The sequence below is a fragment of the Maniola hyperantus genome, chromosome 17, assembly GCF_902806685.2.
Source record: "Maniola hyperantus chromosome 17, iAphHyp1.2, whole genome shotgun sequence".
NCBI lineage: Eukaryota > Metazoa > Arthropoda > Insecta > Lepidoptera > Nymphalidae > Maniola > Maniola hyperantus.
Genome location: NC_048552.1, coordinates 13,153,075 through 13,225,163, shown reverse-complemented (window position 1 = coordinate 13,225,163; position 72,089 = coordinate 13,153,075). Strand labels below are relative to the sequence as shown.

The 72,089-nt window shown below is 39.3% G+C and overlaps 3 protein-coding genes across 3 annotated transcripts in view; all 3 read right to left on the bottom strand.

The window, feature by feature from the left end:
- The window catches only part of LOC117990286 (cytochrome P450 6k1-like), an 11,433-nt gene extending 5,892 nt beyond the window's left edge, over positions 1 to 5,541 (bottom strand). The window contains exons 1-6 of the mRNA XM_034977749.2: positions 5,396 to 5,541; positions 3,004 to 3,166; positions 2,326 to 2,523; positions 1,282 to 1,428; positions 603 to 787; positions 1 to 50 (exon numbers count right to left, since the gene is read on the bottom strand). The exon at positions 1 to 50 is cut by the window's left edge and continues 102 nt beyond it. Coding sequence (XP_034833640.1) covers positions 1 to 50; positions 603 to 787; positions 1,282 to 1,428; positions 2,326 to 2,523; positions 3,004 to 3,165 — 742 coding nt within the window. The 5' untranslated portion in view covers position 3,166; positions 5,396 to 5,541. The remainder of the gene's footprint in view (positions 51 to 602; positions 788 to 1,281; positions 1,429 to 2,325; positions 2,524 to 3,003; positions 3,167 to 5,395) is intronic.
- Positions 5,542 to 37,019: 31,478 nt separating this feature from the next.
- On the bottom strand, positions 37,020 to 45,886 carry LOC117990285 (cytochrome P450 6k1-like). The gene is made up of 9 exons (XM_034977748.2): positions 45,650 to 45,886; positions 44,640 to 44,840; positions 43,826 to 43,972; positions 42,783 to 42,967; positions 42,313 to 42,470; positions 41,293 to 41,411; positions 39,930 to 40,035; positions 38,716 to 38,964; positions 37,020 to 38,163 (listed from the first exon to the last, which is right to left on the bottom strand). The coding sequence occupies exons 1-9, from the start codon at positions 45,806 to 45,808 to the stop codon at positions 37,991 to 37,993; spliced, it is 1,497 nt and encodes a 498-aa protein (XP_034833639.1). The 5' UTR covers positions 45,809 to 45,886; the 3' UTR covers positions 37,020 to 37,990.
- Positions 45,887 to 53,662: 7,776 nt separating this feature from the next.
- Positions 53,663 to 60,314, bottom strand: LOC117990086 (cytochrome P450 6k1-like). The gene is made up of 9 exons (XM_034977533.2): positions 59,968 to 60,314; positions 59,134 to 59,334; positions 58,440 to 58,586; positions 58,063 to 58,247; positions 57,080 to 57,234; positions 56,180 to 56,298; positions 55,749 to 55,854; positions 54,593 to 54,841; positions 53,663 to 53,890 (listed from the first exon to the last, which is right to left on the bottom strand). Exons 1-9 carry the CDS (start codon positions 60,124 to 60,126, stop codon positions 53,718 to 53,720), a joined length of 1,494 nt encoding a protein of 497 aa, XP_034833424.1. The 5' UTR covers positions 60,127 to 60,314; the 3' UTR covers positions 53,663 to 53,717.
- Between the last annotated feature and the right edge of the window lie 11,775 nt (positions 60,315 to 72,089).

The following is a 72,089-nucleotide window of genomic DNA, read 5'->3' as shown; positions in this document are numbered from 1 at the left end:
GGAACATTTTTTGCAAAAAGGCTTGTGATTTTCTTGGGAAGAACTTTAACCTATGAAAATTCAAACATTTTTTTAAATAATTTACTGTACCTACTTAGTTGTTTAATTGAATAAGTTGTGGCTTTTAATTATTTTACGACTAGGGCCAATAATAAATCGTCTAAATGGATAGTACTTATTAGTGATGTAACGAATATTGGCATTCGTATTCGCATTCGCGGATATTCATATATTTTTGCATATTCGCATTCGCAAAATTACTGCGAATGTTTTGTGAATATAAAATAAATTGATGTAATAGTTGGTTAATAAATTTAAACAAAAACTGAATATTCGCATTCGCATTCGCGAATGTTGGCAGCAGATATTACCATTCGCATTCGCACCCGCTAATGTCCAAAATATGACATTCGTTACATCACCAGTACTTATTGCTTAAGTCTTTTCAATGAGCCACGGCTCTAAAACGACTAAAATTTCACCGTGGATAATGCCACCATAAGATTATGGACATTTCGACACCTTTGAGCGTGCTTCAAAAAAGGGGGCCCGTACCAGGGTTGTTACTAACATGTCAGGAAAAAACTCGATCTGAAACGTACCTTAAATAGTCAACGAAATCAGGGAAGAAGAATATACTGCACCAAGTCAGGCCCCGCATGAGTCCAAACTTGCCAAAGTCGTAGGTGATTGACCTCATCGGGCCCTTGCCTGTGAGCGTGGCGTCGCTTGGCACTCCGAATGCTGATGTGCCAATGACATCGGTCGTAAAATCCACATACATTACCTAAAATATACAGGGTGTTATTAGAGCGCTATCAGAAACGAAGACAGGTACATAAGATACCACAAATAAAAACACGAAAAAAAACTGGTTTTTTTTTTAGAAGTTCGCAATATATTGCAAACAAAACATCTGCCTGATGCTAGAGATCAGCGAACGTTGCGTAGATAGGCACCGCGAGGTCAATGGTGCGTCGTAGGTGGGGCATTGACCCCGAGTTTTGCACACTATAAATTGCGGGTTTGAAAAATACTAAACAAGTATTTATAAGGCAGATGGTCGACATCTAATTCACTCACTTACGTTTCATCCAACGTTTCAGATAAGAACCATTAGGCAAGAGTGAATAGGCATCTTTTAGGTGGAAGAAGCGTGCTCGGAACTAGATGTCATTATTGTTTTTTATGAAGCATAAGTAGATGATTGTCATCAAGCGCAATCTTAGAAAAAAAATTATTGCGTACATACAATATGTAACGTGATTAAGTAGTACTTACTTTGAGGTCAATAGGATTATGTCTATCATTACGTATCCTCTGCGCGAGTTCCTTGACTTTCAGTTTGATGAAGTCTTGCAGGACCCTTAGCTTGGCTGCTGTGAATACGGAGCTCAAACGTTGTCTCAAGGATGACCAAATAGGATCCTAAGACATAAAAGTTTTTTTTTAGGTTCACGTGTATTATTGTCATTTTTTTAGCATCTGCCACATGAAACATTGAATTAGTGAGGGAGCTCTTGGTTTGATCCTGAATCAACTAAATCTATACCAATATTATAAAGAGGTAAAGTTTGTAAGTTTGTATGTAGGGGGTAATCTCTGGAACTAATGAACCGATTTGGGAAATTATTTCACCAGTAGAAAGCTAAATTATTCTTTTTTTTTAAATAGATATAGCGAGCAAACGAGCAGGCGGGTCACCTGATGTTAAGTGATTACCGCCGCCCATGAACATTTGCAGCACCAGAGGAACCGCCGATGCGTTGCCGGCCTTTTAGGAATTTGTTGGTCCGCCCCTTGAATAACCCCATGTTGTAATCTATTGGAAACACCGCCGATGGGAGTTGGTTTCACAGTTTGCATGTGCGTGGAAAGAAGGATCTGGCGCAGCGGAAGGTCGAAGTGCACCAGACACCCAGGTGGTGAGGGTGAAATTCCTTACGGTGGCGCGCGGTGCGGTTGTAGAAAAAAGAGGGTGGAATGAGGTCAAAAAGCTTTTCAGAGCACTCCCCATTATAAAGGCCTAATTATTCCTGAGTTACATAGGCCATATTTTATTTTCAAGGATAGAGATCCCTACGAAAATTGTAATAAGCTAGCTATACCCTTGCGAAGCCGGGGCGGGTCCCTAAGTGTCAAATATTAGGCAAAATTCGTAGGGTATAGGTAGCTGTTATACATTACAGATTCTAACGGTTGCCGTCGACTGAGTCGCCGGGTAACTAGTCGACCGTGCGTATTGGGCCTAAAGCACGTTAAACCAATCAAGAAATACGGCCCGTGTGTCCAACCAAGTTTTAGCAAAAATTTCTGGAATCTTACATTAACGGTAAATAAATTCAGTCCTCCAATAGGATCAGAGTCTCCTGAGCTCAAGTATCTGTTCCTGAAGTTGGCGAAGTCTTTGACCAGTATCCTTCGAGCTATGTCCGGTGAGTTGACAACTAGACCTGGTCTCCAGAGGAACCAGATCCCCACGTAGGGACTGTTGAGCTTGTACAGCTGCCGAAGCCATAGACCCTGAAAATCAAAATCAAAATTTAGTTCATTTAGGACAATTACTAGCGTGTCTTATGTTACGCCTGTGACTCTACGACCGGTTCGGAATGAAGGTTCTACTGTAAAAAGCCAGCAAGAAACTCGGCAGCTGCTTATTTCAAATCGTAAAAAGCTCAACCAGTCGCTTCCACGCATCTTTGTCACTAAAGTTTTTTTTTAACCCGTAGGATACTTATTATCATCATCACAACCTATCACCATTCATCATTATCAACAACCCATGGCCGGCTCATTACTGAGTACGGGTATCCTCTCAGAATCATCGTGCATGCCTGACAGTTCCCCATAATGTTCTCAAAGTTGTGTGAAGTCTGCCAATCCACAGCATAGCATACTTAGGCCTAAATACCATTCATTCTGATAAGAAACCCGTGCTGCCCGTGCTCAGTAGTGGGTCGGAGATGGGTTGATCATGATGCTGAAATAAATAAATAAACTTACAGGATTATATCGCTGCAAAAAGTTGAGGCTGCCAAGAACGGGGTTGGGTGGTAGGTACGGAACCCCACGAACTGCCCAATAACTTTTCACTGACAGCCATTTCAGGTAGAGCCACGTGAAGAGGCAAGTGACTGCGGTGATAACTACCAAGTAGATATACATTCTGTAACAAACAAAATATATTATAGTACATCTACATATAGTACGCGGCAGAAAGTAATGTACATCGGCCTTTAGAATAACATTTCGGCTGTGTAGAGCGTTGTCTCTCTCAATCATCTATGTGACGTTTTGTCGGTCTCAACGACAGAGACAACGCTCTACAAATCTGTTATCTCCTTCTAAAGGTGTCTAAGGTCGCTACATTACTTTCTGCCGCGTGGTATTGTAAATGAAACGTAATTTAATATTTGTTTAAAAATATTGCTCGTTCTGAAGATAATTCCTTTGCTTTGATAATATCTTTTATAAATATGTGGAATAGTTTATCATTTTTGGGGATCCGTACCTCCAAAGGAAAAATGGACCATTATAGAATCACTTTGTTGTCTATCATTCTACGAGTATCAAGCCCCTTTTTGTCAGAAATGCGTTGAGGTAAAGTTTATATGGCCCAATCGTTTAACCAATTTTAATGAAATTTAGTTTAGGGATAGCTTGTACCCCGGGCAAATAACCATGTGGACTAAGTCACGGGCATTAACTAGCACCTACCTATTAAATATTTAAGCCTGCTGTCCCTTGGAGTTACAAAAATCAAGGACGTAATCGAAAACTACAGCTATAGAAACCTATAGGATTCGAATAAATTTATATATTTTGGAATAGGTATACTGATACATCTATATCAAACTCTAGCTATAGAATCATGAAAGGAAAGCAAGGTCTCACAATAAATCAACAAAATAGTAACACGTGCTTATATCTATCCTTATACGGAACCTTCGGTCCGCGAGTCCGATTCACACATGGCCGGTTTTTGTGGACAGTTCACACATTATCAGTTGCCGTAACCTCGGCACCTAATTCGCGGCAAAAATTATACATAATATCTACTTTTTATCAGACACTGAATTATCGAATGAGCATATAGTAGGGGACCCCAAGAGGCTAAATAGGGATTTACTCGAGCGTCGTGGGGACCTATTGGATTGTTAAAATTAGGTGCTTAAAAGAAAAAAAGATTATATGATGTGACCCCTTTCCCTGGTGGGAAAAACGGTTTTCAAATTATTTTATCGCAAAAATATTTATCTGCTGGTTTGCATGGTGGGGGTGGTCATACAAAGGTGTAGAAGGGGGCGCTCCATCTGCTGCATTATCACTTCCCACCAGGTCTATAGCCCATAGGCGAGTCCATAAATTAAAAAAAAAGAAAAAAGACCCAAAAATATTTATCAAACGCGTCAGATATTGAGAAAGGGATGTTAAGTGAATCCTCAAGTAGCTCCTATTCAAAAATCTGACGATATGGACACAACCACAAGTCATGACCGATTTTTGAAATTTTGTGACTCTCCCCTTACGTCACGCTCAAATTGTCAGATCAATAAAATGCACACTTTACTGCATCTAATTTACTTACTTTGTCTTAATCTGACGCGCTCGAGTAAATCCCAAAATCCCCTCGTGGGCTCCCCTACCAATAGTATTATTATGTTTTAATTAGTACCTGCAGTAAACTTGGCCATGACTGCTCAGAATGCAAAAGGTCAGGTTAGTATAAAAACCTAAGAGACCAAGGTGCCTTTGTTTACCTATTATTAGGGCTCTGTACCTCAAAAGGAAAAACGAAATCACGAAGGAAATCACTTTGTTGTCTGTCTGTCTATCTGTCCATCTGTCTGTCATGTCTATCAGGAAAACATATAGGGTCTTAGTATAGGGTACTTTCCGTTGACATAGAATCATGAAATTTGGCAGATAGGTAGGTCTTATAGCACAAGTAAAGAAACCCTCGGTGCGCGAGTCTGACTCGCACTTGGCACGTTTTTGTATGAACGTCATCATACTCAGGTTCGACGGCGTTCTTGGATGCGGCCTCGCACCGCAAGCATTGCAAGCAAGCTCATTTTTTATCCCGAAAAATCAAAGAGTTCCCTTAGAATGTTTTAAAAACTCAAATCAACGCGGATGAAGTCGCGGGCATCAGCTAGTCTCTACATATTATAAAAATGAATCGCTAAATGTGTTGCTGATCGCAAATCTCGAGAACAGCTGAACCGATTTCGCTAATTCTTTTTTTATAATATTCCTTGAAGTACGAGGATGGTTCTTACGGAGAGAAAAATTTTAAAAAAAATCCTGAAAAAGAATCGACTGTTAGGCGGTACGAAGTTCGCCGGGGCAGCTAGTAGTTTATAAATATAATCAATAAAACTTAAACATTTACCTTAATATCAAATTAGTTTTTCATAAACACTCATTTATATGACATAAAATATTATGCCATAGACACTATCACATTAATTAATTAAATTACCCCAGTCACTATGTAACTTTAAATAGGTATTTTGTAAAACAATATAATGACCTCTTCCAGCGAGCAATACAAACGTACTACACTATATCTACAAGCTTCAAGTTCTTATATACTTACACGATATCTGATTGTTTCTTTTTTTTCACTAAAACCAAAGATATCGATGGTCCCAAACTACAAACTGTTATCTACAAAAACGTGATTTTGCAATATTTTTTTTAAATAACAAAGCTTTTGTATTCAAAACAATAAAACTGCTGTTCCCTATCCTGAACGAACCCAGTAGGGTCTTAGACTACAGTCCAAGACCCTACTATATTTTATTATTACCTACAGGTAATAATAAATTGGCGTGATTTTTCGTATAGCGGTAGTTCATTTTATATAGTTTACTAGCTTTTATTTTATATAGTTTACTAGCTTCTGCCCGCGGCTTCGCCCGCGTAGCCTACAGGAAACAATTGGCATATTTTTTTCAGAAACAAACATTATAACATCAGGATGCACACCCTGCACCAGCCAAACCTTCCAACCCCCATTTCATCCCTTTCGGGGGGAGGGGGGGGGTTCTCATAGTCGTTTTTAACTGACACCTAACCTCAAGAAAAAACCTACTTTCCAAATTTCAAGTTAATAATATCAATAAATCAAACTTTCCCATACAAACTTTCATCCCCTATTTTACCACCCTTATGGGCGAATTTTTCAAAAATCCCGAAACACGTATTTCTTCATTTTTGACAGAAAACTCAAATACCAATTTTCATGCAAATAACATGAAAAATGACGGACTTTCATACAAACTTCCATCCCCCATTTAACCCACTTAGGGGTGGAATTTCGAAAAATCCTTTCTTAATGGATACCTACTTTTTACAAAGGATAGACCCTCCAAATTTCATGTATTTAGGACCAGCGGTTTAGGCTGTGCGTTGATATATATGTCAGTCAGTCAGTCAGTCAGGACTTTGAATTTTATATATATAGATTTTTATTCATTAATAAAATAATCAATTTATTAACGTCACGCTGTACGGAAAGCGATTAATGACGTCACAGGTGTGCAGGTTTCCTCATGATGTTTTCCGTCACCGAGAAAGCAAGTATTTTAATTACTTAAAACGCACATAACTCCCAAAAGTTAGAGGTGCATGCCCGGGATCAAATCCCCGACCTCCGAATAAGAGGTGGACGTCTTAACGGACGGCTATGACAGCTTAGGTGGGCACGTCAACTAGTAATTACCTAACTAACTAACAGCCAACTAAAATCACCATGAAAATATCATTTAATTCGCAAAAAGTTAAAATAGAATATTTCAAGATAGTATTTATCGCGATTAGTATAGGTAGGTATATTGTATAAGATAAGGATTTATTTAACTAATGTCAAATTGTATTTTGATAGCCACATTGAATTAATATAAATAGTACTTCCTACTTCCATGAGTACTTACCTACGTCTTATTCGTTGGATAGCCATATCTACGCACAGATATACACTATAAAAAATAAAAAATAAAAAAATAAAAATATCTTTATTTAACAAAAACACGTTATTTTGGCGTCGGTTACTAGTGGTCTCCACACTAGGTTAAACCTGTGACGTAGAGACCATATATGATTTCCTAGTGGGTTTTACTGAGGACTAGGAAAGTTTAGCGGATTAGAATATTTTATAATATAATATTACTAATTACACTCACGGCGATTACGTCATCCGAGTTCTATCCGTCATCCGTGAGAATACCAGCGATTATCTACGACCACCCGTAGTACTAGATTTTACGTCTCACCAAACCAAACCAAATTCGAGAGTCGAAATACTTCCGCGTTACAGTAAACTGGATCTTAAATGCCTTGTTTTAAAGCTCAAGTTTGTCAACACTTCTGCAGCCAGCGCTCCAAGCGGAAACATTGCGAAATTAAAATCAGTGGCATTGAATATTTGACTTCAATTCAAGGCTGTTTAGGTCTATTTTACTGTAACGCGGAAGTATTTCGACTCTCGAATTTGGTTTCGTTTGGTAAGACGTAAAATCTTGTACTACGGGTACTACATTTTGACACAAAATAGGTTTCTGACAAGACGTGTGAATCTGTGAATAGTTTCATATAAAATGTTCTGCCACTGGAACATCCGATTTAAATCCGGGCCCGACAAACGACAAGTGGGTACGGGGGGTTACAGGGATGAGGGAGCCTATATCCAGCCTAACATCTTAATATGTATTACTAAACTGCCTCTTGCTGCTGAAAAGAAAAACGGACATGGACAAAAAAGAAATACATATCGCCTAGTGCCTCGAGGAAGAATGTGTCACAATTTGTAGAGAACGTGACGTGGCTTACCGGCTGCGTCACGGTAACTAGCTGGCTGCACTAAACAGATGTATTAATACAAAGGAATAGAATACAGTGCCTCGTGCCTCGAGGCCGGGTATGTCAGCGTCACTCGAATGAACATGTGGCGGTTGCCACAATAGAAACTAGATGGCGCTGTTCAATCGATGACATATTCCCGAACAAATGTACCGCCGACAGTACTCGCACTAACAGAGTGTTCTGCAATCTGGACTATATATAGAAGTTTCAAGATACAACCGTCGGCCCAGCTGGCGCTACCGAGCACAACCAACCGCTCGGTGAGAGATCTCCCTTTGGTACGGTCGAGCCTGCACACCGCTCCCGTATAAACATATGAGGTGAGAGGACGACCATACCATCTAGTCATCATCTAGTCAGTATCATCTGTGAACTGCACATTCTCGTAATGCTCCCTGGTAGATAGGTAATGGGTAGGACTCCGGCATTCAACCATGGCGTTGGTTACTCGTAGCTATAATGTCCGCGACTTCAATCCCAGCCATGCCAATCTCCAACCCTACCAACCCTGGGATGCTGGAGACCTAACTGTTGTTTTCTCATTCAATATGCACAAAAATCGAAATCTGGATGATTCCCAACATGGATTCCGATCAGCAAGGTCAACTACTACTAATAACATTAACTTTGTAGATAGTGTTATATCAGGAATAGATATCTGTAAACAAGTAGATGCTACATACTTTGATTTTAAAAAGGCCTTTGACTTAGTAGATAATGATATTCACCTTCAAAAGTTAGCCACTTTTGGTTTCGGACCAAAACTTTTGAGTTTCTTTGCAAGCTATCTAAGTGATCGTTTACAATATGTTCGTCTAGGATAAAATGAGTCACCTACATATTACACTAGATCGGGCGTAAGTCAGGGTAGTACATTGGGTCCTACACAATTTCTTTTGATGATTAATGATCTGCTTAAAGTTATAAATACATCAAAATGTCTTCTATTTGCGGATGACTTAAAGTTATACAATAAGGTTGAACATATTAAGGACTGTGAGGAGTTACAAAAAGATATAAATACGGTAACTGAGTGGGCGGAATTAAATAGATTACCATTTAACGATAATAAATGTAAAATAATAACTTTTTCACGTTCTAGAACTCCACTAATTAATAATTATAAAATATCGGGGAAACCAATCGAAAGAGTAGACCAAATTCGCGACCTAGGTTTGATATTAGATAAACGTTATCATAATGAAGCTTAAAGTCAAGACTTTAAGCTTCATTATGATGCAAACCTTGGGATTCATAACTAGGATATCGTCACAATTTACAGATGTTAGAGTGGCCATCTTGTTGTATAAAAGTTTTGTTAGGAGCAAATTATAATTTGGACCTATAGTTTGGGACCCATATGAAGCAAAATATATATCATTAATTGAAAAGATCCAAAAAAAAATTGCACGCTATGTATATAAGAGAATGTATGGATACTATCCGTATTTGTATCCGTCGCTTTTTGTTGGAGGTATGGTGGGCTTGGATACACTGGAACTTAGACGTAAGTTGCTTTCTATAGTGCACTACTATCAGCTTATGAATCGGAAAGTTGACAATCCAAATACATTGGCACGTATTGGCGTCGCGGTTCCGCGGAGATATATGTGTGGTGCAGAAGGAGCGTCGTCGGCCGAGGCTGCTGTCGTCCGGCGAACGGCCTCGGACGCGGCGCGGGTCGGCCGCACCCACTCACAGGGTAGTGGCACAGATAAACGAGATGCTGCATCAACTCCCAGATGCCGACGTGTTTTATCAAAAAGATACAGCTTTCATAAAAGTATTTTTTTTCTATTTAAATAGATTATAATATAGTTAAGTACTTTTGTGTGTTAAGTGATTTTTTTAGAATGTGATTACTAATTAGCTGTAATAACTTTGCATGTACACGCTTTGGTTAAGACTATTAGTGTATATTGTTTGTAATGTAATAATAAATAAATAAAATAGTGCGCCTGCGTATTTTACTATACTATCACGCTCAGCAGTCTATCTTGCGGCGATAAAAGTATTGTTTAGACATGTGCATTAAATTAAATTATACACATTGGTTGTGGGGTGCTGAGGCACCCCGCTCTAGATTTTTTAACTCTATATTTGTCTCCGACGATGACTTTAATTTGATGATGAAGAAGTATTAATAGAAGATGATCGCTTGGATTTAGATTGCGGTAATAGTTATGATTATTGATAACATGACTTTGCACGATTTTACGCAAAAGGAGTTGAACCTGGTCCCATACAAGCTTGGGCCCAGTGCTGAACAAAGTTCGAATATGCCTTATTTTGTAGGTTTAAACATTTACTACTTGTCCGTAAATCATATTTTTGTATGAGGTTTTGTTTTTATTCCACGAAATCACACGACAAAACACAGCCACAATGCCAAATGCACGGGAATGAGAAGTGACAAGTTGATTTTTTTTTTTTTTTACGGCCCTGGATATCAGTCCTTTAAGGCCTGTGACAATTTGAAGCTAAAAGTTACCACAGACAATAAGTTTTGTTGAAACATTTTAAAACGTTCCGTTTCTCCTATAATAAAAGCATTGGTCTTCGTTTTTCATTTAAAAAAATGTTTTTTATGATTGTCCCATATATTACAGATATAAAAACCATTCAATTATGGATAGAATTTATAATTTTATCACCTACATTTATTTTTGTATAACTGTTACGAACGATTTCAGGCACCCAATTTCGCACATCTCCTTTTGGATGATAAGCAAAATCTAGTCCTTCCAGTGCCTAAACACGATGACTGGCAAATACGCACTTTTAACAGATTAACGACAGGTAATCTTGTATAAAATGCTGAAAGTTCACTTACTTAACAAGTTTCCTCAAAATATACAAAAAAGTAGAACTGAGACTTTGTAAATAAAAATTTGGATAAACGACTTTGGGACTTCAACGTCTATCGGTTTTTCGAACTGTATGTGCCTATTATTATTTGTTTGAAATAAAGAATTTTAAAAAACTATGTATGTACTATTGCCACGTCAGCTTTGCAACCCGTTGAGCTACGTGTGTCACTCTGGCTCTCCTACAGATCTCCCCATTTTTTTATCTGATCACGTAGAGACTCCAAGCTTAGTTGTCGAATGTATGAGCCTAGAAGAATTATGTAAGTTGTATAATATCTTGCTAATAGTTGAAGTGGCAGTGGCCAGGTCATGCCTGTCGTAGGCAGTGAGGCGATGGCCGTTGGAGCCGGAAAGTCCTTGAGTGGAGACCGCGTTTAAGCAAGCGTAGTGTGGGACGCCCTCCAGCACGATGGACCGACGATATAAAGAGGCTGGCGGGAAGTGGCTGGATGAGGAAGGCTGAGGACCGGGTGTGGTGGCGCTCTTTAGGGAAGGCCTATGTCCAACAGTGGACGTCTACAGGCTGATGATGATGATAATGATGATGTATAACATCTTAAGAATTTATACAAGCTACATACATCCGCGCGTCCTCAGCAATCGTCAATTTCGCCGTACAGGGGAAGAGAAGAGAAATAAAATTACGTTCCGGATCTCGATGGTGCAGCAGTTCCGTGCGTGGTGTGACGCCTCATCCTTCACGTCACGTCGATTTCACGATGAATCAACTTTGAATCCGCAATGAATCAAGTGAATCAAAGTTAGATTATGTGACGTGCTAACTTTTCTATCACACTGTTCTGTAACATTTTGCAAAAATCTTAAAGTAGGATTCGGCGTGGCAGATATAATATTATTATAACTAGATAGAATAGTGGATTTAGGTTATGAAATCCCGTGGGAAGTCTTTAATTTTCCGGGATAAAATGCCTATGTAAGCCTATGTCCTTTCACGGGATGCAAGCTATAATCTGTACCGTCAAAATCGGTTGAACGGATGGGCCGTGAAAAGTTAGCAGACAGACACATTCGCATTTATAACTATTCCACTTGTTACTTAACGTTTCTGCTATATTATGTATTTTATTGATATTTGATTTTGCATGGGTATAGTTTAAGAGGAGACTGACTACTTTTTATCCCGGAAAATCAAAGAGTTCCCACGGGATTTATAAAAACCTAAATCCACGCTGACGAAGTCGCGGGCGTCAGCTAGTAATACTATAAAAGGTCAAAAGGTAATAAGTAGAGTAGGTTTACAAAATGCAGAATAATTAAAACAGCAAGTAAAACTCTTAAATAAGTTACTAAATATAAAAAAAAATCGGCCAAGTGCGAGTCAGGCTCGCGCAATGAGGGTTCCGTACTACAGTCGTATTTTTTCGACATTTTGCACGATAATTCAAAAAGTATGATGCATAAAAATTAAAAAAAATTTGTTTTAGAATGTACAGGTGGAGACCTTTCATATGGTACTTCGTGCCCGAGCATAGGCTCCTACTCTATAAGGTGCAAGTCCGCCCTCACATGGAGTACTGCTCCCACCTTTGGGCTGGAGCACCCCAGTACCAACTCCTTCCATTTGATCGGATCCAAAGGCGGGCTGTTCGACTTGTGGACGATCCCAAACTAACCGGCTCGTTGGAAAGCCTGGAGCACCGCAGAGACGTTAGCTCTCTATGCGTGTTCTATCGCCTGTATAATGGGGAGTGCTCTGAAGAGCTTTTTGACCTCATTCCACCCTCTTTTTTCTACAACCGCACCGCGCGCCACCGTAAGGAATTTCACCCTCACCATCTGGGTGTCTGGTGCACTTCGACCGTCCGCTGCGCCAGATCCTTCTTTCCACGCACGTGCAAACTGTGGAACCAACTCCCATCGGCGGTGTTCCCACTAGATTATAACATGGGGTTATTCAAGGGGCGGACCAACAAATTCCTAAAAGGCCGGCAACGCATCGGCGGCTCCTCTGGTGCTGCAAATGTTCATGGGCGGCGCTAATCACTTAACATCAGGTGACCCGCCTGCTCGCTTGCTCGCTATACCTATTTAAAAAAAAAAAAAAAAAAAAAAATGATACCCCACTTGATATAGTTATCTCACTTCGAAAGTAGAAAATACTAATTATTAGTTCATGACCACAATTTAATTTTTTTGTGTGATCTAACCCTAAATTCACGGTTTTCTGATTTTTCCCCAAATTTCAGCCATAAGATGTACCTACCTGCCAAATTTCATGATTCTAGGTCAACGGGAAGTACCCTGTAGGTTTCTTGACAGACAGACGGACAGACAGACAGACAGACAGACAACAAAGTGATCCTATAAGGGTTCCGTTTTTCCTTTTGAGGTACGGAACCCTACAAAACTTAAATCTAAATTAAATCTAAAACCTCATGGCTTAGTTACTAAATTGACTCCCTTTCGCACAAAACGGTTGCATAATCATGACTATTAAAAAAAAATTTGCTTAAGGGGACTCAGTTCGGTGCTTTCTTCATACAAACGTAGGAGGGAAATTACAACAATATTCGATATTGGCGCCAATTCTCTTGTACACAATCTCTAAACTAAACTAAATTAACAGGTCTAAATCTAGTGCTATCCTTTCCCGCAAGCAACATTATGAAAGGGATGGCAATAGATTTAGACGTGCCATTTTAGTTTAGTTTAGAGATTGTGTACAAGAAAATCAGCCACATTGTACGCACAAAACTAAGAATTATATCGATTTATCTCGTCATTATCTAGGTTTATTGATATATAAAACATTGAAAAAAATATTGATTTAAAAGTTACGAGGCTCAAAAGATTCCTATTTTAACACTAAATTAATGACATATTTGGGCGTAAATAAATAAGATTAGGGATATGAAAATTCTAAAACAATTTATCATTAGACGTAGTTTATTTATTCATTAGTTGAAATAACTTTACTTTGCAAACATAAATTCAGCAGTTTTTTCTCAAAAATACTTTTCTAAACCCTTTTCGCGCGCTTGATTTCGGTGAAAATCATCGGGCCTCTCAACTTTCTCATACAATGTCAAGTGAAAAGCAAACATGTTACCCACGTGCGCTGCTAATTTCGGTCGAGCATCCTGCGTCACCTTAAGATCGCGTTCCACACAACCATGACTTACATGACATTGTTACGTGAACCTGATAGATAGCCGTGCACTGGCTTAAATTTTTAACCTTATTTTGTTGTGTCATACTTATAATAGATAAGAAACATAATATAAATACCTACACATAAAATTCGTTCCTTAATCATGACTATTGAATATTTTTTTTGTTTTCGCGCTGATCATCATTACTTGAAGTTGAACCGAAAGCCGTCCTCTGGATAAGCTTCATCAGTCAGTCACCTTTCCTTTTCCATCATCATGATGATGATGAAGGAAAAGGAAAAGGTGCCTGACTGTCTGACTGATCTGTCAATGCACAGCTCAAACTACTGGATGGGTCGGGCTGGAATTTGGCATGCTAATAGTTTTTATGACGTAAAAATCCGCTATGAAAGGGATTTTGAAAATTCGACCCCTAAGGGTTACCCCCTTAGGGGTCGAATAGGGGTTTAAAATTTGTGTAATCCACGCGGACATAAGCTAGTTATAAACTATAGCAGTACCAGACTGGTACAGCTATCCATACTTATCCATATCCATACTAATTAATGTTCCATACTTATACTTATCCATACTTAATATTATAAATGCGAAAGTGTGTTTTGTCAGTCTGTCTGCTAGCTTTTTACGAATCCAATCATCCGATTTTGACGAAATTGACAGTAGAGAGATAGCTTGCATCCCGGGGAAGGACATAGGCTACTTTTTACGCCGGAAAATGAACGAGTTTCCACGAGATTTTTACAAACCTAAATCCACACGGACGAAGTCGCGGGCATCATCTATAACTAGCTTATGCCACTGGAAGGTACTACCAGTAGATTCACAAACCCCGATTGGCTTAAAATGTACGCCCTAATTAGCTTTCATTAAACTTTTTGAGTAAACTCCCGAACTGGCAGTCATTTGTTTGAATAATGCGGTTAATTATAAATTTCTACCCGAATAAAATGGCATATTATTTTAACTGACTTCAAAAAAGTGGTTCTGAATTCGAGACTATGTTTTTTTGTATGTTAGTTACGCGATTACTCCGTTAATTATGAACCGATTTTGATGATTCTTATTTGTTTTGTAGGTCATACTTCAGAGGTGGTTCCATTTCAATTTGGTAAATATCATCAATTTGGTAAATAATAAGAACGGAACTCCTCAATGGATAACAGTAAATTGCTCGCGATCTGTGTAATAGCTTTTTAAACAGTAGGTTTTTAATAGCATATTTTAACCGACTTCAAAAAGAAGGAGGTTCTCAATTCGACTGTGTGTTTTTTTGTATGTTTGTTACGCGATTTCTCCGCCAAATATGAACTGATTTTGATATTATCAATTCAAAGAACACTGTTCACTTTTCAAAGTCCTAACATGAAAGAAAATAATAAAAAAGATTATTAAAAATGCGAAAAAGAAAAGAAAAAAGAAAAATTAGAACTTGCGTATCCCGTTTTCCCAAAATCTCAAGTTACAAGAGCACCTGAAAGTAAAAAAAGCTCGGAGTGAAACCCGCAACAAGGATGGCGACATCAGCGACATAAATATTCCGCTAGATGCGACGCTTCAACATAACCGCGTCGTACCAACATGTTCCAACGAACATCAGTACCCGCACTCCTGTCAATCGTAAACCGTTTTGGGTGCAGTGTGCCTAGTGGGAGATTTCCTACCTATTCGATCGCGTAAAAGTTAACTACGATTTGTATATAATTGAAACAGCGCCATCTAGTGCCAAGTAGGAGAAACATAAATAGCGAATGCAAGTTTTTTACGTCCTCGGGACCGACTAATGTTTACCGACTCGCATTCGAAAGTGACAACGTGAGCGCACGTGATTGGTCGATTTAAGCATGAGGTGAGTGTGAGTTTCAAATTTGGACAACTTGCGAAGTAAATCGAGTAACCACGACGCTAACGCGATCGATAAGTTGTCACATAGATTTTTACAGTGAGAGTAGGGTGAGAACTAATAATAAAGACATTTATTTTCATTTAAGCGGTGATAGCTTGGGGTGAAGATGATGGTCTCCTAGTTGGTGGGTCCGGGGTTCAATCCCGCGCATGCAACTCTTATTTTGCGGAGTTATATTTGCGTTTTAAGGAATTATAATAATATTATATCCCTTGCTCTAACGGTGAAGGAAAACCCGTACTTGTCAGATTTGCATTCTGCGAGAAGAACCGTACTCAGTAGTGGGTCGGCTATGGATTGATGATGATGATGATGATGATTTTCAATTAACTTTTGTGTGACCATGGCACTTAATTAAACTAATATTATAGGGAAACAGTAAAAAGTCTTGTGCAGTCAAAACTACTTTTAATTTACTTTTCTAGGCTCTAAAATAATTTTAAAAATGTGTTCATAAACATACCTAATTAGTTTTCTAAATCACATATAGATGACGCTGTTGTCATTAACTTACAGTTTTGCTCAAAAAATTATTAAAATATCTTGTACGATGGTGCGAAAGCCTTCGTGTGCGAGTCCGACTCGCACTTGACCGGTTTTACCTACAAAGACGATGATTTCAAAACATAAACATAGACAGTAGATATAACCAGTTTAATTTTAATAGACAGCTGCTTCCATACAATCACTTCATAGAAATTTCATTCTAAATTTGGTTGGTTTATATCACGACGCCAACTTAACAAAAATAATAAACGCCATTCACGGTGAGTACACGCGTATGGGCTGGTTAGCTTCGGTGGTAACTCACACTCGCTTGCTCGCGATTCTCGATGCGTTTGAGGTTAGCTCGATTAACGCAGTAGTGAAGTCATTTGAATAATTTTGTGGAACTCCCACTCGGCACACAGTACCTTTCTACAAACATCAAGTTAGTTATTAGTAGGTACTGACTACATGTACTAAAGCCTATGCCTACTTAAATATAATAACATTGTTACTATAATTTTATTAGTATTGTTATTATTGTGTAGGTTAAGATGGTATAAGTATAGTTCTATGGCGTCACCCGGTTCAGGGTCCTAACTGAAAATCCACCTTGAGTATACAGACATTATGTATCAAGGCATAAATGGTGCACGACACACTTCATCCGACACTTCTTCTGCTTGAGGCATGTTAGCTTTAATGCTCAAGTGGAGGGAGCGCCGGTAGAACCAACTCTTAGGTATAACATGACGTTATGTGTGGCACAATTTAAGAAAACGTTTTTTTCTTTCTTTCTTTTCTTTCAAATATGATTAAGAGTTATCGTGCAAGTTTAATTTTTGCAAACGGAGTGCGTCTAAAGCACACATTTGACAGGAGTGCGGACCGATGTTCGTTGGAACATGTTGTTACTATGAAGCGCCGTATCTAGTGGAACATTACATCTCTGGGTGACATGAATCAAAGTGTAGGGTTTCAAAGGGCCAGCAATTGCCGCGGCTTGCGGCGCTAATTGAAAAGACGCTGTTTCTAACTTCGACATTCATTAACCGACGCGGACGGGAGGAAACTTTTGTGAATATTAATATTTCAAGAACCTGTGTATATAATTCAGAAACTAAGTTATATTCAAATCAACTAAAAATTATTTTATAGATAGCTTAATGAAGGTCATTTTTGCTAATGACGATTTTAACCTAGTTCTCTAGGTTCATCTAAATATATAAAACAAAAAAGTGACTGACTGACTGATCTATCAACGCATAGCTCGAACTACTGGAGGGATCGGGCTGAGATTTGGCATGCAGATAGCTATTATGACGTAGGCATCCGCTAAGAAAGGATTTTTGAAAACTCAACCCCTAAATAGGGGTTCGAAATTTGAGTACTCCACGTGGACGAAGTCGCGGGTATAGGCTAGTTAATAAGCATGGCAACATTCCGCGAAGGGCCGCGCCAAATGAAGACAAGCAACACAAAGTTTCCATTCAATTTGAAGCAAGCGCAATAAATTTGCAAGTGAGCCTTAGGGCCTTTTCACATGCATACGGTTGCTCTCTGAACGACTCGGTGCCGTGCCGTATAGGTCGCGGCACGTAAGTCTAGCCCTCAATGAAACTTGGAGGGGATAGCTGGGAAACCTCGCGCACTTCAATAAATTTAACAAATTGATATTATACGTCCCGCACGGTCTAAATGTCTGAAGTCTGAACCAAAGTGCAGAACTCTCGCAGGCCACTCGAAAGATCGTTTTCCGAGATAGTGCTCCGTACCTGTAGTACAAGATTTTACGTCTCACCAAACGAAACCAAATTCGAGAGTCGAAATACTTCCGCGTTACAGTAAAATGGACCTAAACAGCCTTGAATTGAAGTCAAATATTCAATGCCACTGATTTTAATTTCGCAATGTTTCCGCTTGGAGCGCTGGCTGTAGAAGTGTAGACAAACTTGAGCTTTAAAACAAGGCGGTTAAGATCCAGTTTACTGTAACGCGAAAGTATTTCGACTCTCGAATTTGGTTTGGTTTGGTGAGACGTAAAATCTTGTACTACGGGTACAGGTCGCGTTCGTAAATACTTGCCCGATAGTTGTCACGTGACTTCAAAAACCGGCCAAGTGCGTGGCGGGCCACGCGCAGTGTAGGGTTCCGTAGTCACAACTTAGCCATGATAGTTTTCCTTTAAAATTGATTAAGTACTACTGCTGTGAATTTTTTCACGTTCCTATATACTACCATTTTGCTGATAGAGAGGGGGGACACTTGACTCTAATAAAAATTAGCACTGTTGTTTTAAACATCATATTTTACAAACGAATCTAGAAGGATCGAAAAATGATGTTCCCACACCCACAGTATTTTTAAAAGACCTATTCAACGATACCCCACACTATGGGGTAGACGAGAAAAAAATCATCCCCACTTTACACGTAGGGGAGCTACCCTAAAAAAATATTTATCACAATTTTATTACACCACTTTGTCGGCGTGATTAATATTTATACCCATGCTAAATAACAAATTTCTAGCTCTGATAGTCTCTGAGATTAAGCGAGGACGGACGGACGGACGGACAGACGAACGGATATAGCGAAACTATAAGGGTTCCTTGTTTACTTACTACGGAACCCTAAAAACGGCTACCGCAAGTGCGACAGCATAAAGTTCACTCGCCTTCGTGAATTGCAAGAACTGTAGGTACTACTTTACACGGCACGATTGCCGTACTGTAACCGTGTGTATGTGAAAAGGGCCTTCAAGCGCCATAAATTTGCAAGTGAGCCTTATATTTTATTTGCCGCCATAAATTCCCTGACTGTGGGCTGTTAAATGTTTATGGGTGGTTTTAGGGGCTGGGTTCTGCGCTGTTTTGTGTCTTTGACAGAGAATTTAGAACATTTCTTGGCAAATAAATACCCTTTGATGACATTTCTTAAATAGCTCAGGTCTGGAAGGCTTCGGCGGTGGCTAGTTTCTCCCCTGCTGGCATAACATGCTCTCAATTATAATGTAGCAAAAACTAAAATGCTCGTCTTCAAAGCGGGCAAGGGTCCGGAGACCGTTCCGCCGGTATATCTGAATGGTCGTCGGTTCGGGTTGTTAAGAGCTTTAAATATTTGGGCCATATTTTATCAGAAGACATATAAAATGACAGAGATATGGAGAGGGAGCGCAGGGCTCTTTCGGTACGGGCGCGCAGATTCGCTCGTTGCTCTGATGATGTGAAGGTGACGTTATTTAAAGCTTTTTGTCAATGTTTCTACACATGTCAGCTGTGGACAAAGTTTACCAAGCGCAGCTATAATGCTCTTAGGGTACAATATAACAACGCCTTCCGCATCCTAATGAAGCACCCGCGTTTCTGCAGTGCTAAAGCTATGTTTGCTGCTGCGAGAGTCCCTGACTTCTTCGCCATACTCCGAGCGAGGACGGTATCCTTCTGGAAAAGACTGACACACAGTACAAACGCTATCTTGTGTGCTGTTGTAGAGGATCTTAGTAATCCTTTTACAAAACATTGGTCCAACCTGCATCGGTGCGACAATAACACCTTTACTTAGATTAGTTTTTTAAATTGTTAGCTCCATTTTTTTACATTTATATTCTATTCTATTTAACTTTAATATTAATTTAATCCGCTTCATACTGTGTATATTGTTATGGGTTGTATTTTCATTGCCTGAAATAAAAATATTTATTTATTTATATATTATCACCATAGCAAATAGTTTTGTCAGGTTATACAGGTCTGATTGCAGCATGCAGCCAAGCGCTAGTCCATAAATTAACAAAAATGTACCTCCTGAACCGCAGAATATAATATTATAATAGTAGGTAACGTACTGAACATGAAAAGTGACAGTCGAAAAAAATTTAGATTATCCCATCGAGTAACACCTCGTTGAATAGGCGTTTTATAATCTTTACTAGGCTTCCCAGTAAATTTTTGAAAAATAAAATCCGTTCAGGTGCGAGTCAGACTCGCGCACCGATGGTTCTGTATTTTGGTATTTTTTTCGACGATAAATCAAAAACTATGCATAAAAATAAATATAAATTCTGTCTTAGAATATACAGGTAAAAAGCCCTTTCATATGATACCCCATGGATACCCACTTGGTCCTAGTTATCTTACTTTAAAATTAAAAATAACAATTATTTGTTCATGAACACATTTTTTTGTGAAGTAACCACAAATGCTATAATACCTACCTACCTATCAACTTTCATGATTCTAGGTCAACAGGAAGTACCAGTGGACATGGACCAGTTTTTATCATAAACTGTCATGTATCATCTAATATTTTCACAAGAGTCATGTTCTCGTGGTTTGAGGAACCAACCCAACAGCTTTAAAAGCTTGCTTGAAATCGACCATAAAATGCACTTCCTTAAATTATAAATAGCACAGCATAAACTGAGAAAAGACATCATAAATCCGTGCTAGATTTTTCGCGCGTCGGTAATATTCAAACGGTACAGGGCGGGCGGGCCGGAAGGCGGGGGCGGGGTCGCATATTTCATGTTAACCGTTCGTCGATAGCTCGTGAACTCGTGAGTTACGGTGCAGTGCTTTGAATGCTCATTGTTGTGCTTTTAGTTTATGTTTTATCATGATCAACCCATCACCGGCCTACTACTGAGCACTGGTCTCCTTTTCAGAAAGTGGTCATAGTCTGTCACGCTGGCCCAGTGCGGATTGGCAGACTTCACACACCTTTGAGAACATTATGGAGAACTCTCAGGCATGCAGGTTTCCTCACGATGTTTTCCTTCAATGAATCAAGATGATGATAACGAGCATTATTTCCCATATTCACATCAAACCCCATTTTTACATTCACCGAGCATTTTCATTTAACTTAAATACTAAAAAACCCAGTGTCCCCATTCCGTAAGTGTGTCACATTGAAATTAAAAAAAAGAGAACTGAAAAAGAAAAGTAAAAAGTTGCATTTGCATGAAATAAACAACCCAGCTTGCAGTGAAACTAACCAAAAAGGACACGTTCTTTTATTCAGAGCTACATAATCCACTATTTGTACGATGCATTCAGGTCGATGTAGCCCGCTCCGTGAATAGAATTAGCCGACCGCGAGAGGTTGCGCCCACTCTCCCTAACCGACCGTCGCTGTCCAGTGACTCCCCAACTCGGTCGTATTTGCACGTAAATCGACGGAGCCGTCCGTCGTGTTAGACGTTCCGAATTTGAATTTTAAACTAAGCGTTCCGTTTTATGCAGAAAATAAACTCTGGAGGTAGACGTTTTTAACTTGAAGGATTATTCATTTGATTCAAGTCGGGCTTATGTAAATCGCGCCGTAATTTTAAGCAAACTGTATTAGGCAAATTATCGCGGTACCTTAGTTAATATAATATCTTATCTAATCTATGAAAATACAAACTCAAATATTAAACGATATTTAAGTACTTCGCCACCATCATCAACAATTTGTCAGCTCACTACCTGGTCACAGTCTCCTCTCAGAATGAGAAAGGTTTGGCCATAGTCCACCACGCTGGCCAAGTGCGGTTATATGCGGACAGGTCGAGATGGCAATCGGGGTATGAGGTGAGGGGACGCCCCGCACACCCGCACGTCACCCGCGCTCGCCCGCACCGGGTCAGCGCGGGGGCTGTGCGGGTGTGCGGGCGTCCCCACCCCGATTGCCATCTCAACCTGTCGCGTACTATACACACACGGGAACTTTCAAGTATGCAGGTTACTCTCATAGAGTTCCGAACACTCAAAATAGTGCGTGCCGAGGATCGAACCTCCGACCTCCCGATTAGAGGGCTGACATCTTAACCACTTGGCTATCACCGCTATCATATATATTATACTAGATGATGTCCACGACTTCGTCCGCGTGGTTTTGGATTTTCAAAAATCCCGTGGGATTTCTTTGATTTTCCGGGATAAAAAGTAGCCTATGTCCTTCCCCGGGATGTGAGCTAACTCTGTACCAAATTTCATCAAAACCGGTTGAACTGTTGGGCCGTGAAAAGCTAGCAGACAGACAGACAAACAGACACACACACTTTCGCATTTATAATATTATTAGTTTAATAAATTAGTTTATTAGTATGGATTTATCACTGACCATTGGTTTACTCAGTATGGATGTTTTCTTTTTAGTCAAAATTTCGACTAAAAATTTTCGCAGCAACAATATAAATGCTTCAACAATTTGGATAAAGCCTTTCTCGCGAAAAGGTAACTCGTGAATTTGGCTTAAAATTTAAGGTGTACTCAGGTTTTATTAAATTTACAGAATCTCGCTATCCACTTTCGACTTAACGCTTCATTTAAAGTTTCGTTTATTAAATAAATTGTTAATTGTTTCAATTTATGTTGGATAGAGGCAGAGGCTCCTATGTAGGTTAAAAGCTAAACGTAAAGGTCCTATATAACATAACATGTTATGAACATGGTTCTATAACATGTATTTATGATTTTATAACATTTTGAGACCTAGCTGCTCGGTTATGGTAGCATGACAGCTACAATGTCACGATCGCAATCACCTGATTGGTTGACGCTCGCTCACTATTGGCTACAATGCATTGTTGCATCAAGAATACCATAAATTCAGCCAATCACAACAATTGCGATTGTAAAAATGATTGATACAGGTTTTCCGGAATCGATCTACTGTTGTAGGTATGTGACTTGTATCAAACAAAGGCGTGTTTTCACTCTGGAGAACTCTCAGGCATGCAGTTTTCCTCACGATGCATTCCTTCACCGTTAAAGCAAGTAGAAAGTCCACGTCTTAATCACTATGCTATCACCGCTGTTATAATATACTAGCTTATGCTCGCGACTTCGTCCGCGTGGACTACACAAATTTCAAACCCCTATTTCACCCCCTTAGGAGTTGAATTTTCAAAAATCCTTTCTTAGCGGATGCCATAATAGCTATCTGCATGCCAAATTTCAGCCCGATCCGTCCAGTAGTTTGAGCTGTGCGTTGATAGATCAGTCAGTCAGTCAGTCAGTCAGTCAGTCAGTCAGTCAGTCAGTCAGTCAGTCAGTCACCTTTTCCTTTTATATATTTAGATTTAAGTAATTAACTATCACTTGGTTTAATGGTGAAGGAAAACATCGTGAGGAAACCTGCATGTCTGCGAGTTCTTCATAATGTTCTCAAAGGTCCCAAAATCCGCACATAGCCAGCGTGGTGAAACTAGGGCCATGACCCTTCTCACTCTGAGTGATGGATAGAAGAGACCCTTTCTCTGTAGTGAGCCGGCGATGGGTTGATCATCATATTAGTTATACCTATTTACCACTAGATGATGCCCGCGACTTCGTCCGCGTGGATTTAGGTTTTAAAATCCCGTGGGAACTCTTTGATTTTCCGGGATAAAAACGTCTGGCAGACAGACAGACACACTTTCGCATTTATATTATACTAGCTTATGCTCGCGACTTCGTCCGCGTGGACTACAAAATTTCAAACCCTATTTCACCCCCTTAGGAGTTGAATTTTCAAAAATCCTTTCTTAGCGGATGCCTACGTCATAATAGCTATCTGCATGCCAAATTTCAGCCCGATCCGTCCAGTAGTTTGAGCTGTGCGTCGATAGATCAGTCAGTCAGTCAGTCAGTCAGTCAGTCAGTCACCTTTTCCTTTTATATATATATATATATATATATATTATATTATAGTATGGATAGTATGGATAGTATGGATATGGATTGACATTGATCTAGTGAGTTGCGATGCTCCCAGCAACTGTAAAGTTAAATTGCGCGGCTGCACTGACTGACTGACACCCGCGCCCGCAACACGTGGCGAACTTTCCACTCTGGTTTAACTTTTAACCCATACAGAACGGGCTGGCTAAAGTTTTACAGGATAGTGTTTTTATAGTTTAACTAGATTATGCTCGCGACTTCGTCTGCGTGGACTACGCGACTTGGTCTGCGTGGACTACGCGACTTGGTCTGCGTGGACTACGCGACTTGGTCTGCGTGGACTACGCGACTTGGTCTGCGTGGACTACACAAAATTCAAACCCCTATTTCACACCATTAAGGGTTGTGTTTCCAAAATTCTTTCTTAGCGGATGCCTACGTCATTCGATACGTTATATTTTGTAAATTCTATTTCCTAACGGATTTTCAAAAATTTCATTCGAGCGAAGGCGGGGCGGGTCAGCTAGTCACACACACACATACAAAGTGTGTTTGTTTGTTGTTTTGTCCTTCAATCAAAAAATCAAAGATTTTCCACCGGATTTTCTAAAACCTCAAATCACGCGAATGACGGACGGATATCTGCTAATGACGGATAAATCCTATACTTACTTATATTATAAACGTGAAAGTGTGGATGTTTGGATGTTTGTTACCCAATCACCCAAGAACTACTGGACGGATTTGGCTGAAATTTGGAATGAAGATAGATTATACCTAGGCTACCTTTTATCCCAGAAAATCAAAGAGTTCCCGCGGGATTTTCGAAGTCGCGGGCATCAGCTAATCTTTCATGACGAAGTATTTTGAGTTTCAGTTCGAACTTCAAAGAGCTAAAATACCGGCATGAGCGTTTGTCATACACCAGCGATGAAATATCCTTTCAAAGCATTAAAATCCGACCAAAGTATCGCCGTAACTCACGGGCGATCGACAAAAGGCCAAAATGAAGGCCGCCTATTCGCCTGTTCGCCTATAGCCTTCGCCTATAAAGCTTGAATAAATGACGTGAAAAAATCTAGGTGAAATTCAGTATGCATTTTAGAGTCTACATTTCTCGAGAATGTTTCGATGTCGTGGGTTCGATCCCGGGCACGCACCTATAACTTTCTGGAGTTACATGCGTTTTAAGTAATTGAAATATCACTTGCTTTAGCGGTGAAGGAAAACATCGTGAGGAAACCTGCATGCGTGGGAACTATCAGGCATGTAGGTTTCCTCCATAATGTTTTTAAAGATTGTGTGAAGTCTGCCAATCCGCACTGGACCAGTGTGGCAGAGTATGATCTAAACCCTTCTCATTCTGAGTGAAGATAGAAAGTTTTCTTTCATGATTTTCTTGTGTCCTTAATTTTCTTTTAGCCATCATATCGATGGCTAAAAGAAAAATAATTACCCCACAAACATCGATATAAATGACAAAATATGGTCAAGCGAACAAAATTTTTCACGGTTTTGGAACCAAATAAATACGCGCCACCTCTTAGATACTAATGAACGACCCGTTTGAAATCGAGACGTCACTGAGGTTGCATTGGTGCTAAAGCACCACTGAGTCGGTGCCATTTTGTTTGTTCAATAGCCCTGTCCATACGAAGTATATATGTCAATGCTTTTAGCCAATTATATTGTGATTGTAAAAATTAACAGCGCCTGTGGCCTTTGAAACTTGGTCTACAAATTCACTAACAATAACATACCTAGGTACCTACATGTTACCACAAAATCGGATTTCCCCCTATGTGTCGGTTCGTAAATCTATTACACAAACAAAGGATGCAGCCATTGATGGAACTTTTCGAACAACCGGCGTCTTGTAATCCCTGCCTTATGAAATTCAATGAGCACTCCTCCTTAAAACATATACGACCCGTACCCGACCTCTCATCACGGTCACCCCATAAATCAACTTGTTATCTCAATTCATCATACGTTACTGGTTCTGTTCCGCACATTCAAACATATCTATTTATCAAAGCAGCAATGGATATAATTCTCATAAAGATATGGTCGTTGAGCGATTGGTAGATAGAGTTTTATTTGCTGTCATAATACAGGATGAGCGAAGTAAAGTTTACGAGGATCCGGAGTTAGTCCTTGTGTTAGGGATAAATTTTATTCGTGGCGTTATGTAAAATATTAGTCAAGTTTATTCGTAAAATAATAGATACTTGCATAAGGTTTTACGTTATTATTAAAAAGAGTAATCTTAAGACGTTTTTGATACAAATAATTGCCAAGGAGTAGAACAGCCCTTCTGTGACCCTTCCAATGTTAGACGGAACACTTACTAGAATTTCGAGTCGCCTAATGATGACACCGTCAACGGGTTGCGATTTGCGAAGCTGAAGTGGCAATGGGCAGGGCACATAGTTTATAAAACCGATAGACGTTGGGGTCCCAAGGTGCTGGAATGGCGACCTCGTACCGGAAGACGCAGCGTTGGAAGACCCCCCACTAGGTAGACGGGCGACATCAGACGAGTCGCAGGGAGCCGCTGGATTCAGGCGGCGCCAGACCGTGGCGTGTGGTAGTCCCTACAAGAGACCTATGTCCACCTGTGGACGCGTTTTTTTTTTTTATAATTTATATATTAATAATAAAGGCACACAAAACAGGTTTTAGTCCAAATAAAAATAAAAATTGTTTAAAGTTTATTGGTTGATGATAATGATGATGAATGATGACACTAAAACATGAACTAAGTAGTAAGTAATTATTCAGAATGGTCGAGTGCGTGTGAGATCACGATTAAGTAAGGTAAGGTTCCGTACCTTTTTTTTCGTGAGGAAAATCCATCATGGATACCACCTACCATCACCGGAGCACAGTGGTTGTATCGGACACATACTGACTAAAAACCTCATGAAGTTCCACCCCACCGCTAACGACGGAGCACAAAGGGACCTGCAGGGACAACCCTCCACCTCCCATGGCCCCACCAACCTCTCGGTTATATGGGCCGAATCGCGGGAGGGCGCCCGTTCGGTACTTGCTCTTGGCATTTTCCCGGGGCGCCTTCTTGACTCCCTACAAATTATTTTGTCTCTTCCTTGTCCCTTATGCTCACTCTCCCCCCTTGGGGGCTAGACGTCACTAACACAGCTGTGATCTCCGCTGCTGCTCCTCCGTGGTGCCGGCCTGGCACCTGTACGCTCCGAGCTGCTTCGCCTCTTATGCCAATGGTGCGCGAATTCCCGTAGCCGGTTGTAGTTCCCCGCCGATGAGACGAGGTCCGTGTAGAAGACCGGCCCCGCTTCCCCGCGTACTAAGTCCTCATAAAGGGGACACTCCTACAGCACATGGTGCCTATCCTCGTCGCCAAAGCCGCACTCGCACGCCGGGCTCTCGCACAACGTCATCCTATGCAGACGCGCCCGGAAACAGCCGTGTCCGATGAGGATCTGTGAGGTCTCGTAGTCCGGCGCGACCCATGTGGCCAGCACAAGGGACCGACAACGCCACGTTACGCCGCCAGCGGATGTCCGCCGCAGCAAACCCACCACTGGGGCACTACGAACCCCCAAACACCGTTAGACGCATGCCGGAACCACAGCAACCCGAGCACCACACTGTGTGACGGACCGCCCCGTGTCCATCAGCCACAGGCCCTCCCGAGGACTAGGGCTTGCAGGGACGGCAATAGAGGTTAACAACTGAAATATGCAAACCATAGAAATATTATATTATAACGTGTAAAAAATTATAACAAATTTTCTATCAACTTTCCAATCATTGAGTTTGGTTAGTACTCAAACTCAGAAAATAAATCTCAGAATGGATGAATTTAAACGAGAACATACCGGATTCATAAACCTAAAAGCTTGACAGCCTGTCTTTAGAAGAAGTTGACCAAAGCCAATATATAAAAGTTATAAATGATTCAACAGTACACACCCTGCGATAAGGTCTAAGCATCGGCAAAATATATGCAATAGCATAGTTGGCAGCCGCCCAGCTGGCTGTAACGGGATTCTGTCTATTGTTATTATTAAACGTTACAGAGATAGCCCAATAGAATACTATTGTGTATTCGGAAAACCTTTTAAGTAAACGTTTATTGGAACCGGCCGCGGCAGTATTTTTAGAATTACATAATATTTGAATAGGTACTTACATAATATTAACACGTTGCGTGAGGTACCGGTCAACTTCGACTTGTATGTGACTTTCAGCTGGTGCGGCGACTAGTTGTTGTGTTTTTTCCTGTGGTGCGGGGGCACTTTTACTATGAAACCTTGTGAGTAGGTAAGAGATAAATATATATTTTTAATTTCCTCCTCAAACCCTACCATTTTAAACTATTTAATCTGTACAAGTCACAATTGTCTGGTTAGCACCAGAAGGAAAAAAAAATGCTGTGTGCGGTACCAGTCATATGCGGCTTGTACGTACGTGTCTGGTATAGCACAACGGGAACAGGCGAAACACCTTTAGTGAGCGGTAGTGCATTCAAGAAGCTGTACGTATAACGATTATTATGGTATTATCATTTTCGCGGAAAAAATACGTATTAAATTATAATTGTGTGTGTGTACTAACCATGAAACGGTTACGTCGGATGCTGCAACTTGTTACTGATAAAAACAATGATGATCATAATTTCGTTATTGCTGGGCAGAAAAAAATCCAAAACAATAGACCATTAACAATATCTCCATCAAATAAGAAAATCCGAGTTTATAATTTTCCTTTGTCTTAATGATAAAGAAGAATCACCATATTATAACTAAATTATATTATTTACCGTGAATTCATTATTAAAAATATAAAATTGTTCGAATTTAAATTTTTATTAGTCATATTTTAGAATATCACTTTCATTTCCTTGCAATCTAAATGGAAAGCAAAGTAAATAACTCGGGCATAAAATTGCCCGTTTTATGCACTTGTTATACAATTTACTAATAATATATTATGTCGTTTTCACTAATAATTATAAAATAAAAGTATGACATCGATATTTTTATTTTAATAACAGTCCCATCACTAATCGTCAGACGATACTAATTCTTATGTTGCTAGTTCTGCAGGCGCTCCACCAGGTAAAATTGACTGGGATTTTAAAAGCCTTATATTTTCTAAAATACATGCTATACGCTAAAGCTAAGTCACATCATGATAGTTTAAGAAGTCTTGATAATGGAGGTATATGTACAAATCGTTTATGTCTGGTAACGCACTAGATTTCAGTCAATGTACCAGTCAGATTTTTATTGTAACGCACTGCGAGTAAGACAGGGAAATATGACGCCGCATTGAACGTGTTAACATTATATTTGAAGGTACTTCTTTAGGCTCTAAACCCTTTCCCTTAAAATTTCCGAAAATCGTCACGTACTTACCATTTTCAAATGCAATCCTAGACAAAGGTAATCTAGTTAGAAGTCAGATCCACCTACCACATGGCCAAGTTATAACTTAAAGAGTTACTCTGGTTTAGTTTAAGTAGGTAAACTAACTATTTTCAAAATACTTATTAGTGTGGTTTTTTTCTTACAAATTTATGTTTACAATAAATAAACTTACTTATTTACTTTCAACTGAACAGACTTTCATACAAATTTCAATCCCCTATTTTAACCTGACCTTACCTAACCTAAGAGGTTGAATTTTCAAAATCTTTTCTTAGCGGATGCCTTCATCATAATTCCTAGCAATCTACATGCCTCAGCCCGATCCATCCAGTTGTTTGAGCTATGCGTTGATAGATCAGTCAGTCAGCTTTTCCATTTCTTTAGATACTAGCTGATGTCCGCGACTACGTTCGCGTGGATTTAGACTTTGTAAAATCCCGTGGGAACTCCTTGATTTTCCGGGATAAAAAGTAGCCCCGGGAGGTAAGCTAACTCTACCAAATTTCATCTAAATCGGTTACACTGTTGGGCCGTGAAAAGCTAGCAAACAGACAGACAGACACACTTTCGCATTTATACCTAATATTATTACTATCGATTTTCAGGTGAGACTTAGCTAAACCGTGCAAGATTGATAAAAGCCGCTGTATTTTCATCCCTTCATTTTTGTATCGAGCAATCCAATTATGAGAAAACAATGATCTTTTGTAAAACGGATGCCTTCAAGTAAACCGACATAAAAGGCTCTTTCCTCAGAACAGCTAATAGCATTAATATCAAAGGGTGAAATTGTTTTACCTTCGAAACGTTTTTGAAGGTTTTGCGGGACAGAACATTGAATATTCATACTTTGAATCCCCCAAAGAGAGGCTGTAGCGGAAAAAATTTAATTGAATTTTCGGATAAAAAATTCGTTTCAGGAGGATCTTCAAACAATTGTATCGGTTTTTTTTATTGTTTTTACAAAAAAATTACACGCAATGGGAAATATTTTGAGTCTCTACCTAACTAGAAAGTCCTTTCTATTCTCCATCCGGAGATATAAATAGATGTAAAAGTACCTACAATAAATAAACTTTTGGTTCCTTGTAATACCTAACATAATATTATGAAACTTCAAATATAATTAAATGGGCACAATCATCATCATGATCATGATCAACCCATCGCCGGCCCGCAAGGGTTTTGGCCATAATGTACCGCGCTCGCCATGTGCGGAATGCGGAATGGTAGACTTCACACACCTTTGAAAACATTATGGAGAACTCTCAAGCATGCAGGTTTCCTCATGATGTTTTCGGAGGGATATTTAATTGCTTTACGCACAAACTCCGAAAAGCTAGAGGTGCGTGCCCGGGATCGAACACCCGACCAGCGACCTCCTGTCACCGCTGCAATAGAAGGTAGTTAATTAACTTGATTTGTTCCTGTCGCGACCTAACTTCGCTCCTAATGGATGACAAATTGGATTCGGAGTGAAAGGCAACTAATTATTTCACGTTTAAACGAAACGAAAACACTTCGCAAGTCCATTACGGCTTCGGGCGAAGTTGAATGAGAAGTGACGCTTCGAGTTCCGCTGGTACCCCACAAACATCGATATAAATGACAAGATATGCCCAAGCGAATAAAATTTTTCACGGTTTTGGAACCAAATAAATCAGCGCCACCTCTTTAGATAGTAATGAGCGACCCGTTTGAATTCCAGACGTCACTGAAGTTGCATTGGTGCTAAATAAACATTTTTAGGACCAATGAGTCGGTGCAATTTTCCTTGTTCAATGGCCCTGTCCTTACGAAGTAATATATAAGCCATTGCCCACAAACCAGCTAAGGACTGCGTAAATACGTTACTCGAGTTAATCGGATTTTGTAATACATTTTACCTGGGATACATTGTCGCGTAGAGGTTTGCACCATTTTCTTTTTGGCTGGTTTTGATTTTTTTAATTCTTTTTTTACGCGACTATCGCAAAGCCAAAAGGAAGGATTATTTGATTTTCGGGATAAAATTGATTTGTCCTTCAATCACGTCGCAATCGTGCAACGGATTGACGTGACGTGACGTTTTGCAATGAGTATAGATAAATACCTGGCTACACACAGGTTACTTTTATCCCAGAAAACTAAGAGTTCTAACGGCATTATTAAATAACCTAAGTCCACGCGGAAGAAGCCATGTAATTTTGAATTATAGATATCTATTGGAAACCTTTTTAAAGTTTTTAAACAAAAGGGTTTCTGGAACAGCCTATATTAAAAGGTCTTTAGGCGTAAGATGAATGGTGAAATACGTCATTAGGACCTTCGATGAAGACAGACGATGGGATGGCAGAAATAATTAAGCCACTAATGGATATCAAATCGTTAAATGAAGGCCTAAATGGGATTAAAATTCGTTTTCTCATTACGAAGGGTCGACGGCGCAAAAACATTTGGAATCGATTTAGTTTTTTTTTTAATTACTAAGATTCTTGTGACACTCATTTCGGCAGTTTTATCACTCCTCCTTTGCATTGTCCTGAAGGTAGACAGACTTCCGTGGGTCGCAGTCTCGCAGCCGAAGTGACAGACATACACGACGGACGCGTCGTGGGTCGTATTATATAATAAAAACACTATATTAATATCTGCTAAATTTTATACTAAATTTTATACTTAAAATATAATGTACTTAATTAAAACAATATGAAAATAAATATAATATTACTAGCTTCTGCCCGCGGCTACGCCCGCGTGTGCTACAGGAAACAAATGGCATTTTTTTTCAGAAACAAACATTATAACATCAGGACGCGCACTCTGAACAGCACCGAATAACACATATAACCTTCCAACCCCCATTTCAACCCTTTAGGGGGGGTTTTTCTCATAGTCGTTTCTTAGCTGACACCTAACCTCAAGAAAAAACCTACTTTCCAAATTTCAAGTTAATTATAATATCAATAATTAAAACTTCCCCATACAAACTTTCATCCCCTATTTTACCACCCTTATGGGCAAATTTTCCAAAAATCCTGAAACACGTATTTCTTCATTTGTGACCGAAAACCCAAATACCAATTTTCATGCAAATAACTTGACAAATGACGGACTTTCATACAAACTTCCATCCCCCATTTAACCCACTTAGAGGTGGAATTTTGAAAAATCCTTTCTTAGTGTATACCTACTCTTTACAAAGAATATACCCTCCAAATTTCATGTCTTTAAGACCAGCGGTTTAGGCTGTGCGTTGATTTCACATACAAACTTTCATCCCCTATTTATCACCCTTATGGACATATTTTCCAAAAATCCTGAGACACGTATTTCTTCATTTGTAACCGAAAACTCAAATACCAATTTTCATGCAAATAACTTGAAAAATGACCGACTTTCATACAAACTTCCATCCCCCATTTAACCCACTTAGGGGTGGAATTTCGAAAAATCCTTTCTTAGTGGATACCTACTCTTTACAAAGAATAGACCCTCCAAATTTCATGTCTTTAGGGCCAGCGGTTTAGGCTGTGCGTTGATATCTATGTCAGTCAGTCAGTCAGGACTTTGAATTTTATATATATAGATAGTGACGCGGACGTTTCCGAGCCTTCGCGATAGTCGCGTGCCGCCGATACCATAGGTATATTAGCACTAGGTATGTACATAATATAAATAACAACAGGTCGAGATCGCAATCGGGGTGGGAACGCCCCGCACACTCGCACAGTCCCCGTGCTAACCCGGTGCGGGCGAGCGCGGGTGACGTGCGGGTGTGCGAGGCGTCCCTCTGCCTCATACCCCGACCTGTCGCGAACTATACCTATTTGACGTCAAAATTACTGAAGTTTTAGATACTTAATAAACTGTGGCATGGTTTCTAGTTTATACTTATTTTCATTAAACTTCTATAACTTAGAATTTAGAAAGAATCCTAATTTATTAATAGCGCCTGTGAGTTTAAAATAGCAATATAAATTATTTGATAGTTTTCAAATGAAAACTGTAGGCGCTATATTAGAAAAAAGAGTTTAGTTGGATTTTTTATGAATGTGGAACATTAAAGTGTGATGAAAACGACGTAGTAATATAGTAATACAATTCTGGCAACTTTGCTCTTTGCTGCGCATAAATCAGAAATGGCGTGGCGTTAATTTAAAAAAGAAACCTCTGCACATGATTTACTGCGGGTAGATGTAAAATACAATATCGCGCTCCATTTACAACGTCCCAATCAAAAATGGTTTAATTTTTTTTTCCTCTACTGGTGTAAGAATATATTAATATAAGAGGAAGCTTTAAAGTTGCACCCATAACCGACAAAATATCGGAATCAATGCTCAGATGGTACGGATACGTAATGCGTAGGCCCGACGATTATGTGGTGAAAAAGTGCATTTAAATGGCTACAAGAAAGAGAGGTAGGGGAAGACTACCAGCTACCTGGATGACAAATGTCCAAAGGGATATGAAACGCCTCGGCCTCAATGACGAAGACGCGAACACGCGCTCTACATGGCGCCGCATGATAAGGAACGCCGACCCCGCGTAACGGAATAAGGCGAGGATAAAGAAGAAAATTACAGGTGTAATACCAGACCCACACTCCATATAACTCTGGATCGTCTCCTTTGAATTCTAATTTATTAATTGCGCCTGTGACATTACACTAGCAATGTCCATTTTATTTTATAGTTTCCAAATAAAAACTGCAGGCGTTATTATATAATAAAACTGAAAAGAGTTCAGGTTATGAATACGAAACATTAAAGGGTGAAAATGAAAGCAACGTAGTAATATAGTAATACAATTCTGGCAACTTTGCTCTTTGCCGCGCATAAATCAGAAATGGCGTGGCGTTTATTTAAAAAAGAAACCTCTGCACATGATTTACTGCGGGTAGATGTAAAATGTAATATCTTTCTCCATTTACACCGTCCCGCCCGCACCAGTCCACAGGGACACATATGGAAATGAGACAAAAAGTCAATACACTGATAACTTGAAATGTACGGTTTCCTTTTAGTATAAAAAAAATATCGCAGAAAAATGTCCGTTTCCTTTTGGGTTTTCCTTGGTCTGTTAGTTGTTACACATTTCGCTTATCAGTAGGTACCTACCCTTGTTATAAATGCGAAAGTATGTTTGTTTGTTGGTTTATTGGTTTGTTGATTTGTTGGTTCGTCCTTCAATCACGTTGCAACAGTAAAACGGATTGACGTGATTTTTTGCATAGGTGTAGATAAATAGGTGTAGATAAAGATTTGGAGAGTAACATAGGCTTTTTATACCGGAAAATCAAAGATTTCCCACGGGATTTTTGAAAACCTACCACGCGAACGAAGTAGCGGGCATCAGCTAGTTCTAAATATTTACTTGAATTTTACCGCTCTGTTTAAAACTCTTATCTAGTGCACCTCTTCACGACCTGTGACCAGTGTTACCACTGCGCTAGGGAGGTCGTGAAGAGGTATAAGTAATAGCCACTAACCGCGGCTTCCTCTGAACGATATTCTGGTGAAGCCGGAGACGTAAAAATCCCACGCAAAAAACCTCCTACTATTTACCTATACAATTACGTCCTATTCTTATTCAAGAGCGTGTTTTGAAAACTCAATACAAAGATGTCGTTAACAAACGTAATTGGAAATCAGGCGTTGAACCGTAAATCGTGTTTCAACAATGTTCCAGACAATACGAAAGGAGGAAGCGTCGGCGATAAGTGATATCCAACTCCATTTTGGTTTAAGACGTACAATTCCTTCAAATATCAACAATTATTTTTAACCGACTTCAAAAAAAGGAGGAGGTTCTCAATTCGTCGGAATCTTTTTTTTTTATTTATTTTTTTATTTTTTTATTTTTTATGTATGTTCCCCGATTACTCGAAGACGCCTGGACCGATTTTGAAAATTCTTTTTTTGTTTGAAAGGGTATACTTCAAAGTTGGTCCCATTTAAATTTGGTGAAGATCTGATGAACATCTTCGAAGATAAATCACCGGCACCAAAAAGTATTATTATGGAACTATATTAACTCTTGTATACATAAGATATTCGGTAATAAATTAAATTATTTTTCAATTTTTAGTGTTTGTGTATCGAAGTCGGTTTTTATTTTTTTTGTAATTTTTTTTTATATTTTGACGATTTTACCTACCTATAGCTACTCCATCCACGGAAAGTATTTATTATCATACATCATCATAATAATAATAATAAATACACTTTATTTGCACAACCACAAGAAGGATTACGTCATTAAAAATTAAAAAACACAGACAGAGGGAAGATACAAAAGGCGGCCTTATCGCTAATATTAGCGATCTCTACCAGGCAACCTTAAAGATTGGAAAGTTTGGTGCAAAATGAAGTTTGGTGCAAATACAAAAGGTAGGAAATAAGCGACAACAGCGCTTTTGTGAACGTCTATGTGCAATAAAATATTTTCTGTTCGATTGAATAGCGTTCTCCCCTGCGAGACTGCCAAGTGTATATTGAAAATTTCCTCTCCGCATTACGTACAAGCTCTTATTCGTATTGAAATAAAGTCGAAATTGCGGAGAAATATTCAAGCTGCGAGTTGCGAGTAATCTTCGTAGGTGCGACGCATTCTTTATTCAGGTTACTCAAATCGAACTAGGTGGTACGTTTTTACAAATTCTGTACCTACCATCATTTGGAGCAAAATAAATTGGATAAGTTTTGAAAAATACACTTTTTTTTAAAACTCTGCAATCTCACCTGGTGGTAAGTGATGTAGTTTAAGATGATAGCGGGCTAACCTGGAAGGGGTATTGCAGTTTTTTTTTATTAAACCCACACCCCTTTGGTTTCTACACGGCATCGTACCGGAACGTTAAATCGCTTGGCGACACGGCTATTCCAGTAGGATGGTAACTAGCCACAGCTGAAGCCTCCCACCAGGCCAGAAAAGAAATTATGTATACAAACCCCTGCCAGGAATCGAACCCGGGACCTCCCACTAATTAGACCACGGTGCTTACCACTGCGCCAGGGAGGTCGATACAATAAGTACACAATATTATTAATTATTATGTCATGTCATTGTATTGATAGTAACGATTATAGACCTTACACGGGACAGAACGGACACTGCAAATAAACATGTCATTATTTGCAAATTTGCATGTCTATGTTTATTTAGGTTATGTACTGATGTGACGTCAGAATATATCTTGACTATATTTTGTGAGTAACAATGAACTGTTGCGTAAATATCCGTACTAATTATAAATGCGGAATTGTGTCTGTCTATCTGTCTGTCCGTCAGTCTGACTCTCTGCTAGTTTTTCACGGCTCATCCATTTATTTGGTTTTGACGAAAGGCCCTTAAGTGCCCACACACTCTCAGGCATGCACGTGAGGAAACCTGCATGCCTGAGAGTTCTCCATAATGTTCTCAAAGGTGCTGCCAATCTACACTGAGCCAGCGTGGCGGACTATGGCCTAAACCCTTCTCATCCTGAGAGGAGACACGCGGGGCGATTGTCTAAAACCTGCATCAATCATTATTACAATCTCAAGTGTTCTGATTGGCTGAATTTGTGCGATTCTTGTTGCAACAATGAGCAACAATGCATTGTGGCCAATAGTGAGCGAGCATTAACCAATCAGAGATGATTGCGATCGTGACATTGTACTTAGCTGTCAAACAACCGCGGTAGGGCCACTGTCCTCCGTAGTTGGCTGTCGATGGGTTGATCATGATGATAAGTGTCGTACAAATTCGATAATCCCACTTACACTAAACCTTTTGAAGGTCACTTTCGTTAATCATTATAATATTATACATAATTCAGTTTTTATCTATCCCAATCTCCAAGTTATTATAGGTATTATTATACCAATCTTTGACGCGATATGATAAATTGCTTTCTACTTAGGTAATAGATTAAAGTTTATTTCCTATTAAATACAATAATAACAAATTGGTACTTACATTTACTTTTATTAATAACTAGCTGCCCTGGCGAACTTCGTTCCGCCTAACAGTCGATTCAAACTTTTTAAATTTTTCTCTCCGTAAGAACCATCCTCGTACTTTTTTTTTTTTTTTTTTTTAATTTATTATGGAACACAAACAGCTTTTACTAACTACTTATTTCTAGTTTGTGCATATGCCTATTAAGTGTTCACTCATTTACATTATATCTATTTAATTTTGTACGGGAGTTAGTTAGGCTTTAAGGAATATTATAAAAAAGAATTAGCGAAATCGGTACAGCTGTTCTCAAGATTTGCGATCAGAAACACATTCAGTGATTCATTTTTATATATAAAGATAGAGATAGAGATTTAATTTGTTGTGACGTTATGTTATTAAGGCCACCGAGCATATTTTTTGCAAAAGTGCAAAATTAAAAAATTGTAGACGGATAAAACGTTTAGTGGCTTATAAAGGCTGTTTGACGCCAGCCTATCATAGAGCGACATGAAGGCCTGCCACAGGTGTGTGTTACAATAATTTGAAATGATATAGCAAGAATGTGGCAATTATCATTAACAGACAACCGTACCGTATTCAGATTCTACAGCATAATGTACTTAGTTTTGGCATAAAATAGACTAGAGTTTATGCTGCCTAATGCCGCAAAAGTAGTGTTTCCATTTATAGCATGCCACGTTGTCGCATGTTGTTGCACCGGTATAAAACAAATACTAAGCTCTAGGCACGAATTCCACACAAATGGCTTCTCCTGGACTATAGAATATTCCTCGCTTATCAATAGTCATGTCTACTGGTGTCGGCATGCCAGGGAATGGCACGACCTTGTAATTTAAAAACACGGATACCATCGCGTAGCGGACAGTCATCATGCCAAATCTCAGACCTGAAATTAAATTAAAAATAAAAGTACGCCTTACTTCATTGTCAAACTACACGGTCACTGTAATTTTCCAAAAAAACCGGCTAAGTGCGAGTCACGCTCGCGCACTGAGGGTTCCGTACTACAGTCGTATTTTTTTGACATTTTGCACGATAATTCAAAAATTATGATGCATAAAAATAAATAAAAATCTGTTTTAGAATGCTCAGGTGAAGCCCTTTCATATGATACCCCACTTGATATACTTAGCTATCTTACTTTGAAAATTGAAAACTATTAGTTCATGACCACAATTTTTTTTTGTGTGATGTAACCACAAATGCATACTTATCAGATTTTTCCCCGAATATCTGCTATAAGACCTACCTACCTGCCAAATTTCATGGTTCTAGGTCAACGGTCCCTGTAGGTTTCTTGACAGACAGACAGACAACACAGTGATCCTAAAAGGGTTCAATTTTTCCTTTTGAGGTACGGAACCCTAAAAATGTCAGTCAGCTTGTACTTTAATGTGTAAGGATTATTAAAACTTTTCATTCACAAGTCAGTCCTTACCTATGCAAACTCTAGGACCTTCTCCAAAGGGCATGTAAGTATAAGGTTTGATGTTCTTCTCGTTTTCTGGTAAGAATCTGTTAGGGTCGAACTTGTCCGGGTCGGGAAAGTAATCAGGGTCATAGTGCATGCCGATGCCGTTGACATAGACCGGAGTACCAGCCTTGATGGTCAGATTGTCGTCAATCCTATAGTCTTCTGCTGCGACCCTGTCCAGCCAACTCATTGGAGAATATTTCCGGAGACCCTCTGTACGAAAGATTTAAAAATTTGAGAAGATCTTATTAATCAGTACCCATATTATAAATGCGAAAGTATGTTTGTTTGTTGGTTTGTCGTTCAAACACGTCGCAACGGAGCAACCGATTGACGTGATTTTTTAAACGACTTCCAAAAAGGAGGTGGTTCTCAATTCGGCCCGTTTTTTTGTTTTTTTTTCGACTTCTTTTGCATGTGTATAGTTAAAGACCTGGAGAGTGACATATGCTACTTTTTATCCCAGAAAATCAAACAGTTCCCGCAGGACTTTTAAAAACCTAAATCCAAGCTTACGAAGTCGCGGGCAACAGCTAGTTATATTATAATTCCCAAATTGACTCCGATTTGATCGGAATATACCTATTCGCTAACTCAGTGTCTAACATTGAATGATAGTCAACGAGCTCATTTGACATTGGTTGGGACATCGCTGCTTAATTGGGTGATATTAAAATAGTTTTACATAGAAAACCACCAATGGATTCAAAATTAATGTCAAGTTAGTTCGGTTCATCATTCAGTGTTTGACACTGAGTTAAAGAATCAGTAGGCTGGTGGAAGGCTTAGGATGCGAGTAGTAACTCCCTCAAAGTCGTGCTTTCAAGCGATTCTACCCCTTGGGCATTGATGTAGGAAGTTCCATCACTCACTTGCTATCAGGCGAGATTGCTGTCAAGAGTACTTACCTACATGTCATCTTAAATATATAAAAGGAAATGGTGACTGGCTGACTGACTGACTGATCTATCAACGCACAGCTCCAACTACTGGACGGATCGGGCTAAAATTTGGCATGCAGATAGCTATTATGACGTAGGCATCCGCTAAGAAAGGATTTTTGAAAATTCAACCTTTAACGGGGTGAAACAGGGGTTTAAAATTTGTGTAGTCCACGCGGATGAAGTTGCGAACACAAGCTAGTCAAAAAATAAATAAGCTAATTAGTGCATAATAACCTTTGATGACAGCGTTGAGATAAGTCATATCTGCTAATTGTTCCGATGTAAAATCATCGCTACCATTTTGTTTTTTGGCTTCAAGAAGGTATTCGTATAATTGTTCCTGAAAAGATGAATTTATGATGATAAAAAAATATTAAGTAGGTATACCAAAAAAGAAGCAAAGAGAATGCTACAAAAAATTATCTAAGAGGTCACTAAACAGTTTAAAATTAAGTAATAACAAAAGATTAAAATAATCATCAAATATATTGCATTGTATAAACAAGATAGGTTCGAATATTAATTAAGTATTAAGCAGTAGGTACTTTTTTAATGTTAATTTACGTTTAATGTGAGGACAAAAAATTATGATTCACGAGATTCTATAAGTGAACTAAATATTTTTAAATCCTGCAAAAATCTTAAGACTGTTTTACTCCAGAGCAACACAGTGCAGGCTGCAGCATTAAGGCAGGGCCGCACGTAAATACCTCGTTTTGATGACAGGCTGACAACATGCGGCAATGTGGTTTGCTACAAATTGAAACATGCTGCTTTTTATAGCCAATATTATACAAGTGCTGTAAAATTGGAAAATTTCGGTGCGAAAGTCAACGGATGGTTCTTGTCGCAATTTAAATTATTACTGTAGAATGCAGCCCTGTGGCATGCCTTAATGTCGCACTGTGACATCGTGGCGTAAAACGGCCTTTATTTAAATATCCTGTATGCCCAGCCCGTCTCCATTTCAAAACAATGTCGTAAAACGCATGTTTCCTGCGTAATATCGTCATATGCAGGGCGTCCATAAATTACGTGAGGTGTTTTTTTGAATTTTCTGTCCCTCCCTCCCCCCTGGTGAGATGTCGTGAGATTTTATTCAATCCCCCCCAATCCCCCAATATCACGTGAGATTTTTCAAAATGTGGGTTTCTTACGTAAACGCGTTGGATTGTTATTGTAAAAAAAAATTGCTTCGTGCTTTTATTTAGGACTAGTTAAGACTAGTAATCAATATTACTGAGAGTTATAAGTGTAATAAAAATTTAACAATAGAATAAATAAATAAAATAAATGAAATCTTTAATATCTTTACAAACATGTAAGAATACTTATATCGTATAACGATTACGCTTAAAATTAAATCTTAAGCATGTACAATCTGGATTAAATGTACCAAAATACATGGTATAATTTTTTTTTGTTTCAATCAGAAAAAAATGGCGTGATATTTTCCGAGACCCCCCCCCCCTCTCTCTCCAATGTAAGATTAGATGAGATTTGACTCTCCCCCCTTAAACATCTCACGTAATTTATGGACGCCCCCAAAGGCACATAAAAGATTTTGTGTCATTTTATGTGTAAAAATCACTATTACCTGTACTTCAGGATTGTAGGCCAGTTCATATGTTAGGAACGCCAGCAAAGAACCTGAAGTGTCATAGCCACCGGATAGGAAAACCGCTGCCTGAGCTACTATGAAGTCTTCAGAGTAACCTGTTTGGAAAATCTAAATATATAAAAGACTAGCTTATGCTCGCGACTTCGTCCGCGTGGACTACACAAATTTCAAACCCCCAATTCACCCCCTTAGGGGTTGAATTTTCCAAAATCCTTTCTTAGCGGACGCCTACGTCATAATAGCTATCTGCATGCCAAATTTCAGCCCGATCCGTCCAGTAGTTTGAGCTGTGCGTTGATAGATCAGTCAGTCAGTCAGTCAGTCAGTCAGTCAGTCAGTCAGTAACCTTTTCCTTTTATATATTTAGAAAAGGTGACTGACTGACTGATCTATCAACGCACAGCTCAAACTACTTGATGGATCGGGCTGAAATTTGGCATGCAGATAGCTATTAGAACGTAGGCATCCGCTAAGAAAGGATTTTTGAAAATTCAACCCTTAAGGGAGTGAAATAGGGGTTTAAAATTTGTGTAGTCCACGAAGTCGCGAGCAAAAGCTAGTTCATGATAAGTATCATAACAATTGCAGCTATGTCGTCTACGTAAAGTCTAGAAATCCTTTGTGAGGCTGGGTATTTGCCTTTGTAATAAGTAATATAGTTCCGAAAGAAGGCTTAGATTTGCCGTTACCAAGTTACACAAAAACTACTTACCATTATACAATCAATGATTTTTTTATAAAATAACCAGCCAAGTGCCAGTCAGGCTCGTGCACCAAGGGTTCCGTACTACGATGAATCAAAAACTAAGATGCATAAAAAAACTGTTTTGGAATCCACAATTGAAGCCCTTTCATAAGACCCCCCTAGATATAGTTATATCTTACTTTGAATTTGAAAATTGAAAACACTAATTATTATTAGTTCATGACCACTTACCACTTACCACTGCGCCAGGGAGGTCGTCAAACAAAAGTTCGAATCAATCAGCGTCTTACCTTCCTTACGTTCTTCACTCTCCTTCTTTATCTTCAACAAAGCATCAAGCAGATCCTTGGGCTCTCCTCGTTCACTATGGTTTGCTTCACGCTGCGCTACTGCGGCTTTAAACACCCTTTTAAAGTAGTCTGTTGATGTTTTTGGGAACAACTTGAATCTGAAAGAAGTGTAAATTAATATTTGAATTCTTGCACGTCATTAAATGAAGTGGCAATGGGCAGGGCACATAGTTCGTACAACCGATAGACGTTGAGGTCCCAAGGTGCTAGATGGCGACCTCGCAGCGGAACACGCAGCGTTGGAAGACCCCCCGCTAGATGGACGGACGACATCAGACGAGTCGCAGGGTGCCGCTGGATTCAGGCGGCACATGACCGTGGCGTGTAGAAGTCCCTACAAGAGACCTATGTCCAGCAGTGGATGTCTATCGGTTAATGATGATGATGATGAAGTAAAAGGAAAAAAATACCGAAAAACGTCAACCAATTCCGGAAAGAAGAACATACTACTCCATCCGATTCCTCGCAAGAGACTGAACTCCATGAACTCTTCAGTGACGGACCTGAGATGACTCTTGCCAGTCAGCGTGGCGTCACACGCCACACCGAACGCCGATGTGCCAATAACGTCTGTTGTATAGTCCGAGTATAATTTCTGTGAACAGATACAGCATTCGTTTTATCTACATAAATCATCATCATCATGATCAATCCAGCGCCGGCCCCCTACAGAGCACGGATACCAGAGAGAAGGGTTTTGGCCATGGTCTACCACGCTGACCATGTGCGGATTGGTAGACTTCACACACCTTTGAGAACATTATGGAAAACATTGTGAGGAAACCTGCATGCCTGACATGCAGGAATGTAACCTATTTGGATGAAAAGAGATTGCCCATTTTCTTAGGAGCTTTGGGCCCCCCCTAATATAATTGTTATGTCACCATGGTTTTAATTTTATTGTGTAGACAAATAATTAACTTTTTATATTCTGCAAACGATTTCTATTTATTCACCCTGGTTATAAAGAAATCTTATTTTTTATATTGTTGATATTGAGGTTATATTTAATTAATACCTACTTCTTCAAAATAAATGCATGTTTACGATTCTAACTGTAATTGTGGATATTTTCAATAATAGAGTGAAAAAAAGTCGTTATAAAACATAATCGTAAAAAAATAACACATTAAAAAAAAATTAATTTAAGTTTTGACACGACGCGACGCCACAAAAGATCTCCTTTGGTAGAAAGTTAGCTTACATCCCGGGGACGGACATAGGCTACTTTTTATCCCCCAAAATCATAGAGTTCTCACGGGATTCTTAAGGGCCCATCTGCTTAACCGATTTGGTACAGAGAGAGATAGCTTACGTCCCGGAAATTGACATAGGCAACTTTTTATCCCTGAAAAGCAAAGAGTTTCCACGTGGAATCCATAAATCCACGTGGAAGAAGTCGCAGATAACATCTAGTATTATATAAATATGGAAGTACGGATTTAGTAAGTACCTTTAGATGAATTCTGGTGTCACGTTCTCCTTCAAGTCTCTGAGCCAGTTCCTTAGACTTGGCTCGAATGAAGTCTTGCATTATTCTCAGCTTGGATGCAGTAAATGTTGCTGTGAGACGGCGGCGAATGTTGCTCCACTCGGGATCCTTACCAAACACCATCATGTTAAAACAATATAACAATGTAACCAAAACGCTAGCAAAAACGAAGACAGATGATAGTACTGACGATTACTGGTATGATACCACAAAAAAACGCAAAAAAATAAACGAACATTGCATAAGTAGGCCACTCGGAGTCAATGCCGCGTCGTAGGCGGGGCATTGACCCGAGTTTTGCGCGCTATACATTGCTGGTTTGAAAGATACTAAATCGTTAAAACTACAAAATGAGGCAAATGGTTTACTGGTATTGGATTGATTTGATTTGATTGGATGATCTCACAATACCCGGCAGAAAATAATGTACATCGACCTTTAAAAAGAGATAGCGGATTGGTAGACTCTGGTCTCTGTCTCTTGTGTAGTTGTCTCTGTCGTTGAGACCGACTAAACATCACATAGGTATGAGTGACAGAGATAGCTAAAATCTCACTCTTAAAGTCGATGTTCATTATTTTCTGCCGCGTACTTACTGTAGTTATAATTTTTTCATCATCATGATCAACCTATTGCCGGCTCACTACAGAGCACGGGTCTCCTCTTAGAATGAGAAGGGTTTTGGCCATAGTCTACCACGCTGGCCATGTGCGGATTGGTAGACTAAAACGGATTGGTAGGCGAATTATAATAATTTAATGAAGTAAACTCTTACTTTAACAGTGAATAAATTCAGCTTGCCAATAGGATCAGCGTCACCCCCTGACACGAACCGGTCTCTGAAGTTCGAGGAGTCCTTCACCAGCACCTGGCGCGCCAACTCCGGCGTGTTGATGATGAGAGCTGGTCTCCAGAACAACCAGATGCCGATGTAGGGCGTCTTAAAGGTTTCGTACATGTGACGCATCCATACACCCTAAAATATGAAACACGAACTTAAGAAAACCGGCCAAGTGCGAATCAGACTCGCGTACTGAGGGTTCCGTACTACAATCGTATTTTATCGACATTTGGCACGATAAATCAAAAACTACTTACTAGATCTTCGTTCTTCGTTCAAACCAATTTTCGGTGGAAGTTTGCATGGTAATGTACATCATATATTTTTTTTTAGTTTTATCATTTTCTTATTTTAGAAGTTACAGGGGGGGGGGGACACACATTTTACCACTTTGGAAGTGTCTCTCGCGCAAACTATTCAGTTCAGAAAAAAATTATATTAGAAACCTCAATATCATTTTTAAAGATCTATCCATAGATATCCCACACGTATGGGTTTAATGAAAAAAAATTTTTTGAGTTTCAGTTCTAAGTAGGTATGGGGAACCCCCAAAATTTATTGTTTTTTCTTCTATTTTTGTGTGAAAATCTTAACGCGGTTCACCAAGTTTCAACAGTATAGCACTTATAGTTTCGGAAAAAAGTGGCTGTGACATACGGACGGACAGACAGACAGACGGACAGACATGATGAATCTATAAGGGTTCCGTTTTTTGGCATTCGGCTATAGACTATCCTCGGCGTTAAAAACCAATCTACTTTAAGCACTGTAATAATATTGTAAATTGGTCACTTGCTGGTTCTTCTCGGTAGGAACGCAATTCCGAGCCAATGGTAAATTAAACTAGTTAACGATTCAAAAGCACTTGTAATAAGTCTACTTGAATAAAATATATATATATATTATATTATATTATATCATATTCTATTCTATTCTACTGTTACCGCATTTTGCTGCTGCAGGAAGGTCAAGCTGCCCAATATTGGGTTTGGTGGTAAGTGCGGCACGCGTCGCTCCGTCCAGTAGTTCCTGACCGTCACCCACCGCAGGTATATCCAGGTCACAGCACACGCGACGATCAATATCGTCACCATGTAAACCATATTGATAATTTTATAATATTTATTTTTTTAAGTCTCTGAAGGTATGTACTTGATTATCAGTTATATATTCCTAATATTATATTTCTATAATATAATATTATATAAGTCTCAGAAGTAACTTGATTATAGGTACAGTTTCACGTTGAGCCGTCTTGGACAAACTGACTCTGACTGATTTAGAATTAGCATTCAATTCTTATCGTGTTATGAAAACAATTTTATTAACACCAATAAAATTAATAACAATATAAAACGTGTAACACTATCAAATTTATTTGTCATGTCACGTTAAAGTGAATGTAAACATAAGTACCTATAAGTTTCGCAAATTGCTATTGCGCTGGAACCATGTCTCGTTAACATCTAAATGACGTCATTTGACGTATATGTGGGATAAATTAGTAGTAAATAATACTTTTTTTTGTGTTGGTATTACCAAGTGTCAGTGTCATAAGAACGTAGACTGATTATGAAGTTTCGAACTGTCAAACTCAAAAATAGTCTTGTCACTTGTCAGATTGTAAAGATGTAAGACGTTTTAATTTTCTCGTAACAAAAATAAAGAAGTTTCAGTGTAAAAGTGAGTTTTCGTCATCAAATCCGTGAATTATCCCACATATATTTAAGTAAAAATATACCATCAGCTCGAAACTTCAGTCTAGTGAAGGCGTAGTGAACTAGGCCTATCACAAACTTTGGCCTATCACAAACTTTGGCCTATCACAAGCTTTGGCCTATCACAAGCTTTGGCCTATCACAACCTTTGGCCTATCACAAACTTTGGCCTGGAGCAAATTTTGTCCATTTCGTTTGCAAGAATGCATTATTTGTGCCGAATTCGTTTCCTATCGCCTGCCATTTTTCATGTAACTATTATTATAGGTATGTTTTCATGATCAACCCATCGCCGGTTCACTACAGAGCACGGGTCTCCTCTCAGAGTGAGAAGGGTTTTGGCCATAGTCTACCACGCTGGCCAAGTGCGGATAGGCACCTTTGAGAACATTATGGAGAACTCTCAGGCCTGCAGGTTTCCTCACGATGTTTTCCTTCACCGTTAAAGCAAGTGATAAGTATTTTAATTACTTAAAAAAGCACATAACTCTGAAAAGTTAGAGGTGCGTGCCCCGGATCGAACCCCCGACCTCCGATTGGAAGGCGGACGTCCTAACCACTTGGCTACCACAGATTCCAGGTATGATATATTACAGACATATTTTTTTTGTTTTGATAGTGGAATAAACAGGCGTTAGGTACTTTGCAGAATTCCATATAATATAATAAAGAAACAACAATCTTAATCAGTCATCATCATCATAATCAAAATCAACCCATCACCGGTCCACTACTGAGCACAGGTCTCCTCTCGGAGTGAGAAGGGTTTTGGCCACAGATAAGTGAATTTAGTCCGTGGCCTTAGTATACCACGCTGGACATGTGCGGATTGGTAGACTTCACACACCTTTGAGAACATCATGGAGTAGGCACTCTCAGGCATGCAGGTTTCCTCACGATGAATGGACTTATGCACCTTCCAAATTAAAGAAATTAAATTGACTACGGAACCCAGAACTGTCAATCAGAGTTTATTGTGTGCCCAAAATTGAATGCAGAAATATCCTCACAATGTTTATAGAATCGCCAAACTATATTTATTCTCGCGCCGCGCGGCGAGCGGCGAGCGGTGCTGAAATATGACTGCATAAATTTGCAAGAATGCACTATTTGTGCTGAATTCGTTTCCTATCGCCTGCCACTTTTCATGTAAATATTATATGTTACAGAACAGCCAATGTTTAAACAATTTTTTTTTTCGTTTCCACATTTCAATTGTAGATAGATGCAGGCGTTTCTTTGCGGAAGTCCTGATAACAAACTTAATGCATATCTAAAATAATAATAAAATCTAAAATATAATGCATATATAATGCATATATAAAAGGAAAAGGTGACTGACTGACTGACTGATCTATCAACGCACAGCGAAAACTACTGGACGGATCGGGCTGAAATTTGGCATGCAGATAGCTATTATGACGTAGACATCCGCTAAGAAAGGATTTTTGAAAATTTAACCCCTAGAGGGTGAAATAGGGGTTTGAAATTTAAGTCCACGCGGATGAAGTCGCGAGCATAATCTAGTTAAGTAATATTCGTAAAGTGGCCGCAACCGGCTGAGCTTTCAGTTGTCTACTTGTCTACAAGATGGTGTGGTAAATTCATCATCATCATCATCATCAACCAATAGACGTCCACTGTCCACTGCTGGGCCTAGGTCTCTTTTAGGGACTTCCACGTGCCACGGTCTTGCACCGCCTGGATCCAGCGGCTTCCTGCGACTCGTCTGATGTCGTCCGTCCACCTAGTGGGGGTCTCCCAGTGCTGCGTCTTCCGGTGCGAGGTCGCCATTCCAGCACCTTGGGACCTCAACGTGTATCGGTTCTGCCCATTGCCACTTCAGCTTCGGAACCCGTTGAGCTATGTCGGTTACTCAGTAGTAAATTGGTTAAGTAAATTGAAATGTAACATTTTATGATTTAAAAAAAAGCAACTGCTGAGTTTCTTACCGGCCATTCTCAGTAGAATCTGCTTTCCAAACCATTTTTAACCGTTTTATAATCAACGAAAAAAATGTGTTTCAATATTAAAATTCAGTTCGGTAGGTTGGTTCTGTTCTGTAATTTTACCTAATGATTTTGTTATTTCAAAAAATCGATGTAGGGTCAACAACTGGCGGGTGCAAACTGCAAACCTAGCTGGTTTGCACCCGCTAATATAAGTGACTATGGACACGTGCATACCTAGCTTTGTTGCTGACTGTACATACATTAAAAAAAAGTCGAAAAAAAACGGGCCGAATTGAGAACCACCTCCTTTTTGGAAGTCGGTTAAAAATCAAAACATTTACGCCAGACTACATTAGATATAGTCCGCGACAGGTTGAGTTGGCCATCAGAGTATGAGGTGGGGGGACGCCCCGCACGCCCGCACGCCCGCACGCCACCCGCGCTCGCCCGTGCGGAGTCCGCGCGGAGGCTGTGCGGGTATACAGGGCGTTCCCTCCCCGATTCCCATTACCTATCGCGTACTATACCTACTTAATCAGTAGCCTTATTATAAATGTGAAAGTGTGTTTGTTTGTTGGTTTGTCCTTCAATCACGTCGCAACGGTGCAACGGATTGACGTGATTTTTTTCATGGGTATAGATAAAGACATAGACATAGGCTACTTTTATCAAGGAAATCATCTTTGATTTCCTTGATAAAAGTAGCCTATGTCTATGTCTTGTCTATGTCTATGTCTTCCCACGGGATTTTTAAAAATCTAATTCCACGCGGACGAAGTCGCGGGCATCAGCTATTTATTTTTAAATACTTGTCCGAGCATAATATCAAAACGTTGTTTTTTTTTATTTATGAGCAAATTGATTTTAATTTGATTTAGTTGATGTTAATTGCCATAAGCAGAATCATAATAATTTATCCTATTTACATCACAACAGTTGTCATGATATTGTAAATTGGTCCAGAAATTAATTAGTAAATACCAACTGAAATCTGAAGCGTCACTTCTCATTCAACTCACCCTTAAGAGCTGGTTCACATTATGTCGGAACGACACATTTATCGTTCCGATAAATATGTCGGATGTATATTATTGGTATGATGTTGACGTGTGTATTTAAACAGCCATATTTACATTAGTTAATTACAGTTAGGATGAACGACGAAGAAGCGTTGATAGCCTAGTGATTAAGAATATTATGGAAAACTCTCAGGCAAGCAGGTTTCCCACAATGTTTTTCAAATCAAATCAAATTTCTTTGTTGCGCATATGGCTAAACAGTGCAGATGTTACAAAAACTAAAACTTATAAGTCCCGCAAATTGCTAATGCGCGTGGCCGCCATTTTAGTGACGTCTGCACTAGACTGAAGTTTCGAGCTGATGGTATATTTTTATTTCGGCTGACGTCAAAATGACGTCGTTTCAATGTTAATGAGACACCAGCGCCATAGCAATTTGCGGGACTTATACAGACAAATTCTGCCCACTAGCATGCAATCTTTACCGTTAAAGCAAAAAAACGCATGCAACTTCTAAAAATAGGTCAAACCCCTCGAATAGGAAGGGTGCGTGAATTTTAACAGTGCGCACTTTGCATGTGACATTTGGCCAAGTGCGTAAGTGTGTGGTGGACTATGGCCGAAACCAGAGAAAAGACAAATGTTCAGAATAGTCAGATGGGTTGACTTGATGTTATGATGCATCATTATGCCAGGAAATACCCCACCATTATAATATTATGTCAATAGCAAGGATAAAAGAAGAAAGAAGGTCATGAAGGAAGATTGCGTATGTCGATTTTATTTTTATTTTTATTTTTTACTGAACCACCAACAGAATCATTAAAAAAATATTATAGTATTCAAATCTTAGGTACTAAGTTATTATATAATTCAAACTAGCTTATGCTCGCGAATTCGTCCGCGTGGACAACACAAATTTCAAACCCCTGTTTCACCCCCTTAGGGGATGAATTCTCAAAAATCCTTTCTTAGCGGATGCCCACGTCATAATAGCTATCTGCATGCCAAATTTCAGCCCGATCCGTCCAGTAGTTTGAGCTGTGCGTTGTTAGATCAGTTAGTTAGTCAGTCAGTCACCTTTTCCTTTTATATATTTAGATTATAGGCGGCTACAGCATGCAATATTAGACAGATAAGCCAAAAAGAAAGAGAAAGCAAATAGCCAGCCTGCGGCAAAGCTGTCGTTCCGTTGTAATGTAAACCAACTCTATGTTGTAATGGACTTCCAAAGTGTTTTTCGCTTAAATAAGAAATAATTAGTTTCCTTTGAGTAGAAATCTAATTTGTCTTCACAACGATCTAAAGTTCAAGCCTTGACAAGTATTATTCAACTTTCTAGCTAATCTAGAGTTTCTAGCTAATTTAGAGCCTCAATAGCTCAACGTTTAAGGATCGGACTGAAGTCCGAGGTCGCCGGTTCAAACCCCACCCATTGCAATATTGTCGAACCCACTCAAGATTTTCGCTTAATTGGAGGGGAAAGGGGGAATATTAGTCATAATTAACAGGGCTAATATTCTTTAAAAAAAAAACTACATCGGACTGACTTCTATACTTAATGGACTAAGAGCCCACGAGGGCCAGACCTTCGTAATTTTATAAAAGCTGAAAGTTTCTCCGTGTATTGTCCCTAACACAGGGAAGAACAATCAGCGACTATGAAGCTTGGAACATGGTGGGAAAGAAAGGAAATCATCTTTGATTTCCTTGATAAAAGTAGCCTATGTCTATGTCTTGTCTATGTCTATGTCTTCCCACGGGATTTTTAAAAATCTAATTCCACGCGGACGAAGTCGCGGGCATCAGCTATTTATTTTTAAATACTTGTCCGAGCATAATATCAAAACGTTGTTTTTTTTTATTTATGAGCAAATTGATTTTAATTTGATTTAGTTGATGTTAATTGCCATAAGCAGAATCATAATAATTTATCCTATTTACATCACAACAGTTGTCATGATATTGTAAATTGGTCCAGAAATTAATTAGTAAATACCAACTGAAATCTGAAGCGTCACTTCTCATTCAACTCACCCTTAAGAGCTGGTTCACATTATGTCGGAACGACACATTTATCGTTCCGATAAATATGTCGGATGTATATTATTGGTATGATGTTGACGTGTGTATTTAAACAGCCATATTTACATTAGTTAATTACAGTTAGGATGAACGACGAAGAAGCGTTGATAGCCTAGTGATTAAGAATATTATGGAAAACTCTCAGGCAAGCAGGTTTCCCACAATGTTTTTCAAATCAAATCAAATTTCTTTGTTGCGCATATGGCTAAACAGTGCAGATGTTACAAAAACTAAAACTTATAAGTCCCGCAAATTGCTAATGCGCGTGGCCGCCATTTTAGTGACGTCTGCACTAGACTGAAGTTTCGAGCTGATGGTATATTTTTATTTCGGCTGACGTCAAAATGACGTCGTTTCAATGTTAATGAGACACCAGCGCCATAGCAATTTGCGGGACTTATACAGACAAATTCTGCCCACTAGCATGCAATCTTTACCGTTAAAGCAAAAAAACGCATGCAACTTCTAAAAATAGGTCAAACCCCTCGAATAGGAAGGGTGCGTGAATTTTAACAGTGCGCACTTTGCATGTGACATTTGGCCAAGTGCGTAAGTGTGTGGTGGACTATGGCCGAAACCAGAGAAAAGACAAATGTTCAGAATAGTCAGATGGGTTGACTTGATGTTATGATGCATCATTATGCCAGGAAATACCCCACCATTATAATATTATGTCAATAGCAAGGATAAAAGAAGAAAGAAGGTCATGAAGGAAGATTGCGTATGTCGATTTTATTTTTATTTTTATTTTTTACTGAACCACCAACAGAATCATTAAAAAAATATTATAGTATTCAAATCTTAGGTACTAAGTTATTATATAATTCAAACTAGCTTATGCTCGCGAATTCGTCCGCGTGGACAACACAAATTTCAAACCCCTGTTTCACCCCCTTAGGGGATGAATTCTCAAAAATCCTTTCTTAGCGGATGCCCACGTCATAATAGCTATCTGCATGCCAAATTTCAGCCCGATCCGTCCAGTAGTTTGAGCTGTGCGTTGTTAGATCAGTTAGTTAGTCAGTCAGTCACCTTTTCCTTTTATATATTTAGATTATAGGCGGCTACAGCATGCAATATTAGACAGATAAGCCAAAAAGAAAGAGAAAGCAAATAGCCAGCCTGCGGCAAAGCTGTCGTTCCGTTGTAATGTAAACCAACTCTATGTTGTAATGGACTTCCAAAGTGTTTTTCGCTTAAATAAGAAATAATTAGTTTCCTTTGAGTAGAAATCTAATTTGTCTTCACAACGATCTAAAGTTCAAGCCTTGACAAGTATTATTCAACTTTCTAGCTAATCTAGAGTTTCTAGCTAATTTAGAGCCTCAATAGCTCAACGTTTAAGGATCGGACTGAAGTCCGAGGTCGCCGGTTCAAACCCCACCCATTGCAATATTGTCGAACCCACTCAAGATTTTCGCTTAATTGGAGGGGAAAGGGGGAATATTAGTCATAATTAACAGGGCTAATATTCTTTAAAAAAAAAAACTACATCGGACTGACTTCTATACTTAATGGACTAAGAGCCCACGAGGGCCAGACCTTCGTAATTTTATAAAAGCTGAAAGTTTCTCCGTGTATTGTCCCTAACACAGGGAAGAACAATCAGCGACTATGAAGCTTGGAACATGGTGGCTTTGGGATATAACAGGCAACAAAGGGGTAAATATCTTACGTCATATTTTAAAGTGTATTTTTTTTTTGGAATACTTAGTAGAAATGACGTCATGCATTGTCAGACAGTATCGTGGCAACCCCCTGCCAAACACCCTTAAACTTTAAAAAAAAATATTTTTAAAAGAATATTAGCCAAGTTAATTGCTGACTAATATTCTCCTTTCCCCTCCAATTAAGCGTAAAGCTTGTGCTAGGTTTATTATGTTTTTTTCTTTACATTGAGTCCACCAATCCGCACTTGGCCTATGGCCTATGGCGCATGATCGACTATGGCCAAAACCCTTCTCTTTCTGTACCCACCATATTGCATTTATCATATCCATTACTAATATTAACAATGCGAAAGTGTGTCTGCATGTCTGTCTGCTAGCTTTTCCCGTCCCAACAGTTAAACCGTTGTTGATGAAATTTGGTACAGAGTTAGCTAACATCCCGGGAAAGGACATAAACTACTTTTATCCCGGAAAATTAAAGAGTTCCTACGGGATTTTCAAGAAACCAAAATCCACTAATACAAAAATAAATTATTTAATTTCCAATTTCCATCAATAATAGTAATTCCTAATTTCTAGGTACAAATTCAACATGAAGTTTTTCCCCGGGACTGTAGAACAATCCTGTCTTCTCAATAACAACGTCGTCGGGCTTCGGCGTGTTAGGTAAGGGTAGAACTTTGTAATTCAGAAACACGGCAACTACTGCGTAACGCACTGACATGTAGGCAAACCTTTGACCTGAAAAGCAAAGTGAATATTATTATTATTCTTAAATTCTTCTAGTAATTAATATTCTTAAAAAAAACAAAAAAAGATTAGTTAAACTTATAAAAGTTTATATTTCACTCTACGGGATATAAATTATATTATTATACTTAGTCCAGTCATAATATACATTCAAAGTTACAATAATTCGCATAGGGCTAAAAATTGGTACGAGTGTTGGGATCAGTTGGGTTTCCCCTCCAATTATAATATGGGTACCTTCAAGTCAAGAGTGAATAGGCATCTTCTAGGCAAGCGCGCTCCATCTTAGGCTGCATCATCACTTGCCACCCAGGCCTGATTGCAGCTAAGCGCTAGTCTATAAATTAAAAAAAACACCAATACCTATATAAATGAATTGTGAAAAGTCCCCATCGATTTATACTGTTTTTTTTTTTTTTTTTACTGATGTTCCCAACATTCGTACCAATTTTTAGCCTTACTAATGAGGCCAATTATAGCTAACTAGCTAACTAGCTAACTAGCTGATGCCCACGACTAAGTTCTCGTGGATTTAGGTTTTTAAAAATCCCGTGGGAACTCTTGGATTTTCCGGGATAAAACCGCAGTCCCGTCGTGACCACGACCCGTGCTATTGGGTTGAAATATCGACAAATAAAAACAAAAATTAATCGTGGTATGTACCCGTTATATACATTAAAAGATGTTATTTACCGATGCAATTCCTTGGACCTTCACCAAACGGCATAAAAGTGTAAGGCTTTATATCCTTCTCGTTTTCTGGTAGAAATCTGTCAGGATCAAACTTCTTCGGATTGGGGAAGTAGTCGGGGTTGTAGTGCATGCCCATCGCGTTGATGTAGACAGGGGTGCCAGCTTTGATAGTCAGCTTGTCGTCAATCTGGTAGTCTGTTGTGGCGACCCTGTCCAACCACCCCATCACGGCATGTTTTCGAAGAGCCTCTGTAATGAAAAAAATCGGTCAAGTGTGAGTTGGATTCGAAGACTAAAGGTTCCGTGCCATCATAAAAGAAATAATATTTTATAATTATTTTAAATTTTTATGACAGCCATTTTAAATTTTTTATTATTTGTTGTCATGGTGGCAACCCTTATTATAAATGCGAAAGTGTGTTTGTATGTTTGTTGGTTTGTCCTTCAATCACGTCGCAACGGTGCAACGGATTGACGTGATTTTTTACATGAGTAGGTATAGATAAAGACCTGGAGAGTGACATAGGCTCCTTTTATCCCGGAAAATCAAAGAGTCCCCACGATATTTTTAAAAACCTTATTCCACGCGGATGAAGTCGCGGGCATCAGCTAGTAGAAATATGTGAAAATTTCAACTCTCTAGTCTCTACCGATTAAGGTTCACGAGATGCAGCCGGTTGACAGACGGACGGACGGACAGCAAAGCTTAGTAATAGGGTTCCGTTGGTTACGGGTTACCTTTGAGGTACGGAAATATAAAAGTCTGTTTCCACGTTTATGTTTTACTATAGTAGAATCGAAGTGTTTATTTATCTAAATCTTATAATAGCATTTAAACCACAATATTTTCTATCTGTTTGTTTGTTACAGCTAATCTTCGAAACAACTGAATCGATTTTGAACTGAAATGACAAGTGTCGTTGGCAATAAGAATACAAGGAGTAATTTAGGCAACTTTTAATTCCAGAAAAACAAGACTTGAAAAATGAAAGAAAATGAGATATTTGAAAACCTAAATTCACGGGAACAAGTCGTGAGAGAAAGCTAGATTTTAAATTATCCAAGGTGACCTAACCAGGATTTGAACTTGCGACCCCATGACAGATAAAAATGGCAATAATTTTGCATTAAAACATTTTTAAAAATAATTAATTACCTTTGATAACACAATTGAGATAAATCATGTCTGCCAACTGTTCTGCAGTAAAATCATCGCTTCCATTACGTTTTGTGGCTTCAGCAAGTTCTTCGTACAGTTTTTGCTAAAAACGATACGTAGGGTATAAGTCCCACAAATTGCTAATGCACGTGGCCGCCATTTTAGTGACGTCAGAACTAGACTGAAGTTTCGAGCTGATGGTAGGTATATTTTTATTTCGGCTGACATCAAAATGACGTCATTTCGATGTTAATGAGACATGGTTCCAGCGCAATAGCAATTTGCGGGACTTATAAATGATTGAATTTATTATTTCTATCAAAAGGTTACGTCATCCACCATGCGACAAATTTCAGACTGTCAGTGAGTCAGGACTTTGAATTTTATATATATACATAGATATGTTAATTGTCAATACTGATTATTACCTGTATATCTTGTTGGAAGGCTAGTTCGTATAATATAAACGTCAGCAAAGATCCAGTCGTTTCGCCTCCAACTAACAGGAAAATCGATGCCTGCGCAATTATAGTATCTTCTGAATAACCTGTAACCAATTATCTCTTAGTTTTTATTGTTTTTTTTAAATCAAAATAGCGTGGAAACGAGCACGCGGGTCACCTGATGTTAAGTGATTACCGCCGCCCATGAACAATTGCAGTACCAGAGGAACTGGCGATTGCCGGCCTTTCAGGAATTTGTTGGTCCGCCTCTTGACTAACCCCATGTTGTAATCAAATGGGAACACCGCCAATTGCGGTGTATTGTATTTAGGATACCAAAGTAAGCAGGTCATGTATAGCTGACATGCTCGGTAGTGAGACGAGTTATAGCGCAATGGTCTTCTGTAAAACTGTTAGATATATACATAACTGAAGCAGGGTGCCGCTCCGCAGAAGAAAATAGTAGAAGGGGGCATTATGCTCACCTTCTCCAGCCTTAGGAATTTGGTGTAAAGATGCCGATGCAGATTATTTATTTTTAACTAGCTGATGCCCGCGACTTCGTCCGCGTGGAATTACGTTTTTTTAAAACCCCATGGGAACTCTTTGATTTTCCGGGATACAAAGTAACCTATGTCACTCTCCAGGTATTTATATATACCCATGCAAAAAATCACGTCAACCCGTTGCACCGTTGCAACGTGATTGAAGGACAAACCAACAAACAAACACACTTTCGCATTTATAATAAGGGTACTGATGGGCATCAGTATTTTAAACATAACTTCACAATAATGTAACTAGATGCCGCTGTTATGGGATAATGGAATTATGGGATAGCGCGAGGTATTCGTTCGGGGCGAACCACTAGTTATATAGATTTACCCTCATTATTGGCTGTGTTCTCCTTCCTCAGTTTCAACAAAGCGTCGAACAGATCTCCGGTCTCCCCTACAGTGCCACTACCTTCACGCTGTGCTGCTGCAGCATTGAAGATCTTTCTGAGGTTGTCTGTGGCTGGTTTTGGGAAGAACTTGAACCTGAAATCAAAATGAGGATTTGCAGACTTTACACACCTTTGAGAACATTTATGCAGAACTGTCCGGCGCACAGGATTCTCACGATGTTTTTCTTTACTTTTAAAGCTTTATTTACAGTCGCATTCCTCATTGCTGAGAGAAGTGACCCTTTTCTATTAAATAATGTCAGGAGTTCTCTTGGGACAGTAAACTCCAAAAAAGGAGATAGACGTCTCAAACACTAGGCTGTCACATTTCTTAATAAAAACCGACTTCGTTACATAAACACTAAAAATTGAAAAATAATTTAATTTTCGATTTACGATCGATCGATAGACGATTCGCGCAGCTAAAGCTAATTGGCACCGGCACCAAAAAGTATTATTATGGAACTATATTAACTCTTGTATACATAATATATTCGGTAATAAATTAAATTATTTTTCAATTTTTAGTGTTTATGTAACGAAGTCGGTTTTTATTTTTTTTGTAAAAATTTTTTATTTCACAATTTTTAGTGGCCCCATGGAATTATGCTATGACTGGTTAAAAATCTACTGTTTACTAAGCTATTACACTGATCGCGAACAATTTACTCTTATCCGTTGAGGAGTTCCAGTATCTATCTTCGAAGATGTTCATCAGATCTTCACCAAATTGAAATGGGACCAACTTTGAAGTATACCCTTTTAAACAAAAAAAGAATTTTCAAAATCGGTCCAGGCGTTTTTGAGTAATCGGGGAACATACAAAAAAAAAAAAAAAAAAAAAAAAAAAAAAAAAAGATTCCGACGAATTGAGAACCTCCTCCTTTTTTTGAAGTCGGTTAAAAATAAATGCAATGCTTACCGAAAAACATCAACCAATTCGGGGAAAAAGAAAAAACAGGAATTCCCCAGACCTCTGAGGGGACTGTACTCCATGAAGGCATCAGCAGCCGACCTAATGTGGTCTTTGCCAGTCAGCGTGCCGTTGCAGGCTACCCCATAGGCCGATGTGCCAATCACGTCCGTTGTATAGTCCACGAGTAATGACTGAAAATAGATATACAGACAACCCTCTCTCTAAATAACTTTAAATACATATCAAAAATTGCGGAACCGGCAGAATTAGAATCTGCGTCTTCTGAATTTCAGTCACCTTTCCCTTTTATATATTTAGATAAAGAGTTTAAAAATAAAAAATAAAAATGCTAAATGAAGAACGCTCAAGAGGATACTATATACCTTTAGACATATCTTGGTGTTTCGTTCCTTCTGGATTCTCTGGACGAATTCCTTAGACTTGGAGCGAATAAAGTTTTGTGAGTTTCTGAGTTTGGCTGCTGTGAAGGCACCGGTCAGACGTTTGCGTAAAGGTGACCATTCGGGCTCCTTAACAAAGTTATTTCAGTATTCATTAAAATCAAAATGATATTATTTATTTCATGGTAGGGAAACTTTCTGCGAAACAGTAATGCACAAGGAGGAGGCCGCTGAGCGGAATCGCGAGCGTCTCTGTCATTCATACCTATATGACGTTTTATCGGTCTCAATGACAGAGACAACGCTCTACAAATCTGTTATCTGCTTCTAAAGGTCTATGTACATTACTTTTTGTCGCGTACTGTAGGTACATCCTCCAGGCTGAGCCTAATGGGCATAGCGTTCTTCAGAATTCCAGGAGCCTCTTAATATTCGCTGAGGTTAGCCAGGGGATTAAAGTGCGTAGAAGCCCCTATAACCCCATCTCTCCCCAAAGAGAAGGAAATCTGCCAATCCGTACTTGCCAGCGTGGCTGATTATGGCCTAAGATTTACTCGTTCTGAGAGGAGATCACCATGAACAACCATCCACCATGGATGGTTGTTCATGGTGATGATGTTGACTGTTCCTCTTGAACTAATTGTTACATTAATGGAATTAAAGTATTCTTACTTACTTTAGACATGAACAAATTCCGTTTCCCAATAGGATCACTATCGCCAGATGCCACAAATCTGTTCCTGAAGCTGCCGAAATCCTTCGTCAGCACCCGACGAGCGATCTCCGGCGAGTTGATGATGAGAGCTGGTCTCCAGAACAGCCAGATGCCGATGTAGGGGGTCCTGAAGTCTTCGTTCATCTGACGCATCCACAATCCCTTAAAAACACCTTTATAATATAGACACCAGACTTTATAATATAAAAATCACATAAGTTAAATTAATAGGTACATTATATGGGTTGATCATGATGAGTAGGTACCTACTCATCATGATCAACCCATCACTACAGAAGACGGGTCTCCTCTCAGGCTCTCAGCATGAAAAGGGTTTTGGCCATAGTCTACCAAGTAAAGGAATAAATCCGAAAACCGTGAATTTGTGGTTACATCACACAGGAAAAAATTAAAATGTGTTCATGAACAAATAATTAGTATTTTCAATTTTCTAAGTAAGAAAACTATACCAAGTGGGGTATCATATGAAAGGGCTTTATTTGTACATTCTAAAACAGATTTTTATTTATTTGTATGCTTAATAACCGACCGAATAATTAGTATTTCCAATTTTCAAAGTAAGATAACTAAGTATATCAAGTGGAGTATCGTATGAAAGGTCTGTTCACCTGTGCATTCTAAAACAGGTTTTTATTTATTTTTATGCTTAATAGTTTTTGAATTATCGTGCAAAATGTCGAAAAGATACGAATGTAATACGGAACCCTCAGTGCGCGAGTCTGACTCGTACTTGGCCGGTTTTTTTAGAAGAATTTTAATTTTAGATGTCCTTACTATATTGAGTTTCTGCAGGAAGGTCAAACTGCCCAATATTGGGCTTGGTGGTGAGTGCGGCACGCCACGCGCCGCCCAAAAGTTTCTGACTTTCAACCACCGCTGGTACACCCAGGTCACAGCACACGCGACGATAGCTGCTAAAATGTAATAAAGCATACTGTTATCCTAACTAAATTTACAAGTTTTAAAATAATGTACTTATAACAAAATCAAAATGCTACGTTCATCATTAAACTCTCTGATGAACACTGAATGGTCGAAACGTAAACGTTCCTTATCTCTTATCATACAACTTAGGTTAATTGTATTTTATTGCGTCGTCAAACTGACCTTTGGGGGTAAATTAATATGTATAGCTGTTTTTTTTTTATTTTAAGTTCGCTTATGTACTAATTGTGAGTTCTAGGACTTTTCTCAACAAAACAAAAATTTAAAATCTGTTTTAGAATGCACAGGTGAAGCCCTTTCATGTGATACCCCACTTGGTATATTAGTCTTACTTTGAAAGTTGACAATACCAATTATTTGTTCATGAACACATTTTTTTTTTGTGATGTAATCACAAATTCACGGTTTTCGGGTTTCTTGACAGACCGACAGACAGACAGAGGTACGGACGGAGGCTTCCTTTTGCGGTACGGAACCCTAAAAAAAATACTATCTAGATATTAAATTATACCGGGACTGACAGCTTAACGTGTTCGCCGTACTTCCGGATTATGGAACCGAAAATAGATATAATATTATAATAAAACAATTTGTTAACAACATTCCACATCAAATGTTAGGTGGGCCGTTTAATTAAATATTTCCAAGCACAATGGTCGCCCCGCCCGCCCGCCCCCCATTGTGCCGGAAAACAAACAACGCCCAATAAAAGCCTCCGTTCCGGTCCAAAAGGTAATTGACTATTAATCTAGGAGCCCACTCACTCTGAATTAGAAACTATAGCTGTTTTCCGCGACTTCGTTTGCCTGGATCCAAACTCCTATTAACTTGTTGGAGTTTTTCAAAATCCTTCCTTAGTGCGCAACGGAGCAACGGATCGACTTGATTTTTCGCAACAAAGTCGCGGGCATCAGCTAGTGTATAAATATCATTAGGTACCTACTTAGGGAATAGATAGAATGAGTAGGTATGAATGGAACTTTTTCTCGCAAAATCTGTGAACTATAGAACTACATAGAAGCGCTCGCATTGCGGAATTAATTCCGCACCGGATTTTGATAGATTTTCCAAATTTACGGATTTTGAAACGCACCGTAACTATTCGCACCGTGCGCGTGGTGCGCGCTAGCTCTCAATGTAGGTACTTAGTTTTTTTTTTATTTAGACAAAACGAAAAGTGAACAATTTACACCACACTTTTAGACCAAAGCACTAGATAAAAAGCCGAGACTGGGCGTTGGCAGTTTGCAGCCCAAATAGACCGTAGTCTCTGCTAGGGCTGACAAAGTTCATCGACCTCATTCATACTATATTATATTATATATTATATTTATATATTATATTATATTTATTATATTATATTTGTATTTAGGTTTTACCTAAATCCGTTTTACGAGTAGTTTAGGATTTCAAATGAGCAAAACTACCTATGTAGGTACCTAGGTATAGTACGCGATAGGTGGAGATGGTAATTGAGGAGGGAACGCATTCCCCGACTCATTCCCCGATTGTCATCTCGACCTGTCGCGCACCATACTTATACTCTGCCTCACTACAATATCACATAGGTAGATATAACTAACCATGTGATATTGTACCTATAGCTGGTTGATGGTTCCCTGGGAACGGGGACGGGCGCTAATGTGGGACGCAACGTGCGTTGACACATTGGCCCCGTGTCATATCAGGGAGACAGCATCAAGACCGGGAGCCGCAGCAGAAACAGCTGAAAACGGCAAACGGCAACGAAGTCGCGAGCATAAGCTAGTTGTAATATATTCACTAACTATACAAGCCATAATGTTTCTCTTTAAATGTCTCTTAAAAGTTTAAAATGGCGGTGAATTTTACATCATTCGGCAGTTCCGCTAACTAGCAAGACTCAAGAGTAAGTACACTACTTATGTGTTCAGTAATTTTTGCATAACCGCCGCAGTTTGTGCCACGAACCGCCGAAGACATCATTTTGCATTGAAAATGTTAATTTTCTGGAAAGTTCGACGCTGTACTTAGAGTTCAAATTAGTGGGGAGACGGGTACTGTATTAAAATGAACTGCAGTATGCATAATGGCATTTTATAATGACGTATTTTTAACTAGCTTATGCCCGCGACCAGTGGCGTGCAGCTGATAGAGGCATAAACGCACTTCTTACCCTCGTTGTAATAAATCAATGCTTATTTTTCATTAAAACCTGCCGGAAAATAAGTTCATACCTAAATGCATACCCTGGCATGAAATCCTGTGCACGCCACTGCCCGCGACTATACTTTCAAACCCCTATTTAGCCCGTCGTAGGCGTTGAATTTTCAAAAAGGCTTTCTTAGCGGATGTCTACATCATAATAGTTAAGTATCTGCATGCCTTTCAGTCCGATCCGTCCTTTTGAGCTGTGCTTTGATAGATCAGTCAGTCAGTAAGTCAACTTTTTTAACCGAGTTCCAAAAAGGGGGTTCTCAACTCGGCTCGTTTTTTTTTAATGTATGTCTACCGATTTTTTCGAGGTTTCTAGACCGATTTTTTTTTTTTTCTTTTATAGTACATATCTTATTAAAATTAAAATTTGGGTTTGTCCTAGTGGTCCTAGTGGTGAGCACTGTGGTCTTATAAGTGGGGTTTGATTCCCGGTTGGGCAGGGCTTTTTGGGAATTAATAATTCCTAAAATTGTCTCTGGGGTCTGATAGGCTATATGGCCGCAGCTAACCTACTAGAAAAAGCGGCCACCCTACAGGTAACGCCATCCTTCCACGCGATTTAGCGTTCCGGTACGATGTTTAATAAAACTGGAAGGGGCGTGAGTATAACTTCATCTGTAGTCTCTAAATGAGATACTTTTTCCTGATTTTACAGAAGGGGCAGCTAAAAAAGTAGGAGCAACTCCTTCAAATTAACTTGATTTCTTTACATTTCCTCAATCCAAAACTTTTCCTCTGATCAATCAAAGTTCATGAAAGTCCTCCCGCGAGAGGGCATAATTCCTCCACGCATCCTGAGGGCCCTCATTCAAGTTACAAGTTTAAGAGACCTTTGCATAATATCACTACACATATTATAAACTGTGATACCCTAGTGGTTGACGTCCGCCTTCTAATCGGAGATCGGGGGTTCGATCCCGGGAATCCACCTCTAACTTTTCAGAGTTATGTGCGTTTTAAGTAATTAAATATCACTTGCTTTTACGGTGAAGGAAAACATCATGAGGAAACCTGCATGCCTGAGAGTTCTCCATAATGTTCTCAAAGTAGTGTGAAGTCTACCAATCCGCACTTGGCCAGCAGCGTGGTAGACTATGGCCAAACCCTTCTCTGAGAGGTGACCCGTGCTCTGTAGTGAGCCGGCGATGGGTTGATCATGATCATGATCATTATAAACTAGCTGATCCACGTGGATTCAAGTATTGAAATCCCGTGGGAACTCTTTAATTTTCTGGAATTAAAAGTAGTCTCTGTCACTCTCCAGGTCTTCCAACTACATATACCCATGCAAAAAATCAGGGGAGCTGCTGTTCCGTTGCAGCGTGATTGAAGGACAAACCAACAAACACACTTTTGCATATTTTATAAATATGGGTAGTGATGTGAAAGAAAATCACGCCGCAACGGAGTACCTAACAGATTGGTCTGATTTTTAGAGTTCCGTACCTCATAAGGAAAAAGGAACGCTTATAGGATCACTTCGTTGTCTGTCTATCTGTCTGTCTGTCGTGTCTGTCACGAAAACCTATAGGGTACTTCCCGTTGACCTAGAATCATGAACTCTTCTCACACTTAGCGGAGATCCGTGCTCTGTAGTGAGCCGGCGATGGGTTGATCATGATGATGTAGCACTAGAAATAGCTCTATGTAGTTTTGTAACTAATAAGTAACATTTTACGCAAACATAATTTGCTACGATCACTCGGGCCGTGCTAGCGTCTTCCCAATTAGGAAAGTTTGTCGGATTTACTCCGACCCAAATCTTAAATTCTTAGCTGAATTGACCTTCAGCTAACTTTCTAATTAACTGTAAGTACAGGTGACCTCATTACACTTTAGTCAAACACTTATTAAAGGGGTTCATTAAACGCAATCCAGCAATCAGTAGGTAGGTACCCTTATTATCAGTACCTTTTTATTATAACTGCGAAAATGTGTTTGTTGGTTTGTCCTTCTATCACGTCGCAACGGTACAACGGGTCAACATGTTTTTTTGCATGGGTATAGATAAAGACCTGGAAAGTGACATGGGCTACTTTTTATACCGGAAAATCAAAGAGTTCCCACGGGATTTAAAAAACCTAATTCCTCGCGGACGAAGTCGCCGGCATCAGCTAGTTTTGGATATAGCTAACTTTTGCCCGTGATATCATCCATGACTACCACAAATTTTGAACCCCTATTTTACCCTCCTAGGTGTTGAACTTTCCAAAATTCTTTCTTAGCGGATGTCTTCGTCATAATAGCTATCTGCATACCCAGCCCTATAAAAATCTGTTTTACAATGTACCGGTAAAGCCCTTTTCATAATATTATGATACCCCACTTAAACTTGATAACTATAGTTATCTTACTTTGAAAATTGAAAATATTATTATTTGTTTCCATCCATCCATCCATCCATCAGCCTGTTTGCGTCCACTGCTGGACATAGGCCTTTCCAAGAGCGCGCCACCAAACACAGTCCTCAGCCTTCCTCATCCACCCGCTCCCCACCACCTTCTTCAGGTCATCGGGGATATTATTTGTTTATATTGTTACAAAAATTATTAAAATAACTGTTATTGTTGTAAAATATTATTATTTGTTTATGTTGTTTATAAATATTATTTGTTCAGGAGCACATTTTATTTTTGTTATGTAACGACAATTTCACGGTTTTCGGATTTATTTCTTTACTTGTGCCATAAGACCTACCTACGTGGCAAATTTCAAGATTCTAGGTCATATGTTTTCTTGACTGACACGACCAACGGACAGACAGACAGACAACGAAGTGATCCTATAAGGGTTTATCCTTTTGAGGTACGGAACCCTAAAAATTACGTACTAATACGTCAACTTGCGACTTTACCACCGTTTCCACTCAGAAAAGACGTGAAACGTAGAGTTTGAACCAAATTACTTGAAAAATGCTAATTCGTTAAGCCGTCAGTAGGTATATTAATCGCGTTGTTAGTCGGTAATCGAATCCGGGCCCGTGACGGATGGCGGTCGCAATTGTACGCGATTTCCTAAAGCCCACGTTCGAGTGTTATTTGTCAAGCGAGGGGCGAATTGAAAATGCACACATTTTTCAAGTCCCGGCGAGTTTACGTTTGTGATTATGGCAATAGTTCAAGATGGTTGACTTACCTACTCTGAACGTAGATTTTGCGACCAGACACGACACTAAAAACTTTGAGCTACGCGACAGCGACAGACAATAATTCATCATCAGCATTCGATTACAACGTGGGGTTATTCAAGGGGCAGACCAACAAAATCCTGAAAGGCCGGCAGCGAACCCTTCGACCGGTTTTTCTTATTGGTGTGTATCCACTATTTACATCACCATCATCATGATCAACCCATCGCCGGCTCACTACAGAGCACGGGTCTCCTCTCAGAGTAAGAAGGGTTTTGGCCATAGTCTACCACGCTGGCCATGTGCGGATTGGTAGACACTAGACTTCACACACCTTTGAGAACATTATGGAGAACTCTCAGGTGTGCAGGTTTCCCCACGATGTTTTCCTTCACCGTTAAAGCAAGTGATATTTAATTACTTAAAACACACATAACTCAGAAAATTAGAGGTGCGTGTCCGGGATCGAACCCCCGACCTCCGATTAGAAAGCGGATGTCCTAACCACTAGGCTATCACAGCTTTACATTATGTTTCAAATCACGAAAAAGGTCTAAAACAATACATCTTACAATGTTCGATTGCCACGTGGAAACGAAAATAGAGTCTGAAAAATACCCTTAGAATAAATACCTCTACAAAGCTTACAAAGGAACTAGCAGGCAGAATTGAACGTAAAACTTTCCGAATTACATTCTGTAAGTAAACAACGTTCATCACAAATACACAGTACAAGCATTGACTTATTTACTTCGTAAGGACAGGGCCATTGAACAAGCAAAATGGCACCGACTCATTGGTCCTAAAATGTTTTTTTTAATAGAGATTGCGAGCTAAGGAGCAGGCGGGTCACCTGATGTTAAGTGATTACCGCCGCCCATGAACATTTGCAGCACCAGAGGAATCGCCGATGCGTTGCCGGCCTTTTAGGAACTTGTTGGTCCGCCCCTTGAATAACCCCATGTCTTAATCTAGTGGGAACACCGCCAATGGGAGTTGGTTCCACAGTTTGCATGTGCGTGGAAAGAAGGATCTGAGAAGACTGCAAAATTGGGTTCCTAGTTCCTACTGAAAATTTGTCTTCTTCTTCACTAGACACTTCACTTCTTTGTGCACTAGACACCCAGGTGGTGAGTTTTATTTAGCACCAATGCAACCTCAGTGATGTTTGGGTTTCAAACGGGTATAAGAGGTGGCGCTGATTTATTTGGTTCCAAAACTGTGAAAAGTTTTGTTCGCTTGGGCATATCTTGTCATTTAAATATCGATGAGTACAAGTTGTCTTGACCCCAAACACTACAAAAGATAAAAGAATTCCTCGCAAAAGCTCTCGTTTTCATCAATTTAGTTTTCTTTGTGCTCGGATCTAATATCGAGATATTCGGGAGGAACTTTTATCGTCGCGCCGCCATTTCTGAAACCGCATTTTCACGAATAGGCATTTTTGTGTGAAAGGATAAAGCGTTTGAGCCTATAACTGGTGTCTAATTTTAATTGAATTTTGACTCTATATGGCGAATCAAAGGCAGGGTAATTGGTAATGTCATCAGATGCGTGGGCCCTTTTTTAAAATATTATCACTACCCATATTATAAATGCGAAAGTGTTTTTGTTCGTTGGTTTGTCCTTCAATCACGTCGCAACGGTGCAACGGATTGACGTGATTTTTAGGGTTCCGTACCTCAAAAGGAAAAACGGAACCCTTATAGGATCACTTTGTTGTCTGTCTGTCCGTCTGTCTGTCAAGAAACCTACAGGGTACTTCCCGTTGACCTAGAATCATGAAATTTGGCAGGTAGGTAGATCTAATAGCTGGCATTTGGGGAAAATCTGAAAACCGTGAATTTAGGGTTGGATCAAACAAAAAAAAATTAAATTGTGGTCATGAACTAATAATTAGTACTTTCAACTTTCGAAGTGAGATAACTATATCAAGTGGGGTATCATATAAAAGGTCTTCAACCTGTACATTCTATAAAAGGCTTTTATTTCTTTTTATGCATCATAATTTTTGAATTATCTTGCAAAATGTCGAAAAAATACGACTGTAGTACTGAACCCTCAAAGCGCGAGCCTGACTCGCACTTAGCCGGTTTTTTGTATGGGTATAGATAAACACCGGGAGAGTTATATAAGCTACTTTTTATCCCGGAAAATAAGTTCCCACGGGAGATTTAAAAACCTAAATCAACGCAACGAAGTCGCGAGCATACTTAAGCTAGTACATAAAATAACTAAAACCTACAATATAATTTTTTGGAAAATACCTAAAGGAATTTCTTTTCGGAAAAATGCATCAAAATTTTAGAAGCAGTACCAGTGCAATGGGACCTACAGTTTTCGAGGTATGATAAAAACTGTTTTCCGGAATAAAAGTCGATTTCCGTATACCGTGGAACGAGATACCGTACGCTTAGTATAAGATTTTACTTCTCACCAACAACGTTGGAATGTGAATGTGGCCATAACTATATAGGCGAGACCAGTCGGAACATCCAGACGAGAGTGATGGAACACATACGCAGCGTCAAAAATGTAGACACCTGTATGTATAGAATGTAGAAATGGTCAGCAATAGCAGAACATATCCAAAATTCAGGTACGACGCACTACATACGATTCGACAAGGTTTCCGTATTGTCCCGGGAAAAGTTTCTAGTACCGCGGAAGATACGGGAAGCGATCGAAATTAGTCGCCACCCGAATTTCAATCGTGACAATGGATGGATGCTACCCTCAGCGTGGAAACCGCTTTTTGACGCTAAGACAAGGGCATCAGTCGTGGGACGGGACACCATTAGCTGCGCGTGCCTGGATTTCGGTGACGGTTCCAGTGATGAAGAACAGCAGGAACTGTCGGGAGACGATCGGCAGCTGCCCCCCCCCCCCCCCCACCCCAGCCACCCTCACAACGGGCTCTACGGGCAGCGGCACGTGCGTCCCGCAGTCAAAACCGCGGCGCGTGCGCGGACGGACTCCCTTGAAAAAGGACCCCGGATGGGTTCGAAACTAGTCGGGCTAACGTCGACTACACACGTGAGTAAGCCGGGACAGATAGTATTTATAATGTTGATAGTATTTGAGAGCCGATACACTTTAGCGTTAAAGCAAAATGGCCCTGAACTGCCTTGTGTTAATGCTCAAGTTTGTACATATATTTACAGCCAGCGCAGCGCTCCAAGTGGAAACTTTGGAAATTAAAATCAATGTTACTGAATTTTTGACATTAAACCAAGACGCTCTAAGCCCATTTTACTTTGACGTTATTTTGTTTCGACTCTCGAATACTATCAACGTTGGTAAGAAGTAAAATCTTATACTAAGCGTACCGATAGAGGCTCCATCTCGAACTCCGGAACAAACAGCCATTATAACTTGCGATCCACTTCACGCCGAAACTTACTGACTGACTATTAGGTACCTACCTAGAAAGTCAAGCGTTCGAAATGCGAACTAACTTTTTCTAACATATGAATAGCCTAGTGGTTAAGACTTCAGACTTCTGTTCGGTTGGTCTGGACTTCAATCCTGAGCACGCACCTCTATATTATGATAATGAGATGATACTTATTATAACTAACCGACTTCCAAAAAGGAGGTGGTTCACAACTCAGCCGTTTTCTTAATAGTGTAGAGATAGAGTTAAGGCGTCGGCTTTTTCAGGGGGTCGGGGATTCGATCCCTGGCTCGCATCTCTAACTTTTCTGTGTGTGATTAGTATTGCTTTGACGGAGAAGGAAAACGTCGTGATCTCCATAATGCTTTCAAAATTTTGAGAAGTCTGCCTATCAGCTTTCAACTCAAGAGTGAATAGCCATCTAGGCAAGCGCGCTCCATCTTAGGCTGCATCATCACTTGCCACCAGTTCTGATTGCAGCCAAACGCTAGTCTCTAAATTAAAAAAAGCACTTGGCCAGCGTGGTGGACTGGCCTGAACATTTCTTATTCTGAACGGTAAAATTCACGTAAAAATTTGTACGTCAGGTGAATGAGAGTCACAATCTATTTGTTAAGTAAACCCCATTAAGTAGGCCCTACAATTCATTACACTTTAGCTTCGTTCGACCTCCGTTCGAGGGCCCTTAATAAATAGTTCACGTAACACATTCCTTCGCCTAATACCCTCAAGATTGAAAAGCGTAAGATTTCACACGTGGTCGGCATTTAAGAAGCCTTTTGGGACTTTTGGTGAGAAATAGAGAAATGGAATGCAATAGATGAATGGTGTAGTATGGAATTTCACCATTTCACAGGCTTGTGAAAAATCACGCGAAAAGCCTTTCATATTATTATCTATCTATATTATATAAAATTCAAAGCTGATATTCGGCATGCAGATAGATATTATGCATCGTAGGCATCCGCTAGGATGGGAAAGGATTTTTGAAAATTCAACCCCTAAGGGGGTGAAACAGGGGTTTAAAATGTGTGTCGTCCACGCAAACGAAGTCGCGAGCATAAGCTAGTCAAAGTATAATTTTCTAAACATTGCCTGAAATCCTGTTCACGAGAAGAAAGTAAAATCGGGGCCAAGTGTATTTTGTTTTATTACTGAGAGCTCGGACGAAATGAGGAAGAAAAGAGAAAATATCCCGGCATTATTTGTGTTTCAAAATTAAAAAGTTACGACATTACATCGAGCACGAAATTTGGGAGGAAAAAATTTGAAGCAATTATTAAAATTGAGAGGAATTATTCAAATCAGGGAGGGAGGAGAGTGAGAGGCGCCCTCGCCTCGTAAATAAAGCATAATTGATTCCGTGGAAGTTATAATAGCTGACAAATTGTTACATACTTTCGAACAACCCAAGTGTTTTGCTGGCGTCAAGTTTACCTTTAAAATTCCGCGTCAGTAAAGTAAAGTAAGTACATTCAATATAAAAAACTGGCCAAGTGTGAGTCATACTCGCGCACCGAGGGTTCCGCACTACAGTCGTATTTATTTGACGTTTTTTTAAGATAAATAAAAGAACTACTATGCATAATAATTAATAAAATCTGTTTTAGAATGTACAGGTACCTTTCATAATATGATACCCCACTTAGTGGGTACCTATAGTAATCTTACTTTGAAAGTTGAAAACACAGTATTTGTTCATGAACAATGAACATATTTTAATTTTTTTTTGTGATGGAACCTTTGACATTGTACTATTGGGATGGAATTTTTGACATTTGTAACATTATCATTTAAATTTGTATTTTTTTGTGACTAAGTATTTAATTTGACTAATTTTATCAAAACTATGTACACGTTGTTCGGTATATCATAAGTCATAACATATTACATGCTAATAGGCAGAATTTGGCTGTACCTTTTTGTTTTGTAATATCTGCACTGTTTACCCATATTCGCAATAAAGAAATTTGAATTGAATTGAATTGAATTGAACCACAAATTCACGGTTTTTCCCTTGACGTCTGCAATAATACCTACCTACCAAATTTCATGATTCTAGATCAACGGGAAATACCCTATATACCCGACAGACAGGCAACGAAGTGATCCTATAAAGATTCCTTTTTTCCTTTTGAGGTACGGAACCCTAAAAATAACAAATTCTACGTACTTCAATCAATTTTCAGTGTTATACTATTGTCTGTCTTTTGATTTGAAATATAACTGACAATAACAATAGGTTACCTACTTACATATATTACAAAACTTTCTTATCTGCATACCCGATCCGTCCAGTAGTTTGAGCTGTGCGACGTGCTTTGATAGATCAGTCAGTCAGTCAGTCATCTTATTTAGATTCAGGCCCACCTTGCACTGTGGAGTGTAGAGCGAACTTAGTTTCATGTCTTATATATTTACCCGAAGTTGGTCGAAAGCCTGTTACCGTACTGCTTCCTACGCCCAAGTTTCCTCTCCAACTTTTGCTGTTTTCTTATTCATACATGGAAAATATAGTAGGGATGCTCATAATATCTTCAAGCCTCAATAGCTCAATGGTTAAAGAGCGGACTGAAATCCGAAAGGTAGGTGGTTCAAACCCCACCCGTTGCACTATTGTCGTACCTACTCCTAGCACAAGCTTTACGCTTACGGAGGGGAATGAAGTGATCCATGTATCCATCTAATAGTGCGTAGTACATAAAGGTTGTTGGAAATAATACATTCATTTTGGCAAAGTTTATATTACCTAATCTAAATATTATATTTTGACGACCTCTCCGGCGCAAGGCGTATCAGTGGGAGGTCTCGGGTTCGATTTCCGGCAGGTAAAATTCCGGCAGGTAAAATTAGTTTAGTTTTTAGTTTAGGTAGTTTAATATTCTTTATTGTACACCAAAAAGAAAAGACACAAAAAATTAACATATAAAAGAACATACAATTAGCGGCCAATTAGGACTTTTGTAATTTTCTCTGGTTTGGTCTAATGGGAGGCTTCCGCCGTGGCTAGCGGTTAGCGTGCTGGTACGATGTCGTGTAGAAAACAAAGAAGTATGGCTTTAGTATCTGGATAAAAAATTAAAAAAAAAGAAAAAAAAAAGCCCTGACTCATTGACTCATCAAGAGCCAAGCCTTTGGACTTTGTAAGCTGAAATTCATACTTCCATACTAATATTATAAATGCGAAAGTGTGTCTGTCTGTCTGTCTGCTTGCTTTTCACAGCAGATTTT

What these genes read in the sequence shown, in the direction of transcription:
- LOC117990285 (XM_034977748.2), bottom strand. Translation starts at nt 45,808, where the DNA reads ATGGTTTACATGGTGACGATATTGATCGTCGCGTGTGCTGTGACCTGG. An exon ending in TGAATTTATTCACTGTTAAA is followed by an intron (nt 43,973 to 44,639) that starts GTAAGAGTTTAC and finishes GTGTTTGGTAAG; the next exon opens with GATCCCGAGTGGAGCAACAT. An exon ending in ACACCAGAATTCATCTAAAG is followed by an intron (nt 42,968 to 43,825) that starts GTACTTACTAAA and finishes ATCTGTTCACAG; the next exon opens with AAATTATACTCGGACTATAC.
- LOC117990086 (XM_034977533.2), bottom strand. Translation starts at nt 60,126, where the DNA reads ATGCTTTATTACATTTTAGCAGCTATCGTCGCGTGTGCTGTGACCTGG. An exon ending in TCCTGCAGAAACTCAATATA is followed by an intron (nt 59,335 to 59,967) that starts GTAAGGACATCT and finishes GGTGTTTTTAAG; the next exon opens with GGATTGTGGATGCGTCAGAT. An exon ending in CCTTCCAACAAGATATACAG is followed by an intron (nt 55,855 to 56,179) that starts GTAATAATCAGT and finishes TATCGTTTTTAG; the next exon opens with CAAAAACTGTACGAAGAACT.